At 44.3% G+C, this 72089-nt stretch overlaps 2 protein-coding genes across 2 annotated transcripts in view; both read left to right on the top strand.

The window, feature by feature from the left end:
• The first annotated feature begins 10776 nt into the window (after nucleotides 1-10776).
• LOC122733659 (glycine receptor subunit alpha-4) lies at nucleotides 10777-38843 on the top strand. Its single transcript, XM_043974239.1, has 9 exons — nucleotides 10777-11180; nucleotides 15287-15420; nucleotides 15800-15867; nucleotides 16487-16710; nucleotides 17964-18046; nucleotides 19077-19217; nucleotides 23066-23280; nucleotides 29394-29543; nucleotides 36752-38843. The coding sequence occupies exons 1-9, from the start codon at nucleotides 11113-11115 to the stop codon at nucleotides 37040-37042; spliced, it is 1374 nt and encodes a 457-aa protein (XP_043830174.1). The 5' UTR covers nucleotides 10777-11112; the 3' UTR covers nucleotides 37043-38843.
• A 31900-nt stretch (nucleotides 38844-70743) lies between these two features.
• Nucleotides 70744-72089, top strand: part of GLA (galactosidase alpha) — a 12183-nt gene continuing 10837 nt past the window's right edge. The window contains exon 1 of the mRNA XM_043974293.1: nucleotides 70744-71022. Coding sequence (XP_043830228.1) covers nucleotides 70808-71022 — 215 coding nt within the window. The 5' untranslated portion in view covers nucleotides 70744-70807. The remainder of the gene's footprint in view (nucleotides 71023-72089) is intronic.

Below are 72089 nucleotides of genomic sequence, written 5' to 3' on the forward strand. Positions count from 1 at the left end.
TCAAAGAAATTTTTTTAAAAGGAAAAGGACCTATATGGACAAAAATATTTATAGCAGCTCTTTTAGTGGTGGCAAAGAATTGGAAATTGAAGGAATGCCCATCAATTGGGGAATGGTCAGACAAGCTGTAGTATATGATTGAGATGGAATACTACTGTGCTATAAGAAATGACGAACAGGATGGTTTCAGAAAAACCTGGGAATACTTAAATGAAATGATGCAAAGTGAAATGAGTGGAACCAGGAGAACATTGTATACAGTAACAGCAATATTGTATGACAATCAACTGTGGACGATAGCTACTCTCAGCAATAAAATGATGTAAGAAAATCCCAAAAAACTTATGATGAAAAATGCTATCCACCTCCAAAGAAAGAACTGGTGGGGTCTGAATGTAGATTGAAGTATTCTTTTTTAACTTTATTTTTCTGGGGTTTTTTTGGTTTGTATGGGGTTTTTTTGGTTTGTTTTCTTTTGGGGGGCAATTAGGGTTAAGTGACTTGCCCAGGGTCATACAGATAGTGTCAAGTGTCCATTGTGCCACCTAGCTGCCCCCTGGTCTGTGTTTTCTTACACAACCTGGCTAATATGTAAATATGTTTTGCATGACTGTACATGTATAAACTATGTCAAATTGCCTGCCTTCTCAATGAGGGGGGAGAGGAGGGACAAAAGGAGAGAATTTGGAACTCAATTTTTGAAAATTAATACTTAGAAATTTTACATGTAATTGGAAAAAATAAAATGTTTAAAACTAGGAAAAAGAAATACAATATACATTATACATATGAAATCATGAAAAACATATTTCCACATTAGCCATCAACATATTTTCTAAATAAGTACATGCACCTGAAGCTGAGAATCCCTGCACTAGAGTCACCATGTAATTCTTTGATCAAGGAAGGGGGCTTCCCTTTCCAAAAGCATAGCTGGGAGGTCTCCTGAGTATTTGATCCAAGTGAGTCTCCTTAAAAAGCACTCTAGGCTGCTAAATGTGGTGAAAGGGTGCCAAGCTGAACTTCATCCAACTAGGTATGGAACGGGCCAAAATAAAGGGTGACCAGAGAATTGAGCATGGGACCAGATGGTGAGGGGTTTCCTAGACTTCATCTCCTGGTATTTAACTACTAGGAGAAGGTGAATGACCTAGCAGAGGTCGAAAGTCCTATGTCTTCTTTATCTCATTCTCTCCCATTGCCTGGGCCAATGAGCCGTAAGAGCATTCCCAAATCAAGACTGAGGAGCTACTGCAAAGATGTGGGGATGTAACTTCAGCCTCGAAGACAAAGGCTGCTTCTTTTTTATGCCTGCATTTCCTCACCTCTCTCCTTCAAGCCCTCTTCTGGGGTGGGGGAAGAATCCTGAGGTCTCGAAGGCTCTACCGATGCAGCTCTTACTTTGGCAGGATATACTGAGCTGTTAAGGTCTTAAGGGCAGGTCTGATAATGGACTGCAAATCTGTCTTCCACAGACCAATCTAGCTAGGCGTGGAGAAGCATGGCAACAGAAGGTCATCTGCCAAAAGATGGGTTTTTCAGCCATAGAAACTCAAGCAAACTGACTACTCCGAGGTGCTGGCTTGGGAACCTGACTCAAGTCCCTACCAATGAAAACAGGAATTTGGGGAAGAATTACAATATAAATATAAATCAGACCTAGTAAGTGTTAGTCATCCTGGATTGCAGATGGGAGGAAAGACCTTGTGAGCACTGCAGAAATCCTTCAGCCCCACAGAGATAGCTCGTGTGCCACCATCATTTCTCCTTAAAGGTGAGCTGAAATGGCTGCCCTCCAACTATGATGGCAAGCTTCTCACCACAGTGATGAGGGCCTCCTGCCAGTCTCCATGGGGACAAGAGAATGCTCTGAGAGGGGAACAGTCGTTTAGTTGACTAAGAGAGAAATCAGGCTAGCAAAGGTCCTTTCGGGTCAGTACAAAGCCAATAGTAAGACTCGGTTTCACACTGCGGTCCAATCGATTTAATTAACCTAAGTTGATTCTCTCCTGGAACACAAGTTCTCTTTAGTTCTGATGAACACCCTCTCGGGGATATCATCATGGTTGGAAGCTTGTCTGTTTTATTTTAGTCTCTTTGGACCTCTTCAGGTTTCTGTCCATTGCTGTTTAGTCTTAGACAAAGCATCAGAAACTCTTTGACAAAATCTCAGCCATCAGAAAAGAGCCACTGGGAGTTTTGTACTCCATTCCCTTAGGTCAATCAAGCTGCTATTTTGAATTCTCTCTAGAATACTCTTCAGAAATGCAGGTCATCCTTGCTCCAGGAAGCAGGCTTCTTTCAACAACAGAGTAGGCAAGAGACAGTCCCCTTGAACTCTGCCCTGATCATCCCTCATTTGGAGTCCTACAGTTCAATGCTGGGAACATCTTAGGAAGGACATTGACAGACCAATGGCGAGTCCAGAAGAGGGCAACCAGGATAGGGGAGAGGAATGGAGACCATGCTAAAGCACAACTGGTCTGGAGAAGAGATGATTGGGGCAGGGGTGAATACAGGATGATCGTTGAGTATTTGAAGAAATGTGGAAAAGTAATTCATTGGGTTCTGGTTGGCACCAGAGGGTACTGGATGTTGGCCTCGATCATCCTTCTGAGGATGATCTGTTGAAGCTGGACACCAAATGAAATGTGATGCCATGAAACTCAAGGCTCCATTAAAGGGCTAGAAATGTGGCAGGAAGGCTTCCGGGGCATCCAGGCTTGCAGTTAGAGCTGTCTCAAAGTGGAACAGCTGCTTTCGTAGCTAATGGATGCCCCTGCACTGAGTCTTCCTGCAGAGGCTGCATAACTACTTGACATTGTGGGGAGGGAGGGAGATTCCTTCAATGGTTTATTATTACAAAGTCTCAGTGTGGGGTGGAACCTCAGTAATCAACTAGTCCTCTAGCCTTTTTCCTGCTCATATTCACAGAAATGAACTTGCCACTCTTGTGCCCATTACATTGGCAAAGATAACTATCCTTTTCCCAAAAGAAATGATAAAATTCAGTGCTGGTGGGGCTGGGGAGATAGGAGCATACTGTTACATTGCTAGTAGAACTGTGAATGAGTGCAGTTAGTTTTGAAAAGTAACTCAATAATACACTATATAAAAAGAGTTATACAACTCTTGATACCTTTTAACCCAGTGATTACATTACAAGCACTACACCCTAAGGATGTTATTGAAAGGGGGAAAGAGCTATCCATTCAAAAATGTTCATAGCAACTTTATTTACAAGAGTAAAAAAATGGGAACAACCCAATGTGTCCAACGATTGTGGACTGGCTGCTTTGTGGTACATGAACATAATGAAATGCTATTGCACCTTAAGCATCAGCAAATATGAGGAATACAAAGAAATGTGGGAGGACATATCAAGTGATGCAGAGTGAAGAAAGGCAAAATCAGCAGAATCACTGTGAATACATGCAAAGTATGATGGGGGAGGGGACTTGTGGATCTTAGCAGGTGGAAACACATTCCCACAGGTAAAGATCAACAACTCCATAATCTATAGATTCAAAGATGTGCCTGGGGCACTTAAATTAAGCAACTTCATTCTAGTCACACAGCCAGATTGTGTTCGTACAACCACAATGTGAACCCAGGAGATCTTTCTAACTCTAAGGCTGACCCTCAGCCTACCATACCAGGCTGCCTTTCCTTATGATGCTACTGACCAATGAAAGAATAAGAAGAAAAAAGGGCATTAAAGGAAATAAGATGTTCTTGCTATGTCTTTTTGAAAGTAGATACGCACATTTTTTCCAATTATAAGAAATTTGAGTTTACAGGTTTATGGATGATTATGTTTGAATATTTACTTTTGTTGCTAGAATGGTCATAATCCTCTTTCTCTCCCTATTACCTGGTATTTCTTTATCTTTGCACAGAGTGTATCCCCACAGTAGGATGCAAACTCCTAGAAGGCAGAGACTATTTTAATTTATGCCCTTCTATCCCCAACACCTACATAGTACCTTACATAGTAGGCAGGTACATGTGTTTGCTGAATTGAAAAAGTGACTATTTAGAAAAAAAACACAAGTTTTAAATGAAAAAGACCTCAGGAGTCTGGTTTTCTTCTGCTTAAAGTTATGCAACTCAGATCTCTAGACTTTAGAGGTCTAGTCTAACCCCCTAATTTTACGGTTGAGGTAACTGAGACTCCGTGAGGTTAGATGACTCACCCAAGGTCACACAGGTAATACGTAGCAGTCAGGATTTCCCTCGCCATCTTCCCCTCCACTGATCTACCATAAGATTCGATTTAACCTTGATTCTTTACTAGAAGCTCAAGCGGAATCATCAAGACTGATGGCAGTTTTCAATCAGTATGGTATTTGCTTCATTCTCAACCCTCCCCGAATTGTGGCTGATTCTACTAGGCTTGCAGTTGTTAAACACCACCTGCCTTTGACTCAGCAGTGGACATGCTCCTGTAGTAGGTGGGGGCAGGAAGCACAGCAGGAAGGAAATGTGAAGGTTACAAAAAGAAACTGGTGCTAGGCAAGAAAAAGTCAAATTTCTCAAAGCCGCACTACTTTAGTCTCTGCAGAAGGCACCGCTGACAGTGCATGAATCTATGACAAAAGAGACTGGCCCGTGACCTACCCAAAACAGAGAAGTAGTCTGTGGGCAGACGAACATTTCTAGTGATTTCTTTTTTTCTGCAGGGCCCAACATTCTCTCTGGGTCGTAGCCACGATGATTTCTCAAAGGCAGCCCAGACAGAGTCAGAGAAGTGGTTCCATTTGGCATCTTCCCTAAGAATTAATTTGCTGGGAGGGCAATGTCGGGGACTGAGTATGGTCAAAGATAATGAGTCAGGGCAATGACTGCAAATCAAATAACAATTTCCATGGGCACTAACTGTAGAAAAGACTGCTCAGCCTGTACCAGCCTCCTCAGCCACAGCCACACACCCAGCTAGAAAATGATCACTGGCAGCCACATCGTCAAATGCAAAGGGCAGCTTTGAGGCATGTGTGTGTGTGTTTGTGTGTGTGCTCCAGTGTGCAAATGCAGACAGTAAACACTGTAGTAGTCAGTGAATCTTTTATCAGTTTACGTAATATACATGCAGACATATAGACATCAGAGGCAGTGTGCATGATGTATGGATGGCCAGTCTTGGAGACAAGAAGATCCAGATTCAAGTCCTGCCTCTAACAAATATTGGCTATGAGTAAGTTACTTAAACTCTCAGTGTCCCAGGCAATTCTTTAAAAATATAAGGAAGGAGGGGGCAGCTAGGTGGCGCAGTGGATAAAGCACCGGCCCTGGATTCAGGAGGACCTGAGTTCAAATCTGACCTCAGACACTTGACATGTACTAGCTGTGTGACCCTGGGCAAGTCACTTAACCCCCTCTGCCCCACCAAAAACAAAACAAAAAAAAACAAAAGAAAATAATAAGCAAGGAAACAAATATTCGTTAAGCACCTACTCTGTGGCAGGCACTATGCTAAGTACTCTACAAATATGATCTCATACAAGCTTCACAACAAGCCTGTGAGGTCGTTATTATCCTCATTTTACAAGGTAGACAGAGGTTAAGTGACTTGCCCAGAGTCAAACAGCTAGAAAGTGTCTGAGGTTGGATTTGAACTCAGATCTTCCTGACTCTGACCCTAGTGCCCCAATTACTGTGCTACCCAGCTGCTTCTAAGTTATAAAGGAGCTGTTTATCTGTATTAGTAGAAGGAGTTTACACACTGGAAGTTTCCTACACTGATGGAATCACAATTCTGGATGCCCCCCCAAAATAGTATATAACCTTGACCTCATTATCTGATCATAGGATGGAATGGACTCTGGGGTTCTCCCAAGTTACACCAGTCTAGCCAAGCAATTAGCGGCTCACCAGAGAGTTGCCCAGCAGATGGTGAATTTTTCAGCTATAGCAATTCATGGAATGTGGAGGGGTTGCAATCTGTGTATGGAAGGAGTGGCACAGCAATAAAATCATAGCTCTTTCAAGGTGTCTCAATGAATTCTGCACAATTTGCTAACAGCACCTTGCACTACATACATAATGCAAGACAAACTATCTCTAGCATGTAAGTAGTTTGCTAAACTTCACACTGTAGCATTGTGGCAGCAAGGTACCCAGAATCACAAGATCTCCAAATAGGAGATTTCAGAGATCATATAACCTAGTCCATGGGCAGCTAAGTGGTGCAGTGGATAGGACACTGGCCCTGAAATTGAGAGGACCTGAATTCAAATTTCACCTCAGACATTTACTAGCTGTATGGACCCTGGGCAAGTCGATTAACTCCAATTGCCTTAAACATCCGGGGCCAACTCCAGTCTTCCTGATGTCTATCTTGCCACTGGCCCTGGAGGAGAGAGTGAGGTTGGTGACCTTGCACAGCCCTCCCTCACTTGAATCCAATTCAGTGCAAGTCATGACATCACCCCGATGTCATGGTCCTCTTCAGGAATGAAGGACAAACAATAACAGCTCGGTCCATACCTGAACAAGAATCTCTGCTATCACTTACCTAACAAGTGGTCATGCAGCTTCTCTGGAAAAATTCCAGTTAAAAGGAACCTGCTGCCTCTCCAAGCAATCTATCCCACTCTTGGACTGCTGTAATTGTTGGGAACTTTTTTTCTCACATTGAACTGAAATCTGACTCTGCAGCTTCCACCCAGTGCCCTATTACAGTATTCACTTTAATAAGTGACATTTCTGTAGCCCTTTAAGGTTCTTTGTACTTTACATAATTATTTTATTTTATTGTTTTATTTTGCATAAATTATATCATTTTAGCTTCACAGATAAGTGCTACAAGTATCATAACCCCCTTTTCACAGGTGAGGAAACTGAGAGTGTGAGGCTAAGGATTTGAACCCAAGTCCTACACTGCTGCACATCCAAGGCTTCGCTCCTGCTGCTGGCAGGGTGTGTAGTGTTTCTGGGGGATTAGCAGGGGTTGCAAGGGGAGGAAAAGAAACGTGATCCACATGAGACTTGATGAGTTTACACCTTCCTTTTGATGCCCCCACCGCTGTCCAGTGCTGAACCAGAGACAGCCTCCAGTCCTTTTTAAACCTGGTGCTGTCCAAGTGCTGAATGATGCTCTGCTAGAGCAAAGCTTCTGAAACTGTGGGTCGCAACTCCAATATGGTGGTGTAACAGAATGTGGGGGTCGGAAAAAATTTGGCAACTGTAAAAGGTTACATATACCTATTTTATATACCTGTATACCTGAGGCTGCATAAAAATGTATTGGACGAACAGGGGTCGCCAAGTGGAAAAAGTTTAAGAAGCCCTGTGCTAGAGAACTTCCTCAAATTAAGACTCCCTGAGAGACAGCCCCCTGGATTTTGGACACACACACACACACACACACACACACACACACACACACACACACACACACACACAAACGATAGTGCCTACATAACAGGGAGCCTACTCTTTTAAAAGCCTGAATGAAATAAATCTGTCCCCATGAGCTGAGCAGGCAGGCTCATCTCACTGTAAACTCTCATTCCTCTTAACTCCTCCTCCCAGCTCCAACTGCAGCTGCGGTTGGGGCCGTGAAGCTGGGCACCATACACTTCAATACCCCTTTAAATACAGCCTTGTTTAGGTTCATTTCCTGAACCCACCAGCCAGATTCCCCTGGCCAGCCACAGAAGAGCCCTGTCTTAGAGAGAAGTCAACGTCCTTTAAGGTTTCAAATGACCCCAAAAAGGAAAACCCACACACAGCAAAAAGCAGCAGGCTTTCTTTCCCCTTAGAGATGGGCCTTCAACAACCTGCTCCTAGTCAGCAGATTCAAGAGAAGACATTTACCTCTCCACCCCACCCCCACCAGGCTTCTGGGGAAGTCACTAATCGCCTCATGGTTTCCCCAGATTGGGGAAACAGACAGCAGAGGTGGGTCATTTGGATTCCTCACCCTACTGGAAGGCACATCCAAGGGCAGGAGAAATCAGTCTCCAGCTTAGTTTAAAACAACAGACAATCCAATCCAGTGGCTGCTGAGTTGCCTGTGCAATCAAACCCTAATTTGATGCTGTCAGACTGGGACTGCTAAAGTCACTTTTACAGGGGTGTGAACTTCAGCAGGCTTTGAAGTGAGAGATCCTACTGAAATGTGGCATCTATCAAAGGGCGATTAATCTTTATTTATTGATTCAGTGGTACTCGCATGTGAAAATAATCATTTTCATCCTGAAAACACTTGTTAAATTGTAACATAAATAGGTACAGCCTCCTCACTGAGATTCAGCCAGCTCGGGGGTAAGTGGAGCAGACCACAGTATGACAGAAAGGACTTGAAGATAAACTTCTGGCTTTAATAGGAACACTGGCTTATTAAAAATTAAGTTCAGAGAGTTTGCCTGAGATGGACTATTCAAACTAACTTTTTAACCTCTTGTTGGATAACTATAAGGGTTTCTTCAGTGTTCTCTTCTCTCCCTAAATTCTATGTTTCTACACCCTTAGGAAAACTTTAATAATCAATCTCATATTTATTTATTATTTCACATTTTCCCAAATACTTTACATACATTAACTCATTAGAGCCTCACAACAAACACTGTGTTAACCCATTTTATAGATGAGGAACCTGAGGTTCAGAGAAGTGAGTTACTTGCCGAAGGGTCATACAGTCAGTAAATGTTAGAGTCAAGACTCAAACCCAGGTCTTCCAATTCCAAGCTCAGAGATCTTCCCATTACACCACACTGTGTTGTCCTTCCAACCAGACACATGTCCACCACTGCATCCTTAAATTGTCCTCATAAGGAACTTATGGGAAAGTTTCTGTCCTCCCGAAAGGCTGACTCTCCTATGCTTAGGGACTCTGGGATCCCAGGGGGGCAAAGAGGACAGGGCTACGTATGGTTGTATGCTGTTGTTTTGAGGGCCTGGGACCTGTCAATGCTGGAGTGACCTGAAATGCCCAAAGCTCTTAACCTTTTGGGCCTCAGTTTCCTCCTCTACAAAATGAGGGAGTTGGACAAGGTGACCTCCAAATTCCTTCCCAGGATCCTGTGCACTGGGCTCCCTATGTCATCAGCAACAGAGTCAGAAGGAGGAAGTAGCTTGGTTTATTCACTCCATCCTCTCCTCTGGCCTGGTGCTCAGTCCTGCAGGCTTCCACACCAATTCTCAATGAGCTGTTTCAAGCTAATAATGGATTGTTTAGTTTTGTTGGGGGTTCTTGGGGTCTTCTAATGCTACCTCTGACACAACCTGGCTCTGTGACCCTGAGCAAATCACTTACCCTCTCAGTGCCCTGGGCAACTATCCAAGTCACTGAGAAGGTGTGACTTGTATTTGTTGGGGAGATTTCCTCACCTGAACATTCCCTACACCACTGAAATCATGGACCCAGTTCAGATCCTATTCAGTTCTCATTGTCCTAATTTAAGACAGGGAGGGAGAGGAACAAGTGAGAATTTTAGAATAGTAGCCTATTTGAATTGAAAACACCCTTTGGGATCTAAGCCAATTCCCCACCACCACTACCCATTTTCCAGATTTAAAAATCAAGGTACAGGGGCAGCTAGATGGCAAAGTGGATAGAGCACCGGCCCTGGAGTCAGGAGTACCTGAGTTCAAATCCGGCCTCAGACACTTAACACTTACTAGCTGTGTGACCCTAGGCAAGTCACTTAACCCCAATTGCCTCACTAAAAAAAATCAAGGTACAAAGGCATTGTCTAAGGTCATGATGGTTAATGGTGGATATTTAGGCAGCCTACATCTGGGGTAAAGAAAGGAGTATAGAAGTCGCTAAGCTACCACAAAGGAAGTTCAAGGCAAATGGGCTTGAGAAGAAAAAAAGAGGGAAAGAGGAAAAGAAGGCTGCAAGCAGAAAAGATAAAGCCAATCCTTAGGTTCCTGCACAAGATCATGTCATTGCTGTTTGGTAGTTACCTTTTGGAAGGTGTATTGTAACACCCTGACTCTGTGGGGCAATTCTATCTTGGGCACAGAGATCAATGGACAGAGAGAGGCGATGGTGGTGGAGAGGCTACAATAAGAACTGAAAAGTGAGACTTCAGATCATTCAAGAAGCCAAGAGGAACTGGAGCGTCCATATAAGCCTGGAAGAGACACACACACACACACAAAGAGAGAAACAGAGACAGAGAGAGACACAGGACAGAGACAGAAAGAGACAGAGAGAGACAGAGACACAGAGACAGAGACAGACAGAGACAGAGAGACAGAAAGAGAGCCAGATGCAGGCAGTGAGATAGGGCAAGATTCTGGGCTCCAGAGTCCTTGTAAAATCAGCTCCTTCTCCAAGGGGCTGATTAACTCTGGCCCTGGCCTGCCACCTCCTCTCGGCCATGAAGCTGTCAAGAGGAAAATGCCCAGTGACTCGGCTCCTTCACACTCTTCTGTCTCCTCTCCCTCCCTCCCTCCCGCCCTTCCTTCACTTTTAAATCATTAGGACTTGACTCTTCTGCCTCAGCTTGGCTCCAGGCTAAATGAAAGCTGTTGAGAGAAGGGGAGAATAAACAGCTTGTTTGGATTTCTCAGGGCTGGAGAGTTAGAGACTGGATTGAAACACCTACCACACCTCCCCGGGCTGAGCTTTAGCAGTCCAAGCTCCTCCCCAGCACAGCGCCAAGCTCTGAACCCCACTCCAGCTGCTGGCTACTGTGCCTTTAAATTGCTGCTTTCAGAGGGTGTATATGGGGGGAGGTAGGAGGGAGGGAAAAATCTTCCTCCCAACCTCCCTGCTCCCTCCCCTCCAAGATTCTCCAGGGTTTGGAGAGTGCTTGCTGCCCAAAGAGACTCCCTCCCAGATTCTCGGGCAGCCAGGGCCCTCCCTCCACAAAGCATTGAAGCAGAGTCATCTCTGACATGATTATCTAAATGAGGACAATTGTAGCCCCCAACCAGTGAGGACGGGGAAGGAGAGAAGGCAAAAAAGGAGAAGACGAGAAGGAGGCAGAGAGAAGAGGAGGAGAGGACAGACCGCCTCCCTGGGCTGAGGAGCCAGGCTATGTCTAGGCAGCTCAAGTTGGAGGAGGGCTTCTGACTTTTGACATTTCCAGTGGGCTTTTCCTCTCTTGCCTCTGAAGCAAGGGAAGAAGGTAAGGGCATCAGTTGCTCTAAGGAATGAAAACTCTTACTCCCGGAACCCTCTCCTTCTTCCTCTGGATCCTACAAGAGCAGGTCTTACTCAGGTGAGCAGAGCATGTGGCTAGCTGCATGAATAACAAAACCCCCAAACCCAACCCACCAGAGGTTGCACTTTCCAAGGGATGTGGACCGGGGTCTCCTGGGGATTCTGGCCCTGGCGCTTTCATCTAAGTTTATGGGAAGCTGAGAGCCTAATGGCTCCCTGAGGAATCTGAGCCCAAGAGACCCCAACAGGGATGAATGAGCTCCCGGAGCGGGAAGGCACTGTCTAGAAGGTTACTGTATTTGGCTGGGAAACCTGGCTGGAATGCTGGTTAGTCAGGGCAGTGAGTGTGCTCCTGGACATCTCCCCTCAGCCTCTCCTCTCACCCCAAGACACCCAACACTACTCACTAAAGGCAAAAGGAAAATCATATAGACCAGATGGGCAAAGGGTTTCCTCCATCAACAAGGAACAAAGGTTTGCCAAAAATCCTGCATCTGGCAGAATCTAAAATGAACAAACCATAAGAAATCCCCCCCTTGGCTTGGGGACTGCCTGCACATGACTGAGGACTGTCCCTGGGGTTGAAATAAACAGGACTCACTGCCTGGGAGGGGACAACATACTTCTCAGAATCTCCCAGCAAGTATTTGTGGTCACCCTCAACCCGACCCTGCTTAGAACTGGAGAAAGTCTGTGCTGTTGGGAGATGAGCAGTGGCACAAAGCAGATGTGACTGGGGATAGAGCAGACTGGGAAAGCTTTGCTGGCCACACAGGCGCAGGAACAGAGTCCTCCCTCAAGCCCTTCTCTGTGCTGGTCATTGCTATGGCTAAGGGCCTATTTGGAGATCTTTCCCTCCCTAGACACATCTGCTGGCCCCTCAGGCAGCCCGGGAGCACTGAAGAGCCAATTTCCCGAGTGTGTGAAGGAGGAGTGATGCTCCAGTAGGCAGCCCTGTTCCTGGCTTTGCTCCCTCCAGTGAGGGGCTGGCAGCTTCCAAACCTGAGACTCCAACTTCCTCTTGGAGGAATTATTTTTTGAAATCTAGAAAGTCAAATTTGGCATCAGGGTCCTTAGAGGTCATTCAGTATAGCCCCCTTCTGTTTTCACAAGGAGGGAAACTGAAGTGAGCAAGAGACTTGCCCAAGGTCACACAGCCACCTAGAAAAAAAAGAGCTAGTACTCCCCTGGGGCCTCATATAAGCATGGGCTTCATCTCTGCTACTTCCTAACTCTTCTCAGCAGTCAGGACTTTCTAGGAATAAAGGGGACACTGAGCACCTAGCTATGGAGAACACTGGGCTTCCCTGCCCAATCCCCAGACTTGAGCAGCAAGAAAGCTGAGAGGAGGAACCCAAGTCAGTGCTGCTAACAGTGTCAGGGAAAAGCAAGCTCAGTCTGAAGCTGATGTAGAAGGTGACTTGAGTGGGGGCCAGCCTGTAACTCTGCTGCAGAGGAAGTCTCTGACTCAGTGTCCATGTGGTGGGCCAACAGCAAGCACCTGGGAAGTAAGTGGGGCCTTGCTTCCACCTGGTATCACCTCCGTCTTCTTCCCTTGGCCTTCAGAACACCTCTGGCTACCTGCTCTAGTCACCCTGCCCTCACTCCAGCAGTGGTGTGTGGAGAGGTGGAGGTGGGGCCTAGACTGTTCTCACCTGAAGGGGTGGGGGGGCCCCCCCGGCAGTGGAGAGAAAGTCATGTGATCTTCAGAGAAGGGCTCCCTCCAGGAAAGGGAAGACACTAACCTCGACCTCTCCTGCATCTTGCATCCTTGAGCATCTGATGACTGGATTTGGTCACTGTCTAGTGCTGTTAGATGCTGGATGGCTGGGGGCGAGGAGCTGTTGGTTTTGAGAAAATGGGGTCATAAAGATGGCAACCCCCAGGACTCCCAGACCACACCTCAGTCGCTATTGTGGTGATGGGGAGAAGATACTACTAGCTGCCTTGAAGGGAGCCCCTCCTTTGTAACTGAAGGTTTTGCTGAGCCCATGGCCACTGCTGGGAGGCACCGTGGTGTAGTGGGTAAAGCACTGGTTTTTGAGCTAAAAAGACCTTGGTTCAAATCCCACCTCAGATACTTCCTAGCCATGTGGCCCTGGGGAAGGCACTGAAGGGCTCTGGCCTTCATTTCCCCCCTCTATAAAACGAGGGAGTGGATTTACTGACCACTAAGGCCCTCCCAGCTCTAAATCTCTGATCCTATTTCATCTTCATTGCAATAACAGGGGCAGGTCGAGGGGACTGCAGTGCTCAGAAAGTGGGCCCATCAGGGAAGGAGGGCTCTGGGAATGTGTGTTAGGTAGAGGAAGCGCCAGGTCCCCAGAGCAGCTGCTAGCACTGTGTCATCAACTCCAGGATGGAGCGGAAGAGAATGCAAGGTAGGAAGGCAAGGAGCTGAGGCACCAACCCAGCAGAAAGTAAGTCATGACACTGTCATAGCCCTTGGAGCAACTGAGTAGTCACTCAACAGTCTGGGGACTGGCTTTTGAAATGAATGGGCTGACAAAGCAAACCAAGTCTTGGGCTCACCCTTCCCAAGACCCTTCTGCTGCATTTGGCCTAGGAACAGTCAGGCAGTTGGATGGCTTGCCAAGATGCTTTAGACTCTGGCTCTCAGGCCCCATCTGACTCTACCATCTGCAAATGCCAATACCCTAGGACCTTAGGCCAGAGATTCCTGTGCTACTACAAACTACTGAGGCTTTAAAAATTCCCCAACAAGGTGACCCTATGGGGCTAGCACCCCCCACCAATTCTGCCTCTTCTCTGATGGAGCCTGACTTCTCAGCCTCTAGAAGGCAACTGTCCATGGGTTCTTTGGGAAGCCCCAGCCTGTAGGCTTGAATGAAAGCCATAAGGGATCAGAGAAGTACCTCGGTTCCTTCTATCAGTCAGCCTAGAACTTCTGCCTGAGTTCCAAGGCCAAGAAGAACAAGCTGTTTCTAGGAGAAGGAGCTCACTACGTTTTTAGGAGGCTCACTCCACTTGGGAACAGTTCTAATTGTTGGGAAGTGTTTCTAGACCCACAGCTTAACTTGGCCTCTGTGCAGCTGGCTTCCTCCCATTCCTGCTCCTGATTCTGTGGTCCCTCTGGGACCATAAGCCAGCCCTTTATATATTTAAAGGTAGCCATCGTGCCCCCTCAAAATCTCCTCAAAATCTTTTTTTTTTTCAGTGAGGCAACTGGGGTTAAGTGACTTGCCCAGGGTCATACAGCTAGTAAGTGTTAAGTGTCTGAGGACGGATTTGAACTCAGGTACTCCTGACTCCAGGGCCAGTGCTCTATCCACTGCGCCACCTAGCTGCCCCCAAAATCTCCTCTTCTCCAAGATGAACACCCCCAAGCTCTTTAACAAATCCTAATGTGACAGGCTCTCCAGGATCCTCTGGAGCTCAGGAAACCTTCTCTGTCTACATTCCAGCTTACCAATGTCTTTCCTTAAATAACAAAGTTGGGGAGGAGGGGATGGTTTAAGAGGAAACATGAGCTCAGTTTGGGACATGTCCCGCCGACATCTCAAACTCAACATCAGGCATTCAGATTCATGAGATTGGAGCTCAGAAGAGAGATTAGGGCTGGAGAGATGGATTTAGGAATCATCTCTGTGGAGATGATAATTGCACCCATGGGAGCACCAATGGAAAGGAGAGAGGGGGAGAGAGATGGGAGAGAGACAGAGAGAGAGAGAGAAGAGGGCCTAGGACAGAGCCTTAGGAAACGCCCACATGTGGGGGAAGGAGAAAGATGATAAACCAAGGAAGGAGAAGAAGACATGGTGAGACAGGCAGAAGAATCAGAAGATATCAATCCCTGTTCAGGAATCCAAAGGAGTGAGCATACCCAGAAGGCACAGGTGGTCAACAGCATCCAAATTTGCAGAAAGGTCAAAGAGGATGAATCGCGGTGCTGCATAATTAGGGCTTGTGGGTCACCTTTGAGAGAACAGTTGCAGTAGAGGGGCAGAGTCAGAATCCCAATTCTGAGAGATTGAGTGAATGGATGGAAAGGGTGGAGAGGCATGGTGTTTTGAGTGAAGGAAGCATGCCTTTTCTTTGCATGATCCCCAAACATTTTTAAGTGAGGTTCTGCTCTTGTCAGGTTGCAACCTGATGTACATTGGCCGATGGGGGAGAAACCAATTTTCAACCTCCTTTCACTAGGTTGGCTTCAGGGAAAGAGGAAGTCAAAACTGCCTCCAAGAGCATTCCTCAGCCCATGTCACCCTCTGATTTCCTGGACAAGCTCATGGGACGAACTTCTGGGTATGATGCTAGGATTCGGCCCAATTTTAAAGGTAAATTGCCTTTGGTTTTTATGGGAGGCCTGGGGACACACTAATACCCAACCAGGACCTCTGATTTCCAGCAACATCTAAGGGAATGATGGTAAAGGTAGTAAAAGGTGGGCTCCCGTCTATCCTTGCTCTTACAAGTTCAATGCTGCCCTCAGTTCCCTGTGGATCCCATCTAAACAGTGTCATCTTCTTCAATCCTTTCCAATCCTCATCACTGCCCCTAGCCTTAGCTTCCCCTGCTCAACTATCTATATGCTTTTAGAAGAAGACCTATGAGGGCAAAGGAGAAGGGGAAAAGAAAGAGGGAAAGGGGACTCATTGGCTGACCCCATTGTCCCTTAAATGATCCAGTAATAACACTGTGGTTTGGTGTCCTCAGGGCCCCCCGTGAATGTGACTTGCAATATCTTCATCAACAGCTTCAGCTCCGTCACAGAAACCACGATGGTAAGGTAACACCTCCTAACTGCCAGGCCTCCCCATCCCCCCTTACTGCCAGGGCTCTTCCCTCAGCTCCCAATCCCCCATACACACTGCAAGAGATTCCCCCAACCCCCTCACTGGGTTTCTCCATCCTACTGCAATACCAAGACAAGAAAGCACTTTCTACTATCATAGACTGTCAACTGAAAGAGACTAGGAGTATTCTCTAATCTACCCCCTTGCAGAAGGCACAGCTCCCCCTTAGATGTGAAACTTTTCTTCCTTTCTTTTTTTCTGACTTCCTGGCCAGGAGCACAGGCTTTTTAACAAGACTGGCCTGTGGATTCCCAACATTAAAAACTGACTCTTCAAATCTTTAGAGACCTAAGGTCCTATGGCAGGAGGCAGACACCACAGAGCCTAGTATGTCTAAGCAGCAGCTGACCAGAGATTCAGTGGGGCAGCTCAGCTCAGCTCAGCCCAGTCCAGCCCCTCGTCCAATGGGAAAGTCTCAAGTACACTTCCATGTAGAGACTCCCGCCATCCTGTAGAGTGCTGAGGGCACCTCAAGCTTACCCTGCAAGGCCATGTCAGGGTGTCCCAGTTGCATCTGACAAGGCTGTTTCTTCCCTTTCCCCCTAAGGATTACAGAGTGAATGTCTTCCTTCGGCAGCAGTGGAATGACCCACGCCTAGCATACCTAGAATACCCAGATGACTCCCTGGACCTAGACCCTTCCATGCTGGACTCCATTTGGAAGCCAGACCTGTTCTTTGCCAATGAGAAGGGTGCCAACTTCCACGAGGTGACCACTGACAATAAGCTGCTTCGGATCTTCAAGAATGGGAGTGTGCTCTACAGTATCAGGTGTGAACCACAGTAGGAGAGAGGGAACCCTTGGGGAAAAAAAAAATGGGGGGAAGAGGGAAGTACAGACCACGAGGGACACAAAAGATCAGAAATTCCTTTTTGTGTGTATCTGGAGCAGGTCAGTTGATGCTGTTGGCTTGAAGCTGGGTGGGGAATACCGTGTAAGGACGGTTGTACCAACATCACTGTTATTCCTCCTCATTTGTCAGGGCACCCCCGTAGAAAGAACTGATAAAAAGAGCACTTGTGGATTGTACATATATAACCTGGTTGCTGTCTTGTGGAGGGGGGGAGGAAAGGGAGGGAGGGAGGGAGAAAAATTGGGAACTCTAAATCTTATGAAAATGAATGTTGAAAACTACCCTTACTTGTAACTGGAAAAAAGAAAATAAATGTTTGTTGCAAAAAAACGAAAACAAAAAACAAAGAGTACTAGATTTGGAGCCAGATCATCTGGCTTCCAGTCTTCCCTCTGAAATATATTAACTCTGTGGAATTGGCCAGTTTTCTCTATGTGAGCCTCAATTAATTCATCTCTAAATTGAGCAAGTCAAACTAGAAGGCATCTGAGCTACCTTTCAGCTTCAAATCTATGACACTGACATGTCCTATGAAGCAGTAGGAAATGAAAAGAGATTTATTTTATACTAATTGCACTTTCAGACTGCCTTGCCCTAAATTACCATAGTAGCATCATAACCCTTTTTGAATTACTACACTGAAAAGAATACCCATAGACATTAAATGCTTGTAAGATAAGGAAAAGCTCATTTGTCAGGGTGACATATGCAAGCCAAAGGCAAGAAGGCATAACAGAAGGTGGAGGTTGAAATGGTATTGTTTTTTTCTCTCTGCACTGATAAAGTGGGTAAAATGCTAGACCTGGAGTCAGGAGAATCTGAGATCAAGTCTAGCCTCTGACATTTCCTAGTTGTGTGACTCTGGGCAAGATATTTTACCAGTCAGCCTCAATTTCCTCATCTGTAAAATGAGAATAATACCTGTAGCATTTACTTCACAAGGTTGTCATTAGACTCAAATGAAGGAGGCAGCTAGGTTGGCACAGTGGCTAAAGCACTGGCCCTGGATTCAGGAGGACCTGAGTTCAAATCCGGCCTCAGACACTTCACATTTACTAGATGTATGACCCTGGGCCAGTCACTTCATTGCCCCACAAAAACAAAACAAAAAGAAAATGAGAATCAAACGATATAATGTATCACCATTATTATTATGTCTGCTCCTGTCAGGCTAACTCTTGTCTTGTCCTGCCCAATGGACCTCAAGAACTTCCCCATGGACATCCAGACATGCACAATGCAGCTAGAAAGCTGTGAGTACTTGTGGATCAATGAGGTACAGTCTCGGGCGGGGGGGGGTGCTCCTACGTATCTCCCCAACAGCCTCTATAGGGCTTCAAATTCACTCTTTGGATTAAGGTACAAGATCCCCATCTTCTGAGAAAGAGACTTGGGAAGACCTTAACAAACATTCCCCCAGGTGAGCTGTGACCTGAAGAGGAAGGGAGGGCAAGGTCTAGCGCCTAGGACCCTGCCCAGTCCTGGTGGGGCATGGTAGTAGAGAAGCTCACTAAAAAGTAAGGGGAAGAAGGCTAAACTCCAAATCCACTTGCTTACAATTGTACCTTGACCTGCGCTCTACCTGTAATGCAGATATTATATAGTTGCGAGATATGACCTCAAAGTAGAATCTGAACAGGTTTGAGGCACACAGCTCATGGTATCTTCTCTGTTCCATTCCTATTGCACGTCTAGGATCCAAAGCCCCACCAAGTCTGTGAGGTGTTTGCTGCCTGTCTGTGCTCATTGTCCCCACGTGCCTCTAGGAGCACAGAGGTCTTGTACCTATATCCCCAAAGTGTTCTGTGAGGCTCTGTATGCACGCCTTGTTTTGTCAGTTGGATCCCGAAGGACGGGGGCTTTAGGAAATCTAACTCTGAAGCTGATCCTGCAGACTTTGCATGCACTACTTGGCCACACATGCTCACTCAGTCGTGTTCCAGATATCTAGGAGGCTCCCATCTGTTCTCTTTGACATCCTTTCAAAAGGGTATCTGCTATCTGGGCACCTCTCCGCAATGAAGAGGGCAAGCTGAAGAACTGGATGTTGCCAGCTTTCTCTTCGGGAGGTCCTAGATATCGGTGGGACAACCTCTCCTGGAAAGCCTTGCTCAAGTGGGCGAGAAATGCCTAACCCTTTCTTCTTGTGCAGTGTCAGCCAGGGCAGTCTCTTCCATCACCACACACACACACACACACACACACACACACACACACACACACGCACGCACGCACGCACGCACACGCTGTGAGGCCCCTGACTTTCTGTCTCTCCTCTTTCAGTTGGTTATACTATGAACGACCTTGTGTTTGAGTGGCTGGAAGATGCCCCGGCTGTGCAGGTGGCTGAGGGGCTGACTCTGCCCCAGTTTATCCTGCGGGATGAAAAGGATCTTGGCTATTGCACCAAATATTATAACACAGGTAAATCCTGGAACCCCCCACTAGCTCTGGACCACAGGGCCTGGGGCTCACGATGGCCTCTATGGCTCCAAGATAAGCGCACCTTTAGAGCTGAGCAGTAGGGAGTAGTCCATCATGTTCTGGGATCACTAGAATGGGAGGCACAGGGGTGATGTGGCTGATGCCCCACCCATGCCCAGCTAGGGCACAGGGAAGTCCCTTAGAGTCAGTGTGTTTGGGGAAGACTTGCAGCCTGGATTGAAGGGCCAGCTCACCCAAAGAATTGGGGGCTCACCACGAATCTTGTAAAATAAAAAGAGAGTTATTAGGAGAGGAATATATGGCTGGGGAACAGATCATGTTGGTGACTGTCCCATTGGAGTAAGAGAAGACTGGTCTTTGGTATTTACAAAGAACTGAAAGGGAATTACAAAACAAGAAGAAACACAAAATAAACTAGGACCAGATCACTAAGAGGGGGTCTTTGATAACAGGGTATGAGTAGAATATGCAGCATCCATCCAGATATTGCATATCATCTTGCAGACCTTAGCATTGCTCATCAGCCTACTGGGCCATGCCCTACCACACATCATTCCTGAGATGGGAGAGAGCTGTTTTCCCCTTAGCCTAGGGGGTTTGAATCTTTTGGATTTCTTGGGGTCCCACGACAAGTGTCTGTGCTATCTGAAGGCAAGGGTGTGCTCTACCCAGCAGAAATGAAGGTTAGGACTGCGGCCTCCCATTGTTGCCAATTGTCTCCTCCCCATAGCTTCTTGACTGAGCCCTAAAGTGTAAGCCCCAGAGCTTGAATACAAGAAGCAGTCTCAACTAGGCAGGTAAGAGATTCTAGAGGGAAAATGGAAAAGAAAGAGGTTCCCATGTCAAGAAAGAGCTCAATGAGTCATCATAGAGGGCTTTCCTTTCCATAAACCCAGAATAAGATATGAAAATGAGAATCTAGAAGAGTCTGTAAGAATCTGTGATCAAAAAACAAATTGAGAGCTAAAAGGAGGGGTGGGCAGAGCCCAAGGAAAGAGGTCTCCATTCCAAAGCAGAGATGGGATTGACAAGAGTGTCTAGCACTGCCTGGGGGACAGGGGAGTCCTGGCCACAGGGGAGTCTTCTGCCAGAGCTAAAGAACTAATGGTGATCTTCCACCTCCTCTTCTATCCAGCCAACCACACGTCCCACTGCTCTCCAAACTGCCATGGAGTCCAATTAAATTGATTTTCAAATCAAACAAACAAAAACTAACAACCAGAGAAACACATAAGGTTCCTATATAAGAGGTTGGCATCTCAGTGGACCAGCTGCTGCTGGGCACAGCCAACTCTCAGTAGGTGCCCTTTCCCATATGGGCAAATTGGACTGGGAAGGCCTAAGCCTCTTTAGAGATGCCAGGTTTCCCTGTGCATCTGGTATTTGAGCTGCATTGTCTTAGTGACCGGGGCTCCTTAGTGCCCCCTAGTATAATTTGCAATGTCTGTGGGGGGCAGGCAGTCAACAAGCATTTAATAAGAAGTTACTCTGTGCCAGGCTCTATGCTAAGCTCTGGGGATCCAAAGAAAGGCAAAAACAAGGTCCCTGTCTTCAAAAAGCCCACAGTCTAATGGGGGAAACAACGTGCAAGCAACTACATACAAACAAGCTATATCCAATATAAATGGGAAGTCATCCGAGAAGGGACAAGACAGGAAGCCAGGAGGCAGAAGTGATTCAGAGATAGGAGTAAAGAGCAGCAAGAAGGCCAGGGTTAGGGACTATAGTCTGTGGAGTGTCAGAATACTGGAAAAAGAGGAAGAGCTTGGCTTGTGAAGGCCAGGATTTCCTATTTGATCCCAGAGGCCAGAGGGAGCTGCTGGAGTGTGTTAAGTGGGATGGGGATGGGGCGGGGGAGTTCAGTTCTGTGTCTTTTTTCACTCTAGCAGCTGAGTGAAGATTGGAATTGAGTGGGGAAGAGAGATCTGAGGTTATTGAGATACTCCAGGCAGGAGCCAATGAGGGCCTGCCCCCTGATGGCAGATGGGACAAGATTTGGCAATAGGTTGGAGATGTGGTCTGAGGGTGAAGAGTGGGGGTAACACTGAGGTTATGAGTCTGAGTAACTTGGAGAATGGGATAATAGAGAGCCGAAGGAGGAATCGAGAGTGGAGGAGGGGGGAGAGGGGCTGAAGAGAAAGGTGATGAGATCTGTCTTGGACAAATTGAATTTGAGATGTCCAATAAGCTGCTGGCCACATGAGACAGGAGTGCAGGAGAGAGAATAGCGTTGGGTTTTGAGACCTGGGAGTCATTTGCATAGAGATGATAATGGCATCCACTTGAGCCCATGAGATCACCAAGTGAAACTGAATAGAGGGAGAAGAGGGGCCAGGACAGAGCCTCATAGGATACCCATAGTTAGTGGCCATGAATGAGATGAATAGGCAGCAAAGAGGCTGAGGAGTGGTGAGGCTGGTAAGAGAAGCAAGGGGGAGCAGTGTCACCAAAACCTAGGCAGGAAAATAGAAAGCATCCATGAGGAAAGGATGACTGCCAGTGTCAAAGGCTGACAAGAGGTCAAGAAGGATGAAGGCAACTAAGAAATCATTGGTAACTTTGGAGAGAGCAGTGGCAGCTGAATAATGAGGTCAGAAGACAGATTATTGAGGGTTTAGAAGGCAGGGAGAGGAGACAAAATGGATGTACCAACTATAGATGCCTTTCTTTTTACAGGAGTTAAGCTGAAAAGGGGAGGAGAAACACAAGACAGTGAGGATGGTCAGATCAAGGGAGCAATTTTTAAGAATGGAAGAGAAATGGGAATGTTTGTAGGTATCAAGAAAGGAGCCAATAAGTGGGGGAGAGATTTAAAATATGTGTGTGTGAGAGAGACAGAGAGAGACAGAGACAGAGACACGCACACAGAAAGAGAGACGGACAGACAGACAGAGGGAAAGGGAGGATCTGCGAGAGAAGAGGGAACATGTAAAAGGGTTTGCCTTGGCAAGGAGAAGGGCCATCTCTTCACAAGAGACAGACAGTGGAGAAAATAGTGGGGAATATGTCTAGGTTATAGGAGATGAAGAGGAAGGGGAAAGAGGGAGCTCTCAGAAGATGGCCTTAATGAAGTGGTAAGTAAGGCTGAGAAGATATGGGTGGGGGGAAGAGTGACAGGAGGGGTAAGAAGGGATAAAAAAGGTTTGGAAAAACTACTCTGGTCAATTGGGTAGCAAGTAAATTACAGAGGAATTTCCTTTCAGCAGTGAGGGCCCAATTGAGATAATGCAATGTAAATTTGTAGTGGGCCCAGTCAGCACAGCTTCTAATTATCTCCATTTCCTTTCAGCAGCAACTCTCTGAGAGGTGGCAAAGAGGACTCTGAGATAGCAAGTTAAATAGGGCTAGAGGCCTGGATCACTGTCTACATGGCTCATTAGAGTTAAGCCAACAAGTCAACAAGCATTTATGAAGCACTTACTTCGTGCCAGGCATTGAGCTTCCTAGAGAATTCCAGGTGACCCCTGTGAGGGGAAACAGAAACCAAGGGAAACATGTAAATATGGAAAACCAAGTATGAGGGAGTCACTGGGTATGGAGTGGATGTATATGGAGTGAGATTGGGGCAGAAGACACAGAATTGTGAAGCTCTCAGCCATACATGGCATTTATCCACTAATATTCCAATGTCAGCCATGGAAGTAAGTGCTGACCTATAGGCCCAGGACCTAAATTAGCTCAGTGTTATCACTTTTCTTTGATCTATTTGTAAGCCACGAGAGGGAGACAGAAATAGTGTGGGAGTCACCATGTTGAGAGACAAGGCTACTGCCAGCCAGCTATAGGCCAGAAGGGGCATCTGGGGCTAATCATCTCTTTTCTGGTAGGCAAGTTTACCTGCATCGAGGTAAAGTTCCACTTGGAGCGCCAGATGGGCTACTACCTGATCCAAATGTACATCCCTAGCCTGCTCATCGTCATCCTGTCCTGGGTCTCCTTCTGGATCAACATGGATGCCGCCCCTGCCCGGGTGGGCTTGGGGATCACGACAGTATTGACGATGACAACGCAGAGTTCGGGCTCCCGAGCTTCTTTACCTAAGGTGAAGGGACACATTGGAACATAGCTTCACACAGGATATTTCTCAGCTAGCTCATGCTTTTGTGTTGGCCATGTCTGAATTCACCTCAATCCAGTTCCAATGAACACGAGGCAATCTGATAGAGTAAGTAGAGTCAGGAAGACTGGGTTCGAGTCCTATCTCTGAGACGAACTGCCTGTGTGACCCTAAACAAATTATTTTGCCTGTCAGTACTCTAAGCCAATTGTGTCAAATTCAAATGGAAACTGATCCCTGTTGGTATAGTGACTTAGAAAATCATAAATTAACATTATCTATGTTGAATTATATTTTTATTTACTTTGTTAAACATTTACCAATTACATTTGAATCTGGTTCAGGCTGTACTTGAGAGTTTTTCTAGAGATGTGATATCTCTGCTCCAAGGATCTAGGTGGCAAATAAGATATTGATCTACATTGCTAGGACTTTCCCTATACCAATGAGATCCTAGCTCCAGATAAAGACAAATAGGCCTATGTATGGTCCCATGCTTGAGAGGGGAGCTACTTAGGATTAGAAATGCTAGAGTTGGGGAGCAGAAAAGCTCAATGCTTGGGATCTTTTTGGTCCAGTCAAACAGGAAAACTTAGAGACATTACAGAAACCTAGACTTTTAGAGCTGGAAAGGGCCTTCAAGTTCATTGAATCCAACCCACTCACACCTTACTGATGAATAAGCTGAGACCTAAAGAAGGGTCTTACAAGCTAAAGCATTAGACCTAAAAGATTCCAGTTACTGTGACAGGCTTTGGAATCACCCTTAACTAATCTGTCTCCTTTGTCTAAGTCAAACCACATTTCAAAGAGACTGTCCAAATCCCGATGTTCTTCTGGAATTATGTCATCATAAATATTTTTTGAAGGAAGTGGGTCCCTGGCTAGGGCCTGGTCACCTAAATATTTATTGTCCTGAGACTTGTTACAATGAGATTTGCCTGATATTGTCAATCCCTATGAAGGGCATTCAAGGAACCTGGTCACTTGATCAGGTACTTATTCTTGTACCTGTCTATTAACACAGACCCTGGGCCCCTCCCAGTCCCTAGCTTTCCAATGTCCAGAGAGGAATTATCAGGAAGGTATAAATGGGAGGCAGGGAGAAATGAGGGAGTCTCCTAGGGCCTCAGGTCAGTGACATTTTTTGATGAGCATAGAAACTCACTCTGTGGAAATGTTCTCTTGGTTAATATGATATTTTAAAAATAAAATCATAGCCCTACTGTGGAGGCCTAACAGAGTCAAGTAAATGCCCTGATAATTTTGCAAAATAAATAAACAAATAAAAGATCCTAGATACAGGGAGTGGAGGGATAGAGGCAGTTAGATGTCCAGGCCAAAGTGCAATGGAAGAGTGTAGAAAGGGGAACTGGAACTCTGAGATGAACCAGCCAGGACTGTGCACGGACCTCTCGATGAAACATCTGTTGACCTTCCAGAACAGCTTCAGATTGAGTCATACAGATTCCAAGGTTAAAATCATGGGAAAGGGGGTACAGAGCAGACAAACTTCAGCTGGCCCCAGTCAATCAAGCTGGAGGTGACGGGAGTGGCACAGTTGTTGTTGCTGCTGAGACAAGCAAGTCAACACCTGGCTACCCAGAGCCTGCCCACCCACCCAGTGAGTTTCCTAGATGGAAAAGCACAGTAACAGTGATACAATGTAATTGAACAGAGACTCTAGGCTGTACGAGGGAGAAAACAGACATGGAGAACGTACCGTTCCCTTCTCTGTTCCTTGGGCTGTTTCACTGTTGAGATCAAGAGAGTGAGCTAAGGAAAAGTGCTGCAGTTTCTACCTCGGGCTTGCCAAAACAACTCCCTTTTCTGGTCCCCTCCTGTGAACATACACAATCCATCTGCTCCCAGAAACCATTTACTTTGTTTTCTCATTTGGAAGGAAATGGCTTTTTCTTCTTCTCCTCCTTTTTGTGTAGCATCTGGCACCTCCTGGTCAGATTCTAATGGCTTTTCCATGTCTCTGTTGGCCAGAAAGCAAACCACAGATGTGCCCCCCCAGCACAAAAACGTGTGGAGCCCCTCAGTCTTTTCTTCAGGCCATTCCTTACAAGTGGTTATTTCCACTATTCCGGCACCAAAGAAAGTGCCCGGGTCCTGATGGGGCTTGTGAAGGACAAGGCCACAGTCTCTCCCTAAAGGGCTCCAGGGACTTTTGCTTTGAATGAAAGGGCTTTAAGAGGAACATAGAAAAATGTGAATGCTGCTGCAATGTGGAGGAATGCCGGGAGAGTATCTTCCTTAAGGAAAGTGAGAGGGAATTTGCTCCTGGGATCCTGCCAATGCACCTAACGCAGTTGCTGGCTTTGGTCCCTCGGAGCCCTTACTTAGCTCCTGGTAACTTTCATGGTCACTGATCACAACAGCTCAGGTAAGAGCACCAGAAGCCTGGGATATCCCTCCTCCCCCTCCCCCCACCCCCCCCCCCCCCCCCCCCCCCCGCGTCAGAGAGCCGAAATAGAAGGCTGGGTCAATGAAGTGACCTAGGATCGAGGTGATGAAAACACCTCCATCATAGGTCTGGCTCTGAGAATCAGGAAGGTTTATCTGTAAATATGGAAAGAGGTAGATAGAGGAGAAGGACTCCCATGGCACAGAGAGAAAGACATGCAGATGTTCTGGAATGGGCGATAAAAGAAACAAAGGGAACCAGGACTGGGAGAAGACGGGGTACAGGGAGAAGAGTGCATCAGGAGGAGGGGCCAGGGCATGGCTAAGCCCAGATTGGAGCCGAGCACTGGAGTGTATGCAGCTCCTTTCCTTCCAAGAGTTCCCAGCACTTCCCAGATCTTGCCCAACACTAGCTCATTATTTAATCTCCATCGGCATTGACTGAGGCCTCACAGCAGTGCATGGCACTAGGATTAACTACTAGTGACATCAGACAACTGCTACCTTTTAATAGATGGAAAAGTAAAGATAAAGTGAGATGTAGTGCTATCAAGACCAAGACTCAAGGCCAGATCTAACTTGCTGATTTTAGAGACGATTTAATCCAATTGGCTCATCTTATAAATGAAGAAACTGAGGCCCCAAAAGGTTAAGCAACTCGCCCAAAGTCTCACAGGAAGTCATTCCATATCAGAGCCTGCCTTTAAGCCTGTTAGGCTAAACTCCCAAATGGGAATCTTTTTTAAAAAATTTTTTTTGCGGGGCAATGAGGGTTAAGTGACTTGCCCAGGGTCACACAACTAGTAAGTGTCAAGTGTCTGAGGCTGGATTCAAACTCAGGTCTTCCTGAATCCAGGGACAATGCTTTTATCCACTGTGCTACCTAGCTGCCCCCTTCCAAATGAGAATTTTGAGTTGTGTGCTTTAACTTCATTGACTGGAGTGTATAGCAAGTGAGGGGGAGGGATATGAAATGAATCCAGAAAGACAGGATGAAGCCAGACTCTGAAAGGGTTTAGGCGCCAAGCTGAAAAGTTTATATTTTATCCCGGAGACCATAGGGACCCACTGAAAATTCTTGAGCAAGGGAGTAACACAGTCACATCTATGCTCTAGAAAGATTCTTTTTGTTGTCCAGAATAATTGTGAGACTCTGCCTAAAGGAAATTCAGGCTGGTAAAAGCTGGGGAAACCATGTAGTAGGAACCAAGCTAGCAAGAGGCGGTGTGGTCAGAGGTTGAGGTTGTTCACTTGTTTCAGTTGTGTCTGATTCTGTGTGACCCCATTTGGGGTTTTCTTGGCAGAGATCTTGGAGTGGTTTGTCATTTCCTTCTCCAGCTCATTTTTCATAAAAGGAAACCGAGGCAAACAAGGTGAAGTGACTTGCTCAGGGTCACACAGCCAGTAAGTATCTGAGGCCAGATTTGAACTCAGTAAGAGAGATGAGTCTTCCTGACTCCAGGCCTAGCTCTCTATGTACTACGGCACCACCCAGCTGCCCCACCTTTCCCTCTTAGAGAACTTCTTCTTCTTTTTTTTGGTGAGGCAATTGGGGTCAAGTGACTTGCCCAGGGTCACACAGTTAGTACGTGTCTGAGGCTGGATTTGAACTCAGGTCCTCCTGAATCCAGGGCTGGTGCTCTATCCACTGTGCCACCTAGCTGCCCCTTAGAGAACGTCTAATAGCAGAGATGAAGTAGGGGGAGGGGGGTACTTCCTCCTTTGTTGAAATAAACAGAACTCATTATTCCCCACCTCTACCCCAAGCTCTGCCTCTTCCCCAGGGACAGCCAATTCAATTCATTGAGGCAATCATTTCGGCTGCACCTACCCTGTGCTAGGCTGCAGGAATACAAAAACAAGTTGAAAAACAATCCCTGCCTTCAAGAACTTGCATTCTGCTGGGGGAGACAGGGCAGGAGATGCAATTGTAAACAGATAAATAAATAGAAAATTTATGCAAATAGCAAGCAGTGGAGAGGAGGGGGACTAACATTTGGGAGAAGTGATCAGAGCAGACCTCATGTAGGAATTGGCTTGAGGTGAGTCTTGAAGGCAGTTAAGGATCCTAAGGGGTGAAGTAAGGAGGAAGTACATTCCAGGCATGGGTACAGTCTGTACTTTGTATGGATACAGATGTATGGGGTAGTGGTGAAATGTTGTACATGGATAACAGCAAATGAGCAAGTTTGGCTGGAATACAGAATTTGTGAGAAGGAGTAATGTGTAATTAGTCTGGAAACATAGTCTTTTAAAAATAGTAAACGGAGCTTTGCATCCTAGGGGCAATAGGGAACCACTGAAACTTCTTGAGGGAGAGAGAGAGACATGATAAGCTGCAGTTTCTTAGGGAGGAAAAAGGTGAGGAATGGGACCTGACTAGGAAAGAGCATGGTGCCTTCCACATAGCAAGTGCCTGATAATTATTGGTGGGGGGAAGGAAAGGGGTAGATAGGGAGGAAGATTGCTGCTTGTCCTTTGTTCTTGAAGAAGACCATGACATTGGGGTGATGTCATGGCTTGCAGCGAATTAGATTTAAGTGAGGGAGGGATGTGCAAAGCCACCAGCCTCAGTCTCTCCTCCAGAGCCATCTGGATCCAGTGGCAAGATAGATATCAAGACAACTGGAGATGGCCCTGGATATTTTAAGGTAATTGGAGTTAAGTGACTTGCCCAGGGTCACACAGCTAGTACGTGTCTGAGGTGAGATTTGAACTCAGGTCCTCCCAGCTTCAGGGCCAGTGCTCTATCCAGTGAACCACCTAGTTGCCCCCAGGAAGGAAGAAGTGAAAGTGAGGAAATTAGAGAAAAATCAACAATAAAGTGAAGTGGTTGATTAAAATGACAAACTAGATGATCTCTAAGGCCCTTTCCATCCTCAATGTTCTACGAATCTAAGAACTTTTTTGTGGGGTAGAAACACGAGACTGGTAGGTGGGATCCTTGTCCTGGTTGCAACTCATCAGCTATGTGACCCAGAGTAAGCCATTTTCCTTTGGTGTGTCTTGTTTTGTGTTTTTTTTTTTTTTTTTGGTGGGGCAATGGGGGTTAAGTGACTTGCCCAGGGGGTCACACAGCTAGTAAGTGTCAAGTGTCTGAGGTCAAATTTGAACTCAGGTCCTCCTGAATCCAGGGCCGGTGCTCTATCCACTGCAGCGCTACCTAGCTGCCCCCCCTTTGGTGTGTCTTGATACCAGAAAGATGAACTCCATGATGAGCTCTCTGTTTCCCTCATCCATAAAATGGGAGTCCTTATGGACCCTCAAAGAGGTGTTGTGAGGACCAGATGAACGCATGACTATTCAGTGCTTTGAAAAGTGGAGGAATACTCTTAGTTAAGGAACAAAGGGCAATAGAAGGAGGAGAGAGGGATGAACCCCTGGGCAGTGATATGTGTCTTTGAAAACGTCTTTTTAAAAAATGAACCCAGTGCAGGGGCAGCTAGGTGGCGCTGCAGTGGATAGAGCACCCACCCTGGATTCAGGAGGACCTGAGTTCAAATCCGGCCTCAGACACTTAACACTTACTAGCTGTGTGACCCTGGGCAAGTCACTTAACCCTCACTGCCCCTCCTCTCCCAAAATGAACCCAATGAAGCTAAGGGGCAGCAGGACACCTGGGGCAGGGCGGGGTGAGGGAGGGGGGAGTTAGGGAATCCCGATGGATGCCTCAGTTGGTGTTTCAGGTGTCCTATGTGAAGGCGATTGATATCTGGATGGCAGTCTGTCTGCTCTTTGTATTTGCGGCCCTGCTGGAGTATGCTGCTGTGAACTTTGTGTCCCGACAACATAAGGAGTTCATGCGCCTTCGAAGGAGGCAGAGGCGTCAGCGCATGGTGAGCATTTCTGTTTACAACCCAGCATGCACGGCTTGTACCCCACTATCTCTGTCTTCTTCTCTTGGCCTTCGTCCTCCAGTTTCTGACCCTTTCTTATCCACAGGAGGGACTAGGATTAGCATGGGTGCTTTCCCACCGGAAGGACCCAAGGCCATGTTAGCATCAGCTATCTCGGGCGTTTGTCCAAAGGGACAACTTCTTCCCTCTTTTAATGTTTAGCAGATCTAGGGGGCAACCAGGTGGCGCAGTGGATAAAGCACCGGCCCTGGGTTCAGGAGGATCTGAGTTCAAATCTGGCCTCAGACACTTGACACTTACGAGCTGTGTGACGCTGGGCAAGTCACTTAATCCTCATTGCCCTGCTCCCAAAATGGAAAAAATAAAATAAAAGAATATAACGTTTAGCAGATCCAGAAGTCAAACAGGATGCTCCTACTTTCTGCTTGGCTAAATTGGTGACAGCTTCACATTCAAATGTCTTACTAACCTGGGGCTACAAGCTCCAGAGTGGAAATCATGAGATCTGTGTTCTGATCCCAACTCCAAAAGCGGTTATGTGACCCTGGCCAAGTCACTGTCTCTCAGACTTGTTTTTTGGATCCATACGATGCTTTCCCAGGTTGCTGGGAGGATTAAACTATAAAATGCCACACACAATTTGTAAGGTTTTCTTGCTAGTATGTCATGCTGCCCCCAAGTGAGTGTGCAGCTTGTGGCTGTCCCCTCCCTCTCTCCCCGGTCCCCTGGGTGCTCCTGGTTGCGGCAGGATATAATTCCTCAATGGGAATTCAAGGGCCAAAGAGCATCTCTCGAGGTGAAACGTTGCTGCAGGGAGTCTCTAAACTCTGCCAATGTGCCCTGCTCAGGATAAAAGCTTTCATTCCAGCCCCTAGAGGAGCTAGAGATCAGGGATATTCTCTGGCATTTCTGTTCTTTGTTCCCTTTTCCCCCAAGGAAGAGGGGAAAAAAAGTTTCCACCTGGGAGAACCATTAGGGGGACTGTGTTGTCATGACAACAGAGACGGTCTCTCTCCATCCCCTCTCCGGAAAGAGGCACTTGCGATCACCTGACAATCTGGCCTCCCTTTCCCCCTCCCTGCCCCAGAGCCAGAGTGTTGGGGGGGGGGACATTGTGTTGTCATGACAACAGAGATGGTCTCCCTCCTCTACTTTTAGAGAGCAGAATGTCAGTCATGTTGTTATGACAACAGATGCATTCCTGAGACACTTCTGGGAAGGAAGTGCAAAATTATGAACAAAGAAAAGAAGGCTGGTTGTTTTGTGCTATGAGCTGATTGTCTGGTGCGGAGGGGCAAAAAAATTTGGTTTGTTTAGAACCACTAGCCTGATAAGAACCACTTTGCTCTGCTAAGAGCTCACAGCTTCTCCCTCTGCTTGATCTAGAGGCCTCAGAGCCTGAAGTAGCAAACCCAAAGACAAATTAAGGCTCCCAGTTCCTGAGTCTAACTCCTGCCCCCGGGGGAAAGAGGCTCAGTCTATCAATCATATGATCATGCCCTCCGGGGGCTTTGTCCTTCCTCCCTCCGTCCAGTTCACTGGATCTGATCTGTCCTCTGCCAGAGCCAAGGAGCTCACAAACTGAATCGAAAGTTCCTAATTGCTGGCCTTGGTTTGGGATTCACTGTAGACAGAACTCTCTGTCTCTCAGCCTTCCTCTTGTACTATTTCTGGGCTCTTACCACGCATTGTCTCTCCTCCATTTTCAGAGCCCTGAGTGGGGCGCCCTCTAGTGGTCAAACCCATTCTGGCACCTCCCCACGATTCTTTGTAGGGACTAAAGGAGGGACCTCAGAGTCCACCTCATTTTCCAGAGAAGGAAACTGAGGCCCAGGGAGGAAAAGGAACTTGCTCAAGTTCATACAAGTAGTAAGTGATTTGAAACCAGGTCTTCCTGTCTCCAGGTAAATCAATCAACAAACACTACCTAATAACTAGGTAGAGCAGCAGGCATTTGCCACTCCAGGGATACATAAACAAAAAAAGTAAACATTCCATGCCTCTTCAAGGAGTTGTGGGGAGGGGGTGGGGGAGAATAAGCACTTATTAAGCACCTACTATGTGCCAGGCACTTGATAAATATCTCATTTGATCTTTACAACCCTGGGGGATGAGGGTAGGTGCTGTTATCGGTCCCATTTGACAGATGAGGAACTGAGGTAAACAGGGTGAAGTGACTTGCCCAGGGTCACACAGCTAGTAAGCATCTGAGGTCACATTTGATTTCAGGTTTACCTGACTCAGGCCTGGTGCTCTATCCACTGCAGCACCACCTCGCTGCCTCTGCATTCCAAGTCCCATGCCCTTTCTAACACATCACATTTCCTTTCCTAATTTTCAGTTCCAGGATAAAAAGTATACCCACTACCACCACCTTTTAGACCTTCCCATGCCAAGCCACGCTCCTCTAAGAAGATCTAGACTGGACTAGTAAAAGGACAGGAAAGGAAGATGGTTGGTAGAAGCCCTACCCTAGGCCTCCATCTCTCTCATATCAATCCATTTCTTCCATAAAATGGAAGCATCTGACAAGCCCTGCATCACTTCCCTCTCCTGCTTTTGTTTGCTCCCCAACTGTTGAAGTGAAAAGGGGAATGAGCATCGAACGAGCAAGCTAGCCTAGAGTCCATCTGGTGGCAGACATGACATAACCTGCTGGAACTTGTCTCGGCTCTAAAGCACTAACTCCAGGCCTGGGCAAGGTGGCATCAACTCATCTCTACCCTCCCCTTCTTTTATGGTGCACAGATCCAACTGCCCCCACTGCCAGCCACACCAGGGTCACTCTTCCCAACAAACACTCCCGATGAAGTAGGCCCACTCCATTTGTCCCACTGAGCAAATGAACTAGCAGCTATGAAGATGCCTTGAACCTTGGGCCCAAAGCCTGGGGGGAAAATGCAGTTAGGCGGACCTGGAAGTGTCTGGCTCTAGGTAAAGACTATAACAAACACGACCAAGGCCAGCTGAGCTCTGGGCCTCCTCTGGTGCAGCTCAAAGCACGTGGGTGGTTTCCGTGCTTGTCCTCTTCCATCATGACTTAGCTTCATTAGGCTGCTAGAAGGGAAGCTCTCTGAGGCAGGAACCGGCTCCTGGCAGTGAGGGACACAGTGGACACGGTGCTTGCTGAACTGAATTGCTTGGAATTATGGTTAGAAAGTGCTCTGTGCCTGAAGCCAGGTGGAATTGGTCAGGTGTGTGCTGTGCTTGGCACCATGCTGTCCTGGCCACATCTGTACCCTGTGATGTCCACTAATGCCCTTCACTTCCTTCCCAAATCAGGCAAATTCATCTCTTTCAGGAAGCCTTTCAGGATTACCTCTAATCCCCAGCATCCATGCTTTCTCTGTAGTCTCTTGTTTTGTTTTTGGGGGGGTGATGAAGGTTAAGTGACTTGCCCAAGGTCACAAAGTTAGTAAGTGTCAAGTATCTGAGATCAAGTACCTAGTGGCCCCCTATCTGTAGTTTCTTGCTTACTTTTAGGCAGCTTTCTGCCTTGTCTCTTTTAAAAGACAGTGAGGGGGGTGGCTAGGTGGCGCAGTGGATAAAGCACCGGCCCTGGATTCAGGAGTACCTGAATTCAAATCTGGACTCAGACACTTGACACTTACTAGCTGTGTGACCCTGGGCAAGTCACTTAACCCCAATTGCCTCACCAAAAAATAAAAGACAGTGAGTTCCTCACGGACACTGATAATGTCTACATTTTTGTGACCTTTCCCCTCCCCCAATGCCTACTGACATTGCCTTAAGGTCAACCAAATGTTTTACATACGCGTCTCATTTTACCCTCTCAACAATTCTCTAAGATAAGCACTAGTTATTATTCTCATTTTCCAGATGGGGAAACTAAGGTTCAAGGAAGTCACCTGGCTTGCCTAAGGCCCCACAGCTAGAAATTTCACCTCCCCTATGCTCTTTCTGCTTGTCTAAGACAAACATTGATTAGTTCTTCAGAGAATGAGTCTTCTCATGCAGAGAAATCCAGTTGGGAGCCACGAGGGCCTTCCATTACTCTGTGGCCCCCAAGCTATCAACTTCCCCCAAGGCCTTGGGGCTGTAAGGCCTGGTTCCTCTCTCCCACCTCCCACTTGCCCTTCCAATGCCTCCTTCCCCCAACTTCCAGAAGCAGCAGCTCACAGGGTACACTGGATTCTGTCTTCTCCTTCTCTTCCCATCCCACCTCTCACACATACAAGGGCAAAAAAGGGAGGATGATGGCGCGGCAGGCCAAAGCTCTCTAGGATTCACCTTTCCTCTCTTCCTCCTCCCCCCATGACCTATGGCCACCAGATCTCGGACTCTGGTGAGGCTTTCAGCCCTTGCCCACTGTCCCACTTCTGAGGATACAAGGGCAAGGGGAACAGGCTCCCATGGGCACAGTCACTCTCCATCCTGGGAACCATTCCCACTGCTCAGGGTTCTCTGCCTTACCCAGGAGAATACAGAAGGAAATAATTAACTTTAAAGAAATTGCTCAAGCCCAGACCAGGAACATTTAGCTGGTTTTTCCTCCTCCAAAGTACTTTGCCAAAAGACCCATTGCAGCAATTCTCCCACTGGTTTAGTGACTGAATCGAGGCTGTCTAGAGAATCAGTAATCACTTCTGTTACTTCTTTCTTTACCTACCAATGACTTTGGAGGGATTCAAAGTTTCTGAGCCCCAGTTTCTATATCTCTAAAATGGGAATGAACATTGCCTTCATTATAGAAATTATGTAAAGCTTTACTAGAGCAAGTTATAAAGTGCTGGGAGCCCTTTGGAAGCAAAGTGCTACAGAAATTCAGGAAGTAGTCTGGTATTCCTCTGGGGGTTACTGTAGGAAACAAAAATATCTCCCCTACCTTCTCCCTGGAGAACACAATCTGCGTACCATACAACAGCTCAGTAATCATGCAGATATTTTCTAGCTCCCCTGTAAGTAGGCTCTGGCCTAATCATGTCATACTCCTTTCCCCAAGAACTTTCAAGAGCTCCCTCTAATTTCTGGAATGAAATACAGGCTCCTGTCCCTGGCATTTCAAACCCTTTACCATATGGCTCCACTCTCCCTTTCTAGGCTGATTGCATATGTCTTTCCTTACTATACTCTTCATTCCAGTCAAACTGGCCCATGCACTGCTCACTGAACTCAGCACTTAATCAGCATGTTTTTAACATGGATATCTCTCTCCTTAATTTTTTTTTTTTTGCAGGGCAATGAGGGTTAAGTGACTTGCCCAGGGTCACACAGCTAGTAAGTGTCAAGTGTCTGAGTTCAGATTTGAACTCAGGTCCTCCTGAATCTAGGGCCGGTGCTTTATCCACTGTGCCACCTAGCTGCCCCTCTCCTTAATTTTTAAACAGAGAATACTGAATGTCATGTAACCTTTTCTGCATCACCCAGGGTCACAGAGTGGCAGATTTAGGAATGTTAGAACCCATCTAGTTCCAACCCTTCAATTGATGTAAGAGGAAACTCAGGCCCAGAGAAGGAAAGTGACTTGCCTAAGGTCATACAGGTAGCAAGTGACAGAAGAGGCATGATTGTTCTCCCATCCTTCCCCTCCCAGACAATTGGGCTTTATAAATGCGTATATCTGCTTTTTGTAATTTTCCTCTCTCAATCAACATGCATTAAGTTCCTAATACGTGCCAGGCACTGTGCTAAGCTCTCCTCACTCTATATCAAACTGGCAGCTGTCATTTCTTACCCCTAGCATTTACTCCTACATTTTGAGCTGAAAGGGTTATAAGAGACCACCTGGTTTGCACACGCACGCACACACACACACACACACACACACACACACACACACTTTTTACTGTTAGGAAGCTGAGGTCCAGAGCTTAGGTAATTTGTCCAAGCTCATACTGATGAGTACATGCTGCCAGGATTCCAATTCAGGTCTTCTGACTCCAAGTTCAACACCATTGCCATACACCACTCGTGCCTCTATCAAGCCGATTGAGTGTGTCACTCTATGGTGCCCCCTCTCTCACCTACCCAATTTGCTGCTTCTACTCTGCCGTGGGTTGGGAAACCAGGCAACCAAACTCATTACAAGTATCTCAGTGTTTCAATGAGAATCATGGGGCTCTGAGCAAAGGACTCAGTGTTTCCCCTTTGAGCTTTAGTGTATAGACCCAGGGAAGCTTCTTTCAGCTGCTTCCATGGGTCAGTTTGTTGCTCCCTGCCAAATTTGTGGCAGGCTTCCAGAGAGTTAAGGTTGCATAAGAATTGTATTGTGTAGATTTTATAGGTACCGTGCTCATGTGTCTATCATGATGTGGGCATTGTGATAGACAGAAGTCCAATCATGTTAATAATGTATTGGGTAAGCTGTGCCCTCTCTGTGGAAATTAGCTGACATTCATCTGGACCTTAGCCTCCCAACTCAGTTGGCCCCACTGAGTTCACTGTGTGACCATTTGGGGAGGTTCCAATCCCTTAGGTACAAGAGGCTCATGGGATAATAGAACATAAGGTTGCAAAGGAGGGGACCTGACAGTCCAACCTCGCCTTATTCCACAGATGAAGGAACTGAAGCCCAGAATCAAGTCAATGACTTTGGAGGGATCCAAAGTTTCTGGGCCCCAGTTTCTACATCTCTAAAACGGGAAGTGTCTGAGGTGAGATTTGAAACCAGGCATTCTTGACTTCAAGTCCAGTACCCCATCCATGCTTTCTTCCCTTTCAGCTTTGGTTTTCAGATAGAGAGAACAAATAAGCTCCTGTCCAGGTAGAATTCTACTTCCTTTCTTAGCCCATAAATCATCCAAACCAAGTTCTGAAAAGCCAAAATGTTTCCTAAGTAACACTGTTCAATAGGTTTCATTGTTCTGCTTATCATAAATTAGAGGAATCTGAGGATTTACATTGCTTTTAGACATCCTTCCAAGTGGCTCGACACTTCCATTAGTTTTGAATGTCCCTAAGTATCTCTTCAAAATTATTGTTATTATTATAATTATTAATTTTGTGAGGGGGAACCTGCAAACAGGAGAATAACATAGACTATGCTCATGATGGATAAATGCAGAGACTATACCATACAACCCAGTGCTTGTATGTACATTACTAGGTATACTGCAGACATAGAGCTCTCTATAATGACTTGCTATGTGTATAGCTTCACATGACGAACAGATGTGCACAGTCTGGTCTCTGTCCCTCTACTTGCCTTTTCTCACTTGCTTCTGCAGGATGAAGAGGTCATTCGAGAGAGTCGATTCTATTTCCGGGGTTATGGCCTGGGTCACTGCCTGCAGGTCAGGGATGGAGGTCCCATGGAAGGCCCAGGTATTTATAGCACCCCACCCCCAGTCCCTCTCCTGAGGGAGGGGGAGGTTGTGCGGAAGCGCTACGTGGACAGGGCCAAACGAATTGATACCATCTCCCGCGCAATCTTCCCTTTCACGTTCCTCATCTTCAACATCTTTTACTGGCTTGTCTACAAAGTTCTGCGATCAGAAGACATCCATCAAGCACCATGAGGAGGGCAGGGGACTCACGGGTGTGCCTCTAGGAGCGGGGCAGGGCTGTCACCATCCTTCAGCCTACATAAGAACTTGGACAGTTCCCTGACCTCCCATCCAGAGTACCCAACTACCAGCCTACCAGTGACATGGATATAAGCTGCTGTTGCTGCTGCATGGTGACAAAAGTGGCTGTACTTCTAGAGAAGGCTTATCTATTCAAATCTAACCAAGCTCCAACCTCACTCATCCTCTCCTAAAGTTAGGCTCTGTCATTTTCCTGGAGCTAGCTAATAAGGTCTTCTTTCTCTTCCAAAGGCTCATCTTCCAGCACTCCATTAAGGGGGTACCCAGGTCCCTGATGCTAAAAACTATAGGCTCTTTAATCTCATCCCAGTCCACCTTCACCCCAGCATGGCCTTACAGGGATGCTGTGCCCACCCCACCCTCTTCCCTTATCACCTTAACATGGTGCATCCTACCCATTCTAAAGCATGGAAACTAACGGTGTGCCCATCCATACTTGCTGCCCTTCATGGCCAGCCATATATATGTTCAGAGGACCTGAGAGCCTCCATTTGGGGCTACAGAAGGAAGGGAAGCTGACAACCTTTCCACCACCCATTTAGCACAGAGCATGACTGGAAGACCCTGCACTGAACTAGGGAAATCAGCTGAGAAGTTTTCATGAGAATTAGAGAACCCAAGGCTAGGCATAGATGGGGGTGGTGCTTTAGACTTCTGGGAAAATCTGGTCTTGACAACCCAGATAGGCCTCATCATTTAACACTACTGGGAACACTTACTCTGACTTACTCTGCTGTTCCCGAAGGCCATCATCCTTTATGAACCTAGCATGGCAATGGTAGCTTTGGGTCATCTAAAAAGAAATAGTATTTTTTAAAGGAATTGCTTGATCTTACCCAGTGGCACAAGAAACCAGGCCTGAGCCAACATGTGCCTGAACCCCTAGGAGTTGTGGGAAACAGAGACTGTCCTTGGATAGTTTTATGTTTGCTTTTTTTATTCCAAACCTCAAACTCTTTGATATCCCAAACTCTCTTCCCTTGTGCCTACATCACCAAAAGATGCACCTGGCCTCTTGGCTGCTGACTTCATCTCCTGCTGTTGGTTATGAGTTAAGACCTTGAGATCATGCACTCTTTTTGGCAGAGTTCACAGCAACACTCCAACCCTGTCCTGGCCAGAATGACATCCCAGGTTCCTGAGTAGGAATGGGATGCTAACAGGATCATGTCACCCTGCATGGGTGTGTGTCATTGGTAGGAGCATTTAGGGGTGCCCTAATCTAGTAGCCATGCTTCCTATTCTCTGCCTCCCAACACACACACACACACACACACATATATACATGCACAAACACACATACACACAGCAGCTGAGAACAGTACCAGAGCTCGAAGGATGAGGTACACAGTACACACTTCAGGGTTGTATTTCTGCTGCCTCTCTATCAGGCCTCAAGGCAGCATGGAGCCAGCACCTTGGAGTCTATAGCATGTGCAAAAAACTGTGAGCTAGAAAGACACTGGCTGGAAGAGGTGAACTCAATAAATCTTCCTTGTCATTTTTTTGGGCATAATCAATTGGGTTTCTTGGAATGACATACACCCTCTCTTTTACTACCTTGTTCGAATTCCAAAGTCAGTAAACCACAGAGTCAACATTCTCCCCTGGCCCAATGAATGAGGTTGTCTGTTTCTTCTTGGGTGGTACTGTAGAGGCCTTTCTTCCAGCATGGCAGCAAGTCATGGGGCACCGAGTTCTGGACCTGGTTGGTGTCTGGAAGACCTGAGTTTGAATCCTACTACCTTAGTTATGTGACCGTGGGCAAGTCACTTAGTTCCTCTTAGCCTCAGCTTCCCTTGTAAAGTGGAGACAATAATAAATCCTACTTTCCCAGCTGTTATGAAGAGTAACTGAGGTCATTTACATAGGGTACTTTGAAGACACTAAAGTGAGCTACTATTATTCCTTCTCTCAGTTCTATGCAAGGGATACTGAGTCATCAAGGGTGGCTGGCTCAAAACTCACTGGTAAGTGGGAAAGCAGAGAGTAATCCCTATGATTTTGACAATGAGCCAACAAGAAGGGGTTGAATTAGGAGGGAAAGAAGCAGCTTTCCCATTCCTGCCCAGGTAGTGGAAGTCAATGAGGCCACACAAGGAAAGTCTCTTTCGCAAAGAATCAGAGACCACCCCTTTGATAATCTTCACGATGGGTCCGATGGGGTGTCAGGCTGCCACGGCCCGAGGGCATGGGGAGGGGAGGGCACTATGGAGATGAGCTGATTCAACAGAGCATTACTTGTTAGAGAGCTGGTCCAGATGGGCCAACTGCACAAATCTGCCCTGTTGGAAGTCTTGGAGAACAATGCTCTGGAGACAGCAATCGCCCCGAGCCATGGCGCCTGCCCAACTGGGCCCCAGCTCAGGCAATCAGCTGGTACTAGAAGGCCAGAGAAGTCCAAGTACAGGCCACCAGAATGACCCAAGAGAGTTAACAAAGTGACACAGAGGCTAGCCTCCCTCGGAGGGCAGTTGGGGAGGGAGTGGAGAACAAATGGTCTTAATTGTTCCACTGACACTAGATCAGCACCACCACCCCCCTTCACCCAGAAGCACTCTAGAGGAGACACATGGTGGAAGAATCTAGGCCATATGGCTTCCCCTCCTCTTCTGCCCTGACTTGGCTCCTTGGGGTTGTTCCTTCCCTTTGGGCAAACCTGAAACCTGGAGATCAGGTCTGCTAGATTGTCCTTGGATTCCCTAACCCCCAGTAGCTACTTACCACGATGAAGTGGCAGCAGTGATAGAAGAGCTCTCCATGATGTCAGTTTCATTGCTACCCATGTACGTGCAATACTGACTCCTGTGAAGGAAGTACACATGGAGAGACTTGGAGTTTTAAGAGAACACATTTTTTAAGAGGGAGAAAACTTCCTATACCAATAAAGTGTTTCTGGTGCTTTCATTAATTCAATGTTAATATTTCATACCAGTTTAATATTTCATATATTTCTTTCCTCAAGAGAGGGTTTGACTCTTCCAGTTGTTAGGGTTGGCAGCATCTCCATCTCCCTCCCCCCCGCCAGATTCACTCAGCTCCTTGAAATAGAGATGTGCTCCCTTTTACCCTTCTTCCCCTTGCTCTGCTCCAAGCAGCTCTTCCTCATCCAGAGTCCCAGTGCAGTCAAGGGAAAGTTTTAAATAGAAGACAGAACTAGAGAATGGAAATCTACAGCTTCTCACTCCCACCCCACAAGTCTTTCTTTTCACTAGTCACTAAAGCAATGAGACTTTTTAAGGTAAGAAGCCAAATGCAGTCTCGTCACTTCAAGGCTGAAATCTTACCCAGAAGTGGCTATTCTAACTGCCCCCAAGAACCTGGCTATACAACGTACTAGCTTGCCTGACCCTATGATCACTCTGAAGATACTGGAGCTCCTTAATTCCTGTTTCAGTCTAAGTCCCCAAATGAGAGGCCTAGTCAAGCTGATGCCAGATAGAGAAGTCAGCCTCAGCATCCTCCAAAGAGTTCATAAAGCAGTGCTTGGAGCTCTGCCTTAATGGACCAGATCTACCCTGTGAGCTCCCTGATGGCAGGAATTGTCTTGTGCATTTTATACATCTCCTTCCCACAGCTCTAATGACAGGATTTTGGATATAATGAGCACTCAATTATTTTAATTGAAGTAACATTGGATGTGTTCCAACTGAGTTTGCTACAAAGCAAATTTCTGTTAAGTGAATCCTCTTCTCTCCCTCCCCTACTTACACAGCTGTTCTCTCAGATATTATATATATACTTACACATATATATGAATATATATATATACATGGATGTATCCTGGATATAATGAAAACATATGCAAAAAGACTAATAATAAAATACTTTAAGGAAAGAATAACTTTTTCATAAAGATATGAATGACATGCAAAACAACAGTGCTCCCTCACTATACCCCAACTCAATCAAAAACATTATCATTCTGGCAATGATAATTTAGCTCAGGATCAGAAAGAAATTCTGGCAGTTCAACCAGCTGTGCCGTACAGACTGTTCACACCATAGAAGAATCAATCCGCAAAGCAGTAGCAACGTGGCTGGTTTTCACCTGCCTTAACCAACATCAGACTTTGGAGACAATGTACTTTTGACTTTAAGGCAAAAGCTTATCCCTGGCATTTGGGTACATTTGTTGGGAATGTGTTAGGACATGGACTGTGCTGTGAAAGATCGCTATGGGAACAATACATTCCTGGGGCTGCAGAGCCACTCACAGATGTCACGTCAGAACCCTGCTGGTGGCTTTTGTGTGGGCCCCTGGTGGCCTCTGCTTTTATCAGGCACCGTAATTCAAACAGCCTGGCTACATTGCAAAAGGTTGTACACCACACGGAGGATACCTTCTACCACCACCAATTCTCAGTATGCAGTATAGTTGTCAGAAGCCTTGGGGTCTCATTTAATGAGATGGCCCCAGCATACTTTCTCCTGAGGAGCCTACTAAAGATTGCTCTTTGGGGGGTTGGAACAGCCTCTGTCCACATGTGGCACATTCCCAGTCCAACCAAACTATGCCAATAAGGACTCTATCCCATGGGTGTCTCCTCTGAAGCACTGACACTACATGGAATCTTGGTTTGCTATTTCTGATAAATAAAAGATACTCGTAGTCACTTGATTGGCCTAAGGTTGAGGCTACTTCTCTAAGGAGACCATTGTCACCCTTCTCTGAATAGTTCTGTCCTTACTGCAGAGCTGCCTCAGCTATCTTATCTAATTACAGAACCCATACTGACTTGGATGGGCCCTGCCTACCAAAGACCTGCTAAAAGAGGAAAGGTACAATGAATCATATGAACAAGGGGGACAGGGGCCTCACCACCCCACCTGGGTCTGGCTGCTACAGCTTTCTCCCCCAAGTCTCCAAAGTCCTGGCAGTGGGAACATGAGACAAGGTACAGAGGATTTTAAATGTTGACATCATAGACAATGGATATGCCTTTAAAATATTATTGATAATTGAGTCTGTCCGCCTTCAACCAAGCAATAAAGCCTTTCACAAAGCCAGTCCAGCTTGGTAATGGCAACAGTAATTCCTTCCTTCCCAATAAACTCTAGTAACTCCTTATCACCTCCAGTATCAAATATGAAATTCTTAGTTTGGCATTCAAAGCCCTTACCAAGCTGGCCTGCTTCTACTCTTCTAGTCTTCTTCTATCTTATACACACCACATATTCTGCCATCTAGAACCACAGCCTCATCAGTGTGCCTTAAACAAGACGTTCCATTGCTCAACCCCATTCCCCGGAGCCTGGAACGTTCTCCTTCTTCATCTCTACTTTCCTTCGAGTCCCAGCTTCTTCAGGAAGCTTTTTCCAATCTCCCTTCCTTTGGTTGATTCTTTCCAAATGATCTTGTCTATATCTTGTTTGTATACAGTTGCTTGCATGTTGTCTCCCCCATTAGAATGAGAGCTTTTCGAGGGCAGTCATCATCCTTTTCCTTTCTTTGTATCCCCAGCTCTTAGAACAGTTCCTGGATCATAGTCGTCACTTGATGACTAACCGATTTGGGAGGAAGGGGGTTAGCATCTTTGTGATCTCCCCATACATTGCCTTCCCAACAATCCAGAGAACAAATGCCAGACCCAAGACTTCAGCTAACACTGGTCTGGATGGGTCTTCTTGGGCAAGGATGAGGGCTGCCTGTCTCTTCCAGGATGTGCTTTGGGACTTTGAGTCTTCTTGGGGGTCACATGCTTTATTTCAGCTCTCTTGAGGGAGGGCAAGGAAGCTCTTCCTTTATTCATTAAGAAATCAAGTTAACATCCTTCCTCATTCTTTAGAGAAGTCTCCTCCCCCACAGATATCTAACAGAGGCATACTCCATGATCCAGTTTGGAACTTTAACACCAACACTGACAATACTTTTTCTTTTGTATTATCGTCACTTTCCAATAATTCCCCAATACCTTCTTCCCCACCATAACAAAGAAATACAGTTAAGTCGGGGTGGGGGGGAACCACATTAGCCATGACTGATAACACATGCTGTCTTCCATACCTATAATCCTTGACTTTTTGGCTAAGAGGATAAAAGGCTATATCAGCATCTATGCTCTGCAATCATGGTTGGCCATTGCATTAATCCAAGTTGGCATGGTTCACTTTACATTCGTGGAGTCACTGCATATATTGTTCTGTTTACTTTGCTCTGCAATAGTTCATACACATTTTCACAAGTTCTTCACATCTGTCACGTGAAGAATAAGCCATTCCCCAAAGGCTGGGCATCCACTGTTCATTCTTTTTAGCTACTATGAAAAGTGCTATTATAAATACTCGTAGATATACATAAGTGCTTTCCTTCTGTTCTTGACCTCCTTGGAAAATAGGTCCATTAGTGGTATTGCTGAGTCAAAAAGTATGTACACTTTTGTGACTTTTCTACTAGAGTTCGAAATTGCTTTTCAGAATGGCCAGACCAATTGCCAGTATTACCAACAATTGATTAGTGTACCTGCCCTCTCACAACCCTGCTAACATTTTGAGGAAGGAGCATTACCCTCTTTGTGATCTTCCCATGTGCTGCTTTTTCAGAAACTCAGAGAACAAATGCCAGACCCAAGACTTCAATTAATAATAATAACAACAACAATAATAGCTAAAATACAATAATATAGTGCTTACCATTGTGCCAGGCACTATGTTGAATGCTTTATAATTATTATCTCATTTGATGGTCTGAATGGGTCTACTTGGACAAGAAGGTCATTCCCATCTTTGTCCCTTTTTCAGATGTTAACTTCTCCCTAGAATGAGTTTAAGGAATTGCTACTGGATCTCCCTTTTTGAATACTCACACTACCTACCAACAAGTGACCACACAATTAGAGGGCATGATAGTAGGGTATCAATAAAGAAGGAGAGATACTTTCATTCAAAACATGCCTAGCTTAATCTACAGCAGCATGAGTTTCAATTTGATAGATGGTCTGTCCAAAGGCCAAGACCCTCTGCAGGCTCCCCACTATGTCCTACCTGGGATTTAGATAAGGCAACGAAATAAAAGTGGCAAGAGGGATAAGGGTAGAAATTTGGCACAGGCAGAGGTGAGGAAGGAAATAGTTTCAGTCCTGCAGAGTCCACAGATAGAATGCCAAACCTTAACCCTAATTCCACTGCATTCATGTCTCACGATTCATTCAGCCACTCCCCAGCTGATGGGCAGCCATAGGAATGTGAGTAAGGCAGGATGCAGATGAGAGAGAAAATGAAGTTGGGAGGGGGGAAGGACAATATAGTGAGAATTCTTGATCAGGTACAGATTGGACAAGATGACTTCTGGCCTCCCTTCCAACGCGGATGCTATGGCATGGCCCAAGATTTCTGGGTTCTTGGAGGGAATGTTAGCCTTATGTTCTTGGGCAATTTGCCTGATTATGATCAATGGAAAGAATGGGCTTAGAGGGTGACTAGACCTGAGGTTGGAAATGAATTATCTGATGAGTTATTCCTAAAACAGTTCCCTCATGTTACACCCCTTTAAATGGCTTCTCATGGCCTGCCGGTAAACGTTCTGGACAATATGACTCCACCCTACTGATTTAACTGAATGTCCCCCTCCTCAGCAAAGCCTACCATCTAGCCCACCCAGGATTCTCTAATCACTGTCTGATGAACAGTCCTTGCTTATTGCTGCTTCTTTGTCTTTGTCGTCCCTGTGTCTCTGGCCTGTGTCTTCCCTTCTCTCCATATCTCCAAACCTTGCCTGTTCTTAAAGCCCGTCTTAAATCTTACCTCTGTATTAATAAAAGTCAACCTTTTATTTTAATAACTTAACATTTGCCATCAATGCTACCAGCTGAAGTTGCTTAGAAACTATTGGCATTTGAGTTCATTTTCATGTCTACACAATAACTTCAATCACTCCTAAATGCTTATCAGGAGCTTATTTATTCATTCAAAATATTCCATTCGTTCTATTCATTTTTCCTCTCATCCATCCAGTGGTAGTTAGTGTGGACTCGATTTCTCTGGTTTGGCTTTTTGTTTTGTTTTGTTTTGCATTACATCATTTCATAATTTTTTTTCAGATTAAAAAAAAATTCCTCATATTTAACCTTAGTGAGAGACATTCTGTTGGTTTCCAGATTTTTTTGCAAGTTCAAACAAGGCTGAATGAAAATCTTTGGAAAGAGTGAGGGTTTTTTTGGGTTCCTGACAATGCTATATGTTCCCAACAGTGGAATTACTGGGTCAAAGGCAACCTTTACCATGGACTGCCAGATTGCTGCTATCCAAAGAGATTCCACAAGCTTATGATTCTACCAGCAGTGAGTGAATGTACCTGTTCCTCCATACCAACACCACTCCAAGCCAGCGTCGAGTTTCACTGCTTTGAATTAGTTTTGCCAATTTGATGGGTGCAAAGTTCTACCTCGAACTTGTTTTAAATTGCGTTTCTTTGATGGGACCAATCTCAAGTAATCTCTTCCCTGTCTAAAATGTCAGAGCAACGTCTATACCACTCATTAGGCACCGATCATATTCCGGGTTGTGTTGTTAGTTATCTTTCCATGCTCGCCAATTGTCTGGGAGGTCCATGAGGATGGGGACTGTGTCCCACTTCTTTGTATCATCAACCTTAGTTAACACAGTGCACAGTACATATGTATATTAAGACAATCACAAAATTGAGGAAATGTCAGTAAAGCACTCAGTAAATGAATGAATGAGAGACCCCAGAATCAAGTCAGGCTCAGTTTAGTGACTGGAGAGGGAAGGGAAATCTTTGCCTCAAAATATTTCTGCCACTTTGTACCCCCAGACCTGGGAATTCACAATGATACTTCCTTCCCACTGGTCACAGCTCCTTCCCAGTCTCCTAACTCCTCCCTTATCCTGCTCCCCCCCTCAAGCCCCTCATTGTCTCCCTTGCCTGCTGGTCCTGAGCCAGGATTAGCAAATGGTCCAGCTGTCCCCAGTGACTTACGCCAGCCTGGACTGCTCTGCAGTACCACGAAGGGCCAGGACTTTTGTTTACAGCTGGTATCAGGGAGAGGCAGAGAGCACAGCTGACAGCCCCACTATGAAGCAGATATCAATCTCCCTCTGTCCTCCCAGCCAACTTTCACAAACCAGCTCTATTGAGGACTGGCCTGCACCCGCCTGGGGCCCCAGCAACCTTCCATTTACAGCTTTGGCCTGGGAGCTGCTGGGTAAATCGCTGCTTTGTACCTCTTAGGAACCTCCCTTCCTCTCTCTCCCATGGAGCCAGACTCTCTCCTTTCCTCCAACATTCATTCTTCCTCAGACCTCAGCCTCTTCTCCTAGGTCCCAGCTCCCTAAGCGTGTTACACCTATCCCCAAGGAGCATCTGACGGAGCCCCACTCTTCCGTCCCCAGACTGATCATCTGGAGGCGGGAGGGAGAGGAAGGAATGACCCCAGGGTTCTAACTGAAGCCAGGCAAAACAGCCAGGCTTCCTGGCCTTGTCATCTCTCACTTCACTCATTCACGATGCTCCCATGCCTGTTCTCCCTCTTGAGCTGATCACATGAAACACACGAGAGGTCCCACTTCACTCCCCTCGGCTGCTTAGAAAGCAGGAGCCCTCCGGCCTTTCTGATATCATGGGCCCCTTTGACAGGCGGGCAGGCTGGTGAAGCCCATCGACTCCTGCATAGAATTGTGTTTTTAAGGGCAACAAATAAAATGTGTACGACGACACGGGGAATTGATTTTATTGAAAAACAGCAAAATCTTTTTTTTATATAAACAAGTTCATGGACCACAAGTTAAGAATCCCTGCTCCAGGGGCAGCTAGGTGGCACAGTGGATAAAGCACCAGTCCCAGATTCAAGAGGACCTGAGTTCAAATCCAGCTTCAGACACTTTACACTTATTAGCTGTGTGACCCCGGGCAAGTCATTTAACCCCAATTGCCTCACCAAAAAAAAAAAAAAAGAATCCCTGCTCCACAAGGTGAAATTAAGACTGTGTTCTTTCCGATGTGCATTTGTCACCCCGGATGCTGAACCTAGAAGCTGCAGATCCTTGAACCCACATTTGGGAAAATCTAGCTATGAGCATATCTGGAGACATCACCCAGTAAACTCTGGGTGGTGACACAACAAGCCAAAGATGAAATCTCCCGTTTTCAGTCAGTCTCAAGAGACAGGTCCTGACATGTTAGGCCAGAAGTTAGGGGAGCCTGGGTCACTGCTTATGTATCATAATTTATGAAAGGAGGATGATAATGAATAAGTAAAAACTCCCTGTTTCTCAAGTAGCAGGTATGTGGTTCTGGTCTGGCCTATACCAAAACGAAGGCTTCAGCAGAGAGACAAAGAAGAGTCAAGTTGAAAAAATGTATACCTTTTCGAGAGAATTCACACTTTATCAAAGAAATATGAGATAGAAGAAGGTCTTATCTCACTCTTCCTTCCTCCATCTTCTATGGCTCTGTCACCAAATTATCTTATTTGATCCTCACAATTATCTGATGGGCAAGGCAGTTGTTATGTCTATTTCACAGGTAGAGAAACTAAGGCACAGGGATGGTAGCTGACTTTCCCAAAGCCACTCAGCTAGTTAGGGCTAAAATCAGTACCAGAACCCAGGTCTTCCAACCCCTTCTAGTCCCGTGTTCTTTCCATTACATATCATACAGCTTCTCTTGCTGTGTAACAAGCCACTGTATGTCAATGCATGGAGTTCTTGGAGACATAAGTTAACTCCACCTTAGTAGGAAGGAGACAGATTATATTGTTATGCCTATGTTATAGAAGGGGAAACAGAGGCATCACCCAGGGCCTCTGCTGCATCAGGGTCAAGTTAGCCATTTGCTTGCCCTCTAACTTGAGGCCCTAGAAGTGACAGAGGGCACTGACAACCTCTTTCTAGATGTGGGGTGGGTGGACGGCACTGGGATTAGTTAGGGAGACCTACAGATTCTCCAAGGGGACTGAAGCTGTATTTAATGTGGTCATTCTTCTTCTTTCCTGTCTACCAGGGCTATAAGACAACCCTGCAATTTCCGATAAACTATATAAAAGGGCCCCCTCTGCCTTCCCACCCCTACCCCCCAGCCCAGTCAGGACTGTTTTAGAGTTACCCTGACCAAAAGCATGGCTATTCCTAAAGCTTTCCAAGAGTTCTACCTATTCCCTTCCATCCCCTTGACGTCTTGAATCTCCATAAGTGCAGGTAACCATGACAACAACCAGTCTGCCAGAGAAAGGATGCAGCCTGGCGCCACCACCCAGAAAAAAAAATCCCATTTACTTATTTCCTCCTAGCAGCTGCTGGATCTCTGGGAGGGGGGCTGTTCCTGGCAGTGTGAGGGGTTCGATACCCTTCCAACCCATCTCAAACTTACATGACACAAGAGGATTCAACAATTATTCAACAATTCAGCTATACCACCAAGTCACTGACCAGGGCCCTCTCAATTGGACAATGAGGTGGGGAAGGAGAGCCTTAGTCTCATGCATTCAACAAGAATTTCAGAAGCATCTATTGCAAAGTGCAAAACATTTTGCCCAACATTGGTGATTCAAAGGCAAACCCCCCAAAGAATCTCTTAAGTGCTGCTGGGGGGAAAGGAACAAGAATTAGAGTTGACGACACTATTCTGAGCTTTAGTATATGTAAAATATGGTACTCGGTTCCAGCCCAATAGAAGGATGTGAGAGAAATTCGGATAGCGTGACCACCTCCAGGATCCCTCGCACACACTAATCCAGACTGAGCTGTACACAGACCCATAGAGGCAAGACTACTTGAGGAGAAAGAATATTAACAATTAGAGGGACCAGGAAAAGGCAGGGCCTGAATGAGCCCTTCAGCTAAGGATTCTAGAAGGCAGAAGTGAGGAAGACCAGCTTGCATACAGGCAGAATCCACAAAAAGGCCAAATTTAGAAAACAGCAAATGGTCCAACAGGGTTGTGATGCTGGGTACACGCAGGGAAATAGCGTGAAGTAAGTCTGACAGGCAAACTGTGAGGGACTTTAAACATCAAGCTGAAGAGTCTCTATTTTATCCCAGAAGCAGTAGGGAGCCACTGAAAGTTCTTGAGCAAGGAAGTAAACTGGTCAGTCCTGTTGCTCATGTAGAACATTTTGGCCTGCATGTGGAGGCACAGGGACAATCTTTTTCTTAATGCATCCTAAAATCCCATTAGCTTTTTTGCTCATATTATACCACCAATTCAGTCTGTAGTCTACTAACCCTTCCAAATCTTTTTCAGGTGGACTGCTTCTGGGAACTCAGAAGATATACTTTTATCCCCACTGAATTTCATCAGGCAATTCTCTAAGTCCACAAGTTACACAATATATACACACACATGTGAATATGTAGATACATATATAAAGACAAATTCACCTTACTAGAGCTAGACTGGGCTAACCTTTGGGCTCAGGGCAGCTTTTCATTGTGCCTCCAGGAATTTCTCTGAGGCCATTTACCTGCTCAGAGCAATGAATGAGCCAGGAATGAAGCAATCCAGCCTGAGGACAGTGTCTTTCTATGATGTCCTCTCTGAATTCGCCAAAATTTTGCTTTAAATTTAAACATTGTACTCAGATGCAATTCCCAAGTAATTCCACATGGCAGTCCATGCAATCCACAGGCCAAGGGTTTGTAAAACCTACCAGAAAGAATGGAGGCCCCTGGAGGCCCCAAGTCCTGCCCACAATTTTCACAGAAGTTCCCTGAAATACTCAAGTGGGAGGATAGAAAGCCTCCTTTGGGACATGGAGGGAAGGAACCCTGTCTTTTGAAGGCTTGGTTACCAGCAGGATCTCAGTTCTGGCAGGGCCTACAAGCAAACTGGAAAGGTTTTGAGTCTGAGGCTAGGGACAGAGTATGTGGCGGTTATCTGAAGATCACCTTAGTTAAGTGTGAAGAGCTTCAAGCCTGGCCTGCAAGCAAGTCAATGGATTTTGCAGCCACCACAGCTCTGGGGACTCTCTTCTCCTAACTCACAGGATCATGGGATCACAGACTGAGAACTAAGAGGAACTTTAGGGTCTTCCTCAGTAAAAGAATGGGTTGTGACATACTCAAGGTCACATAGGTTGTATAAAAAGCAGCTCTCAGGAGGGGCCAGATTGAGATCCCAGCCCTTAGGGGACGGGGATAGGAACTGGGGGTGGGCGTGGGGAATGGGAACAGAACAAGGGTCAGTGACAATTTTGCATCATTTTGCTTTTCTAAACAAGCATCTGTTTAACTATATTCCTCCACCCTACCCCACACCCTTTCCACTAGGGATGCTTCTGTTAATTTTTCTGATTTGACTAGCAGTTTTTATGGGGTTGGAAGAGAGTGTTTAAAACATGACATCTTAGATTTCTGGGAAGCACAGTGGAGTAGAGACAACTAAAGATACCTCTCATTCCAACCTATAACATCCTCAACTCTGTCTGAACCCTTTACCCCCTGGAATTTAATCACTCAATCAATATTTATTAAGCAGCTACTATGTGCCAGACACTATGCTAAGTGTTAGGGATACAAAAAGGAGCAAAAGACAGTCCTTGCCCTCAAGGAGCTTACAATCTAATGGGGGAGACAACATGCAAATCAATATATACAAAGCAAGTTCTATATAAGATAAATAGGAGATAATTAACAGAGGGAAGGCACTAGAATTAAGAGGGATACAGGAAGGCTTCCTTGTAGAAGGTGAGACTTTAGTTGGGACCTAAAGGAAGTCCAGGAAGTCAGTAGTCTGAGCAGAGGAAGGAGAGTGTTCCAGTCAAGGCAGGCAGCCAGAGAAAATACTCAAGATCAAGGGATGAGTGTCTTGTTCATGGAACAGCCAGGCCAGTGTCACAGTGGATTGAAGTGTCAGGGAGTGAGGTGTAAGAAGACTGAGAAGGTAGGAGGGGGCTAGGTTATGAAGGGCTTTGAAGGCCAAACAGAGCATTTTGTATTTGATCCTGAAGGCAATAGGGAGCCACTGGAGTGGCTTGACATGGTTGAACCTATGCTTTAGGAAAATCATTTTGGTGACTAAATGGAGAATAGATTGAAGTGGGAGGGACTTGAGGCAGGCAGACCCCCTGCCCCAGCAACTATTGCAATAGTCCAGGTTTGCGGGGATGAAGGCCTGCACTAGGATGGGGGCACTGTCAGGAGGAGAGAAGGAAGTGTTAATGGACATGTTAACCTGGAAATTTTTTTTTTTTTGCAGGGCAATGGGGGTTAAGTGACTTGCCCAGGGTCACACAGCTAGTAAGTGTCAAGTGTCTGAGGCTGGATTTGAACTCAGGTCCTCCTGACTCCAGGGCCAGTGCTTTATCCACTGCAGCGCCATCTAGCTGCCCCCGTTTAAGGAAGGAATTATACTGGTGGCCTCTGAGATCCCTTCCAGTTAGTTCCAAGTCTATGGGCCTGTTATCCTAAAGTCTAATTCTTTTTTTTTTTTTAGTGAGGAAATTAATGAAATAATCAATTTGGGAGAAGTAAGGTCCTTAATCAGGGCAGAGGAGCTACAACTCAGAGTATTTGCAAAGCAAGAATGCTAGGAATACCCAAAGATGGGGACTGAAGACAGGGTTTTTATGGGATAACAGAACAGAGGGAGCTATGAGACTACCCTTGGGAAATGTAAGTTTCTCACAGATAGAAACTACTTAGTGTAAATGAATCTTTTTGTTTGTTTGTTTTTGTTTTTGTTTTTGCAGGCAATGGGGGTTAAGTGACTTGCCCAGGGTCACACAGCTAGTAAGTGTTAAGTGTCTGAGGCCAGATTTGAACTCAGGTACTCCTGAATCCAGGGCCGGTGCTTTAACCACTGTGCCATCTAGCTGCCCCGTAAATGAATCTTTTTACACAATAACCTAAAGTCTAGGAAGTGAGCTTGGGAATCTTTGGGAGGGGATAGTTTGTTGGGGGAGATCCATAAAACAATCAAGAGTCTGGAATTGACAAAGATCGGTTAGTGCCAGGCAATTCATTGGCCTGGGAATGGGGAGTAGGTGAGGATCATTCAGTTCTCAGTAAATTGTGGTTATCAGGGCATATTAAAGAACTGTTGCAAAGGTAAAATCAGCAGGCCTTGACGATAGCTTGGATATGGTATGTGTGGTAGAGATAGTGAGTGAGGAGTGGAGGATGACACCTAGATTGCTAGCCTGAGGGACTAAGAAGACGATATTGCCCTCCACAGTACTCGGGAAGGCAGGAAGGAGGGTCTAGGGAGAAAGATAATAGGTTCTATTTCAGAAATGCTGTGTTTAAGATGTCTACTGGACAATACTGTTGGATAAGGGAGATTGGAGGTCAGCAGAGAGGTGGGGGCCAGACATGTAGATCTGAGAGTCATCAGCACAGAGATGGTCACTAAACCCATGGGAGCTGATGAGATCACCAAGTGAAGTAGTAGACAGGGAGAAGAGAAGAGGACACAGCACCTAGGGTTAGAGGGGGGGAGACTGAGAAGGATCAATCAGATAAATAAGATGAAAACCAGGAGAGTGATCAACAGTGTCAGGTGGCAGAGAGGTCAAGGAGAATGAGGATTGAGAAAAAATCATGGGGATTGACAACTAAGAGTCATGGGTCACTTTGGAAAGAGCAGTTTCAGCAGAATGATAAGGTCAGAAGCCCAAGTGTAAGGGATTAAGAAAAGAGTGGGAGGAAAGAAAGAAGCAGAAGGCATCTGGGTGAAAGGAGATGAAGAAGAGGGAGTTCATGGCAAATTGACAATAAGATCTAGTCCTCTCACAAGTCTAGAGATAATCAGAAGGCAATCTTTCTAGATCAGAGTCTGTCACTCACCCACAGTATAGAATTGCCAGGTTGCATACTGGGAATTATGCAAATGAGACAGTCACCCAAGAAATGTGTTGATGTACATGAATCTAACACTGTTAAAGGCATCGATTGACAGTCCTGCTGACTAGAGGCAAAAATTAATTCCCCAAACATGTCCAGTTTGGGCCACCAGGTAGCAGGGAGCTGCCCAAACTCCTTGCCTCAGGCCTAACCCGGACAAAAAAGAGAGTACAGTGTGTGGCATTAAGGGACTCTGGAAAGCATACATCAGCAATCACAATTAATATGAAATCCAGAGGAGAAGGCCAAGTCAGGCCATCATCATCCTTGCTTCTCTCTTCATCAGACTGACAATGAAGTGGGAGAGGGACAAAGAAAGGGAAAGGCAGCAGTTTTATGCAGCGCACAGCACAATCCTCCAGAGACTAAAGGGAGAACCTTTAGTCCTGGGTTGAACTATAAAATGACAATGAAATGTTTGCATTTCTATTTTTTTAAAGAAGAAAAAAAAACAATGAAGGAAAAAGGAAGCGAGACCTGATCCAAACCAAGCTATAAATCCTAAACAGGGTTGAATAGAGCTCATTTGCTGAATACAGAATCAAATGCAAATTGTTTTCTTTTAATGAAACTAATCAGATCTGACTGCCCTCACTCCCTAGCACTGGGTTGGAGGTGGGGGTGAGGAGGGGGTGAGAATCGCTTAGTGGCCAGTCTTAACTCCTTTTCTAAAGCTCCTGGCCCTGTGAAGACAAATCCCCTCCAAACTGTACTGATTCTTTCTTATTTTAGTTCTTGTCCACAAGCAACCATCTTGTCCAAGAGAAGATGCCCACTGGTTTTTATAGTGCCTTAGAGTCAGACACATGGAAGAGTTGTGCCAATTCTCTGAGTCTCAGAACAAAATCTCATAACTCTCAGACACTTGACACTAGTTGTGTGACCCTGGACAAGTCACTTAAGCCTTATTGCCCTACCCCCCAAAAATGAATAAATAAAAATAAAAAATAAATTAAAAAAAATTTAAAACGGGGGCGGCTAGGTGGATCAAAGCAGCGGCCTTGGATTCAGGAGGACCTGAGTTCAAATCCAGCCTCAAACACCTGACACTAGCTGTGTGACCCTGGGTAAGTCATTTAACCCTCATTGCCCCGCAAAAAATAATAATAATAATTAATTTTTTAAAAAAGTCTCATAACTGCTGAGACCTAGAGCTGCTTCCTGAGCCACTGGGTTAGACAAGTACCTAGCATTTGGATTACTTCGGAGAGGCAGTACTGAATAGAGGATAGAGCATTGTACTTGGAGTCAGGAGGATGCAGCCTTTACTTTGTTGGGTGACCGTGAGCAGGTCACAACCTCTTTGAGCTCACTATAAGGCATAGATAGGGTGATTCCCATCTCTGTTATCTCATATCAGGGAATTATCTGTACCAAGGAGATTACAAGTCTGAGGTACTAACTTAGGTACTGACTACTAAGGCCACCTTTATCTAATCTGGGGACCCTGAAACTGCAGCAGGACATGATATAATTTCAAAGTTCAAAGAAATCTCAAAGGTCAACTAGTCCAATCTCTTCTTAAAGCACAAACCCCACTTTATAACACCCCAAGGAGTCATCCAGCCTTCTCTGGAGACTTTCTGGTAACTGGGAACTCGTTACCGCAAGAGGCAACCATTTTGGACAGCTCTAATTGTTTTTTAAGCCTTCCTTTGGGGAATAATGGAAGAAAAAACTAGTATATCAACATAATGGAATATTATATTATAATTAGAAATCACAAATGAGGAATTCAGAGAAACATGGGACTATTAATATGAACTGATACAGAGTGGAACAAATAGAACCAGGAGAATAATAATCAAAATGCTACAACAATGAACACTAAATGGCAGTTGAACTTAAGAGTTACTAAAAAAAAACAAAAACAATGAAGGCTTTGGGGAACAGATAATGAAACCGAAGGCAGAGGAGATGGGGGAGGACTATACTACAAAAGACAGAATAGTATATACTTTGTCAGATACGGTCACAGTATTGGTTGTTTTTGTTTAACTTCTCAGATGGGGGAGAAGGATGAAATAATTGATGTAAAGGCAAAAGTATCAATAAAACTTTTTTAAAGTTCTTTCTTCTATTATTCTGAAATTACCAAAATGGGAAAGCGAAAACCTGGTTTCTATCTGAGTTGCAGCCAGTGAAGAGAATGACAGAGTACCCAGCCTTGGGAACTAGTTGTCCCATGTGGCTCCAAAACCTAGCTTTCAGCCTAGGAAAAAGCAGATCACTCCCATCATCAAAAGGTATATGACAATGCATGAGCACTTATACCAAACAGGATGAAAATGAAGAGTCCCTGTTGCCCTAGAAGACTACAGTCCTTCATTTCAACATAAGCACCTACTATGCTATTAAGCACCTTGCACTGAGTTAGTGGGTCAAATTAGCCTCTACTACATGGTAGGCACTGTGCCAGCTTCTAGTACATGTAGAAAAATTACATAAGGGGGCAGCTAGGTGGCACAGTGGATAAAGCACCGGCCCTGGATTCAGGAGGACCTGAGTTCAAATCTGGCCTCAAACACTTGACACTAGCTGTGTGACCCTGGGCAAGTCACTTAACCCTCACTGTCCCACCAAAAAAAAAAAAAAAGAGTTAACACCAAAATAGATGGGCCCTGTACTACAACAGTTTACTTTCTTAAAGGACAGATACAAATATGGCCACCTACACAAATTCTATTCAAATGCAAAAGGCAATGGAAATGTATTCAGTTCCCCATTTTAGCCCACAAAGTTGCTATCTCATGTCTCATCATTTTCCCTCTAGATCAGAAGTTCTTAACCTGGGGTCCATAGACTTTTTTATGTTTTGATAACTGTACTTCAATATAATTGGTTTTCTTTGTGATCCCACACATTTTGTTTAATGCACTTAAAAACATTAGTCTTAAGAAGAGGTTCATAGGTTTCACCACACTGCCCAGGGTGGTGGAGAGGGAGAGCAGTCCATGAAAAGATAAAGAACTCCTTCTCTAGAAGACTGTCTGTCTGCTTAGTGGTCTGCCATTTGAGGGAGAAAATGAAAAACAAGACTGTCAGAAAAGGTAGGATCAAGATTTGTACCTTGGGCAGAACTCAGCTTCTTTCTGAAAGGGAAAAGAAGACAAGAAAAGGAAGAAGAGAAGGAGAAGAGAAAGGAAATGGAAAATCAAGAGAAGAAAGGATGAAAGGAAGGAATCTAAAACAGTCTTTGTTGAAGGGTCTCAAAGGGAACCTTCCACCACCCTTGTCTTTTTTCCACATTCAGGATTTGGTGACATCTAGTGGGCAGATGTGAGACTGCACAGAGGGATTTCTTGGGAAATGAAGAGAGGAAAGAACAGATTATTGAATACACAAAGAAACTGTATACAAGACCCAATAATTCATTGAGCTTCATAAGACATTCATTCTGGATGGGGATTTTTGTAAATGTTGAGCAAAGGAAGCTCATGTTTTCTCCCAACTTTCCTAAGGTTTCTCACAGAAGTGACTACAAGGGGAATGTCTCTCTTGGCGCAGCTAAAATTATGTTGAGGAAAATCCTTGCCAACTATATTACTTTAAATCACATTCCAGCTCTCAGAAAGGACAATAACGACTGAAAAGAATTGAAGGAGAATGTTTGTTGACTTTACTGCCTGTCCCTTCTTTGCCCTAAATCCTAAAAACCAGCAGATTTTTATCAAGTTCTAGGGAACCCAGGAAGGGCCCAGGGGAATCTAATAGGGTCTATTGTTCTAGAAGAGCCATACCTGAATCAGTTCTGATCTGAAAAACCCTGGGAGAAATGGAGTGATTCTGTGGTGATGGCAGGGGAGTCTGGCTCTTCCCTCTAGAAGCATCTTGAAGGGTGATATCATAAGCAAATTAGAAGAGCATAAAAGAAAATAACTGGCAGACCTATGGATAGGGGAAAGGTTCATGATGAAACAAGAGACACAGGAGGCAAAATGGATACTTTTGATTACATACAATTTAAAAGGTTTCATACAAACAAGTCAATGCAGCTAAAATGAGAAGAAAAGCAGAAAACTGGGGGAGGCAGATCTTTGCAAGAAGTTTTCTTTGATAAAAGTCTCATGTCTAAAATATGTTTGGAATGGAGTCAAATTTATAGGAATAAGCACCATTATGAATAGGCAGTTTTCAGAGGAAGAAATCAAAGTTACCAAAAGTCATATGAAATAAATGCTGCAAACCACTAAAAATTAGAGAATTTCACATTAAATAACTCTGAGATACCACCTCACACCCATCGGATTGCCTAAGATGACCAATGGGAACAAAAGGAAAATTACAAATGCTGGAAGTGATGTGGGAAAATAGGTACATTAATGCACAGTTTGTGTGGCTGTGAGCTGGTCCAACCATTCTAGAAAGCAATGTGGAAAAATATCAAAAGATATTAAAGTGCATAACCTCTGACTCAGCAAAACTGCTACTTAGGTCTATACTCCAAAGAGATCAAAGAAATAGGGAAAGGACCCACATGTGCAAAAATATTTATAGCCACTCTTTTTGTGGTGCCAAAGAATTTGAAACTGAGGTAATACCCATCAAGTGCAGGAATAACTGAATAAGTTATGATACATGAATGAAATGGAATACTATTGTGCTGTAAGGAATGATGAAGGAGGTGGCTTCAGAAAAACCTGGAAAGAATTGTATTAACTGATGCAAAGTTAAATGAGCAGAAACAGGAGAATAATTTAAATAGAAGAGAAACATTGTAAAGATAATCAACTGTGAAAGACTTAGTAACTAACACAGTGACCAAACATAATGTGCTATCTACCTCCAAACTGAGAGCTGATGATTGAGAGCTGACTCAGAATGTAGATTAAAGCATATTTTCTTCTCTCTTTTTCTTGCTTTCAAAAAAAATTGGAACATGGCTAATGCAGAAATTTGCCTTCTTAGTGGCAAGAATGGGTAGAGGAGAGGAAGAATTTGGAACCAAAAAGAATATAAAATTACATTTAAATTTTAGAAAACTTTACAAAGAATGACCCCCGAAGCCTACCCTTAAGGTCAAATGTGGGACAAAGGCTGGGTTGTTTTGTGGGCCTTCAAAGAAATTAGTCACTGTCCCAATAATTATTGTACTCCTTCTTAACATATCAACTGTTCTACCTTTGTGTTCATCTATCAGTTTTTTTGTTTGGTTTGGTTTGGTTTGTGAGGCAATTGGGGTTAAGTGACTTGCCCAGGGTCACACAGCTAGTAAGTGTCAAGTGTCTGAGGCTGGATCTGAACTCAGGTCCTCCTGACTCCAGGGCCAGTGCTTTATCCACTGTGCTACCTAGCTGCCCCCTCTAACCCACTTTTGATTGGAGAGATTGAGGTCAAAACAATTCTGAGTACTACCTCATACCTAATGGATCTGATAATAGGACAGCAAAGGAAAATGACAAATATTGTAGGGGATATGGAGAAAATGAGACATTAATACACACTTGGTAAAGTTGTAAACTTACTCAATCATTCTGTAGAGCAATTTGGAACTATGGCCAAAGGGCTATAAAATCATGCATACTCTTTGACCTAGTAATACCACTACTAGGTTGGTATCCTAAAGGAGATTTCTTAAAAAGTTGAATTTGAAATTGGAGAGATGCCCAACAATTGGGGAATGGCTGAACAAATTATGGGATGAGATTATGATGGAACACTATTGTGCTATAAGAAATGATGAGCAGCTTTTTGTGGTGGCAAGCAATTAGAAATTGGGGAATGGCTGAACAAGTTGTGGCATATGAATGTAATGGAATTCTATTGTGCTGCAAGAAACGATGAGCAGGAGGAGTTCAGAGAAACCTGGAAGGACTTGTATGAACTGATGATGAGTGAGATGAGCAGAACCAGAACATTGTATACAGTATCATCAACATTATGTGTTGATCAACTGTGATAGACTAGATTCTTCTCACCAATACAACGGTACAAGAAAGTTCCAAAGGACTCATGACAGAAAAAGCTCTCCAAATCCAGAAAAAAAAGAACTGTGGAATATGGATGCTGATTGAACCATACTATTTCTTTTGTTTTTGGTGCTGTTGTTTTTCTTTTTTGAGGTTTTTCCTTTTTGTTCTGATTCTTCTCTTATAACATGACTAATGCAGAAATATGTTTAATGTTATTATATATAAAACCTACATCAGATTACCTGCTGTCTAGGGGAGGGGAGGAGGGAGAAGAGGGAGGGAGAAAAATTTGAAATTGGAAATCTTATTTTAAAAATGTTGAAAACTAAAAAAAACTAAAAATAAAAAAAAATATTGAAAACTATCTTTACATGTAACTGGAAAATAATAAAATACTTTTATTAAAAAAAAAAAAAGAAAAAGGGGCAGCTAGGTGGCGCAGTAGATAAAGCATGGGCCCTGGATTCAGGAGTACCTGAGTTCAAATCCGGCCTCAGATACCTGACATGTACTAGCTGTGTGACCCTGGGCAAGTCACTTAACCCCCATTGCCCCGCAAAAAAAAAGAAAAAAGAAAAAAAAAAGAAATGATGAGCAGGATGCTATAAGAAAGACATACATGAGCTGATAACAAAGTAAAATGTACTGTATATGAAGTAACAGCAATACTGTAAGATGATCTGCTGTGAATGACTTAGCTATTTTCAGCAATCCAAGACAACTCTGAAGGACTTATGAAAAATGCAATCCATCTACAGAGAAAGAACTGATGGTTTCTGAATACATATTGAAGCATAATTTTTTGTTAGTTCCTTTTTCTAAAGTTTTTTTTGGTCTGTTTTCTTTCACAACCTGACTAATGTGGAAATGTTTTACATGACTACACATGTATTATATTGAATTTCTTGAGTTAAGGTGGGGTGGGAAGGGAGGGAGGAAGAGATTTTGGAACACAAAGTTCTAAAAATCGATGTTAAAATGTGTTTTTACATGTAATTTGGGAAAATAATAAAATTCTAAATAAAGACAGTGGGGAAGAGAAAGGGCGTTCCAGGTTGTTTGGGGTTTGGTGGGGGAAGAAGGGGGAGAGAAACAGTATGATAAAGGCACAGAAATAAGATTAATCATTGCTTTGGAGAGTGGAAATGAGGTAAAGAAGTATAATTGGAGCAGAAATGTATACCTATGAAGTAAACAAATACTTGCATTGTTTTGCCATAGCAGGCTGTTAAATGTTTTCCATTACATTTCAACCATATCCCAAACTGCACATACTATTGTCAAACCAATGTCTTACTAAAGCCCTACTTTCCCAAGTTGTGGAGTTAATTTCCACCCAGGGGATTCTCTTCATTAATCTGCCTATCACAAAATTCAGTTGTTCCTTAGGAATTAAAAAAGTTGTAAATCTCTCATTCTCCCAAAAGAAGATAGGAACCATCCCTATACAGGAAGAAATTTGTGGAATAAATCCTCAGAAGAAATTAATGAAGATGCTTTTAGTGATTACAAAAACTTTTAGGAGACAAGAGTGGGGTTCTGGCTACTCCAAAACCCCATTAACAGATTACAAAGGACTTGACTGCCTACTTAACACAGTTTTCCAAATTAAAAATCATACTCACCCTCCTTTTTGTCCTGCCGCTCTTCACCTTTTAAAATCTGGAAAGAGTTAACACAATAATTTACAGATCGAGAAAGCTGCATTTCTCTTTTTAAAAAAATTTCTTTTATTTTTAATTTTTTCCAATTATATGTAAAGATATTTTCTGAGTTCCAAATTTTTCTTCCCCTTCCCTTCCCTCCCCCTCCTGAGGCCAGCAAGCAATCTGATATAGGTTATACGTTAAACATATCATGTTAAATATATTTCCACGTTAGTCATTTTGTAAGAGAAGGATGAGAACAAAAAGGAAAAAAACTGCAAGAAAGCATAAACAAGAACAATAACAAAAAAGCAACAACAAAAGTGAAAATAGTTTGCTTCGATCTGCATTCAGATTCCACAGTTCTTTTTCTGGATGTGGAGAGCATTTTCTACCATCAGTCTTTTGGCCTTGTCTTGGATCACTGTATTGCTGAGAAGAGTTAAGTCTGTCACAGTTGATCATCACACAATGTTACTGATATTGTGTACAATGTTCTCTTGGTTCTGCTCATTTCACTCAGCATCAATTCATGTAAGTCCAGGTTTTTCTGAAATCTGCCTGCTCATCATTTCTTACAGCACAATAATATTCCATTACATTCATATACCACAATTTGTTCAGCCATTCCCCAATTGATTGGCATCCCCTCAATTTCCAATTCTTTGCTACCATAAAAAGAGCAGAAAGCTGTATTTCTCTTACACCCTTCACCAACATTGCTTTAAAAAAAAACAGCTTTTACAATGTTAATATACATTTTAAACTAATCACTGAAAGCCTAAAGTGATTGCATAAGCCCTGATCTTACAAGAAAAAAAACACAACAAAACCCCCCTTATTTTTGCAGTTTTGTTTATTTGGCATTTTATTTTCCCCAATTACATATAAAAACAATTTTTAACATCCGGTTAAAAAATGTTATATTCCAAACTCTCTCCCTTCCTCCCTCCCCACCCCACTTTGAGAAAGCAAGCAATTCAATATGTTAAACAACATCTTCATATTATATTTTTGGAGTTTTGAACACATTGCCCTGATGTCAGATAGATTTGGGGGCGGGGAGGGACAAAGTTATCTAGATTTAAAAACATAATCTACATACTTTAGCTTTGGAATCAAATTAAACCTGAGTTCATCTAACTTTGGAGTGACAAAAAATTCTCTTAGCTTTCCCTCATCAGCCCTTGCTATCTTTGGGCTGCTTATCTAGATCTTATTGTTATAAAGCTGCTACTAGGGCTTCAGACAAAGAAAAAAAACTTGGTGTTTGTACTCAGAGAAGTCCCTTCTCTGATTCCACCTCCTCATTAGGTTGTCCTCATTCCAGTCTCATCCTGCTTTTCAGCTCCCTTACTTAAGCTAATCTTAGAAACATTACACAGATTGACAAACAGAAAAGAACCTTAGCAACCCAGACAAAGATAGACAAGAATATACAGTGTATTCTCATAATGGCTTCATTTCCTGATATCTAGTCCTGTTAAACGAACTTCTCAACACACTTCTGCCTGAAAACACTACAAACAGGGCTTCTATAGGCCTTTACTTACACTTAAAAGAGTTCCTCTCTTCTCACTTCACTTTACTCACTTTTCCTACCAATCTAGGGCTTTTCTACCTGTACGCTCCTGCAAAAGAATCAGAACCATGCTTGCTCAACAGGACTCGAATGTCATAGGCCTATTCCACGATGATATCCCAGGAAGCCTCTCCAAAAAAATTTTATGGGCAATATCAACCAATATGTACCTGTGCCAAGGAGACCACCTCTTACTATTATTAGTAAAAATTCACAAAGGCTTCTGTGTACAAAGTAACAGCAATATTGTAAGATGATCAGGTGTGAATGACTTGGCTATTCTCAACAATACAACGATCCAAGACAACTCTAAAGGACTTATGATGAAAAATGCTATCCATCCCCAGAGAAAGAAATGATGGTGTCTGAATACAAATTAAAGCATATTTTTTAAACTTCATTTTTCTTGAGGTTTTTTGGTCTGTTTTCTTTCACAACCTAATATGGAAATGTTTTGCAAGACTGCACATGTATAACTTACATTGAATTCAGATCACTTACAGAGATCCTCTCCTTCTGTTAAAAAATTTCCTACAAAATTGATCTTAACACAAATGTAAATTTACCTCGCCAATAACCAGGTCAGATAATGAAAGTTAGCCCAAACCTTATTTCTCTACTATGAGAAAATGAAATTTGGAACCTTTTAGATCAGGAAATTAACATTTTAGGTTGTCCAATTGTCATGTAGATGTATATATAGTAAACTCAACTGAACAGAAAATTAGAAGCCATTTTTTTAATACTTGGCATTATTCATTCCCCCATTAACAGGATGAGATTCTGCTAAAGAATTAATAACAGAACACCTCTTAAAGAAGATGTACTTTAATACAAAAATGAATGCATTTAAAAGTTGCCAGATTAACTTCAGTTGTAACCAAAGGTTCTGGAATGGGATACATAAATATATTGAGTAATTAATTTTAAAATCATGCATATCATTTATAATAAAACATTTTCAACTTCTAGCCATGATCAAATGAATAACCCCCTAACCAAAGACGATGACTCTTTAAGGCATTTACAAGATAGACCACAGTGCTGATATTCCTTTCCTTAACACAGAACTGAGACAGTTATGATATTAACTTTACTACATAACAGAATCATATCCTGGTTTCACAAATCTTTGTGTCATTTGCCTAATCATTCCCATACCATTATGAGAAATTAAGGGACCTCATCCTCCACAGAAATATATAGCTAGTAACGGATGTTAAGGCTAAATACTTAGTTGTGTGGAATAAAGAAAGGACTAAAATAAATCTTATTCCTGCATTTTACTATAGGAACTCAGATGTGCTCTAGTATTAGCTTCTAATATAAGGATTTAATATTGTGTTCATACTGATCATTGAACATGATTATAGAAATCTGCTATAAAAGAGAAATAGGGACATAACTATATAGTGTATATAGTGAGGGAATAATGCTTCCTTAACTTCATGTCAATTCCAGGCAAAAGTTGTGTAGATGGCCAATTGCATTGAGCCTGGCTTAAAATCAGCCAGGTGGAATATTTTCCATTCCATGTGTCATCTTGGGGAAATTGAGTCAGGACAATCCTACCTCAGCCCATGTCTTTTTTGTTGTTTGGTTTTTGTTTTATTTATTTATTTTAATTTTGCTCAATTACATATAAAGATATTTTTTGAGTTCCAAATTTTTCTCCCACCTTCCCCTCCCTCCCCCTCCCAAAGCCAGTAAGCAATTTGATATAGGTTATACATTACAAATTATGTTGAACATATTTACACATTAATCAGAACAAAAGGAAAAAATGCAAGAAAAAATAAACAAGAACAATAACAAAAAAGCAACAACAAAAAGTGAAAATAGTATGTTTCAATCTGCATCCAGACTCCATAGTTCATTTTGTGACTGTGGAGAGCATTTTCCACCATAAGTCTTTTGGCACTGCCTTGCTGAGAAGAGCCAAGTCTATCACAGTTGATCATCACAAAATGTTGTTGATACTGTGTACAATAGTCTCTTGGTTCTGCTCACTTCACTCAGAATCAATTCCATGTAAGTCTTTCCAGGTTTTTCTGAAATCCATCTGTTTAACATTTCTTACAGCGCAATAGTGTTCCATTACATTCATGTACTACACCTTGTTCAGCCAGTTGATGGGCATCCCCTCAATTTACAATTCTTTACTAACACAAAAAGAGCAGCTGCAAATATTTTTGTCCGTGTGGGTCCTTTTCCGTTTTCCATGATCTGTTTGGGATATAGACCTAGTAGTGGTATTGCTGAGTCAAAGGGTATACACAGTTTTAAAGCCTTTTGGGTGTGGTTCCAAATTGCTCTCCAGGAGAGAGAACCCTGAGGTTGCCTTTGGGAAGGCAGGGGGCAGGAGTAGGTGTTGAAAGTCTGAGAAGGCAGTGAGCTCTCGAACTTATGACACGATCGCTCCAAAAAACATACAAATAATGCCATAGGACAATTCCTGGAGCAGCAAAACCCATAGAAGAATGTGCTGAAATCATCTTCCAACCAAGCTTGGAAGGTCGGAAGGAGGGAGCTGCTGTGCTGAGACAGGAGTAGATCCCAACCCCACAGTCACCCTGACACAGATCCAGTCCCAGCAAGGCCTCGACAGAGAAAGAGATACCCCAAATTGCTCTCCAGAATGGTTGGATCAGTTCACAGCTCCAACAACAGTGCATACATGTTCAAATTTTCCCACCTCTTCTCTAACATTTATCATTCTCCCTTTTTGTCATATTAGCCATTTGGATAGGTGTAAGGTGGTAGGTACCTTAGAGTAGTTTTAATTTGCATTTCTCTAATCAGTAGTGATTGAGAACATTCATATGACTAGCTGTATATAGTTTTAATTTCATCATCTGAAAAATGCCTGTTCATATCCTTTGACCATTTCTCAATCAGGGAATGACTTGTATTCTTATATTCTTCACTTGATGTGATTTACCCTGTTCTGCCTTCCCTTTCCTCTTCTCCCAGTATAATCCCTTTTGTTTCCCCTTAAGAATTTTTTAAAAAATAACATCATATCAGAATCCACTTATACCCATATCTTCTGTCTGTGTGTACTCTTCCTATCTGCCTTAATAAAGATACAGTTCTCAAGAGTTATAAGTATCTTCTTCCCATGTAGGGATGCAAACATTTTAACATTATCGAATAACATGGTTCCCTCCCTCCCCGCCTTTTTACCTTTTCATGTGTCTCTTGAGTCTTGTATTTGTAGACTGAATTTTCTGTTCTGAACTTTTCATTAGGAAAGTTTTAAAGTCTCCTATTTCATTGAATGTCCATTTTTCTCCTGAATTATATTTAATTATGTTTAATTTTTCTGGATAATACAATCTTGGTTTGTAATCCCAGTTCCTTTGCCTTCCGGAATATCATATTCCAAGTCCTCCAATCCTGTAATTTTGAAGCTGCCAGGTCCTATGTAATTCTGATAGTTGTTCCTTGATATTGTTTCTTTCTGGCTGCTTGCAGTATATTCTCCTTTACTCAAGGAAATTATCAATAATTTTGGAATTTAACTATGATATTCCTTTGGAGTTTTCATTTTGGGATCTCGTTCAGGTGATCAGTGGATTCTTTCTGTTGTGGGGGAATGGTGAGGGTTTGGGGTTGGGGTTGTTGGGGTTCTTAGGAATTCCTCTTTAAAAAATCATACCCTCTTGCACACAAATCCAATTAGAATCAAATAATATTTTATTTGGGTGCTAGAGAAAGGAAACCAAGAGAGAAGTCCTTGGACTTCTCATGGGCAGAAGGCATGGCACAGAAGCATGGTTCTCTGAGATACCTGTCTCCTAGAGCAGGAGACATCTGACTGTGGAAAGTTCCCTTATTGGGGCAATCACCCGAGGGAGGACCATCCCCCACTGGTGGTAGCTGGGAGAAGTTGGACGAGTCCCTAGCACAATGGGACAGAGTACACAATGGGTGACTCCATAATTTTTCCATGGAATGAAAGTATGAATCAAGAATGAAAGAACAAATGAGCTACCAGGATTGGATACTCCCAATGCCCATAGGTATTCTGCCTTCACCTCTAAGAGTCTCAAAAGGTGGTGACTTGAATTATGTCCCTCTGACCCACACTAGACACCACCAGCCCCAGCCCCCAATCCACTGTGAATTAATCTACAACCATGAAACTGTTTTCAAGCTGAAGCACCTCTTGGGGCTTCCCAGCATGTACTGCATTGCAGATTTAGAGAGGCCTTCTCTCCATCCCCCAGGCACCACAAAGGCAGCAGCCATATTTAAACTTATCTCCTCAAGGGGTGGGGAATACTGGAATGAAGGGTGGTGGTCCTGGAGCTAACTCAGTCCCTTGGGTGCTGCTTATCTCTTTAGGTGTATCTTCTCATAAGGTTCCTTGATTTCTCCCAGAAAACTTCTGAGGTACCCCAGGTCCATAACCCTTGCAATGACGAATTTTTCCTCTGGTTGTAAGACATTGGGGCAGTTCTCCTTGATAATGTCATGAAATATGCTTTCTATCCTCTTTTTTTGATCATGGTCCTGAGGTAGTCAAATTATACATAGGTTGTCTCTCCTGGATATACATAGGTTGTCCCTCCTGGAAGCCCATGCCAATAGTCATTCTCGAGTCCCATGAGAACCCTACCTGTAGTTTATGCATGTAAAACCCCATAGGCTTGGTGGCATCATGGATCATCAGCTCAATAGCATTCCTTGATGATCATACCTGGTGTCACACTGAAGATAATATGAGTTAACAATCCTAAAAGGTCTTAAATAGCAGGTTCCAATAATCAGTGCTTCGGGTGGATTCAGCTCTCTAGGATCACATATCCTAGATAAAAAGTATTGACTATAATCTCACATTAGTAACAGTAAGAGATTCATTACAGAAAAATCACAAATGGATATAACTAGTAGTCAATGTAAGTGGATGCTTTTTATCCCTAAATTCAACATTGTATAAATGATTTTGCTTTAAAATGCTTAATAACAAACAACAAAAGCCTTGGGATGGGATGTGTAAATATAATCATCCCAAATTGTATATAGATTAGACAATGTTTCAGATAATAGTATATAGCATAATGTTATATAGTTAAACATGTTCAGGGGCAGCTAGGTGACACAGTGGATAGAGCACCGGCCCTGGAGTCAGGAGTACCTGGGTTCAAATCTGGCCTCAGACACTTAACACTTACTAGCTGTGTGACCCTGGGCAAGTCACTTAACCCCAACTGCCTCACAAAAAAACCAAAACCAAAAAAAAAAAAAAGTTCCGTTAAACCATATTCAACTACTGCTTCCAGAATTCCTTTTAAAAATGGGAACATCTTTAAAGTGATTCTTAAGTAGTTTGCAGGCATTTCTAAGCATGTTCTAATTCCATATTAATTAACAAACATAAGTAAAGTTAGATTTCCTGTTGATACAAGATAGCCCATAAATTACTACTCTTCACCAACATAACTGTCTGTACTGAAATCCTATTCCTTGAAACATAAACAAGAGAGGTTCCTGACTTTTAATCTCACAACTGAATAGATTTACACCTATGTTTCACAAACTTTTTTACCTTTGTCTAATTATGCTCATACTTGAGGAAATTAATCTTATACATATGACAAGTTCAAGCATTCATTTAACTCTTGCTTAGGCCATGGAATGACAACGAATTCAGATCAAAACAGGAAGATCTTTCCCAGTTACATCTTATTACAGTAATTTAGATACTTTAAGATTAATCTGATACCTAATAGATTCAGTATTGCCATGGAAAACTTCCACTTTGTCTACCCTGATAATAGGAATATGCTATGAGAACTATAAGCAGGGACACAGTCCCCAAGGCCTGCACCACTCTATGAAGCCTAGCATATGGAAGCAGGTAGACAAATTTCATGTATGGGAAAATGAATTAAGAAGAATCCACCATAGCCTTCTCAAGGTAACCTTCCTACCTTATTTTCAGGAACAAACATATTACTAGAAATAAAGAAAAAGAATTACATTTTTAAATCCCACATGATTAATACGTGATAGTTCACTTAAATCCCTAGAAAACACAGACCTCCAAATTAACATATATACATATATCCCTCTCTAAAGTTATTTTGTATTCATCCCTTATAGCAAAATTGATTTTTAAGAGTGGAGTTTAAGATTAAATTGCTTCAGGATGTATATAACCTTCACAAGTGATACACAAATAACCTTAGATGAAACTCACTCTACACTGTGAGTAGGCTTGAAAACTTTACTCCCATTTTGTGCAAAGATTCACATTTTTATCCCACTTACTCTGTAAGAATTCCACAACACACAGAAAAGTTTTGCACAGGCTTGATAAGAATTTGACTAGATGGTTCTAAGAGTACTTGGAAATTTGCAAAGGATATTTTACAAGGCCTTTTCTTTATACAATTACCAATTTTCCCTTTTACAAACACCTATGCAAATATTTGATGAAAACAATAACTCCAAATGATTTAGTTAAGAATCTCACAATTTTCATAAATGATGGCCAAAAAAATTTAGATGAACTTCCTTTTAAATACTAACAAAACTTGGATGTTTATAAGTTCTTAATTACAATGCTTCAGAACATTACCAAAACATGGTAATAAGCATGGTAAGGGCTGACAGGATGACCTAACAACTTCCTAACCCATTCATCATTTTTTTAACAGTACAATTTTTAATCTAACAACATCTAGATTATAAGAGAAATTGCTTTTCTAAGATAGCTGATATAATCGTTTACCAAATTACACAATATTAACAAACCCAATTAATTACCGATCCGGTGATGTTAATTTAGTTCAATGTGCTTCCAAATTACCTTACACAGGAAATCATTCATCTTATCAACATTGGCACTGTATACTGATCCTGTGCCAAGCAATTTACCATCATGTGATCCTCACACCAACCCCAGGAGATGGGTTCCTTGTATGGTAGAGGAGAGTTAATGTAATCTCATTATCAGAGATTGAGATTCAAGAAAAACTGGACTATAAAGCAATTCCCAAAGACTCATGGTGGAAAATGCTCTCCATAGCCAGAAAAAGAACTATGGAGTCTAAACACAGATCAAAGCAGATTATTTTCACCTTATTTGTTATTGTCTTTTTCTTTCTTGGGATTTTCCTCTTTTTGTTCTGATTCTTCTTTCACAACATGACTAATATGGAAATATGTTTAACATGACTGCACATATATAACCCGTATCTGATTGTTTTCTATCTTGGGGAGGGGAGAGGGAAGGGAGAAAAATTTGGAACTCAAAATCTTACAAAAATGAATGTTGAAAACTATGTTTACATATAATTGGAAAAAAGAAAAACTGCACTGTCAGGACTTCAGAAGAAGGGGAGAACTCCAAATCTCCCCCAAATTACTGGTTATTAATAATAATTTTTCACAAGGACTGGCCTTGGAGTCAGGAATAATAGCTAGCATTTATATAGCACTTCGTGGTTTACAATACTATCCTGATATTGTCATGTCTTTTTAATATACCCTTCTATTAATTTTTTCTCACCAGGTTTGGTGTTTGTCCTGCTGCTCCCAGGTATCGACAGGAGAGCTCCAAAGCTGCCATTTAAGGAGAGAAGACTGAAGCCTAAGAGAGAGGCAAAGGGGGTGGGGGTGGGGAAGGAGCAGAGAGATGGGGGGCGGGGGAGAGCGTCATTTTTTTTTTTTTGCGGGGCAATGAGGGTTAAGTGACTTGCCCAGGGTCACACAGCTAGTGTCAAGTGTCTGAGGCTGGATTTAAACTCAGGTCCTCCTGAATCCAAGGCCGGTGCTTTATCCAGTGTCGATAAATATTAAAAGAATGCTCAGACGAAAGCAGGAAGAAGCTGGGGCGGGGGGTGGGGGGGTGAAGGACAAGAGCAGTCTCTTTTTAATTTTTTTTTTTTTTTGCGGGGGCAATGAGGGTTAAGTGACTTGCCCAGGGTCAAAGAGCTAGTAAGTGTCAAGTGTCTGAGGTCGAATTTGAACTCGGGTCCTCCTGAATCCAGGGCAGGTGCTTTATCCACAGTGCCACGTAGCTGCCCGTCTCTTTTTAATATACAAATACATATTAAAACCACAAAATCAAAAGAAAAGAGCGGAGGCAGCCTCCATTCCAAGGGTCCAGCCAATGGGAGTTCTCGTGGCTAAAGAGGAAATATATTTTCTATGACTTCCTATGTATAACATGCCTTCCCAATGGCTTGGGGGGGGGGGTGGGGGGGAGGGGGAGAGAGTCTGGAACTGAAACTAAAAATCTTCAAACACGCAGCTGGCAAGCGTTTCACAAGTCCATAAAGAGGCAATGGAGAAGAAGCGCCCGAGGCGGTCGAAGCAGAGCGCCCGGGTGTGCTGGGACGCCCGGCGGCCGGGCCCACGCGAGGCCCGTCTGCCTCGCAGGCCTCGTCCCGACCCACCACTCCCAGATTCCCGCGCTCCCAGCGGCCCCCCCGGCTCTCCGCACCCCAAGGCGACCGGAGATAAGAGCTCCCGATAGGCCAGAGATAGGAAGGCACCTGCTTCCCGTCACGTGAAGCGCGCGTCATGTGAGCGCCCTCACTCGGCCACATGACCGGCAATGGCAGTGGGTTTTACTAGGCATCCTCCCGGAGAGCCTCCCGCCCACTGCTCCCGGAGCCGCCGCTGATAGGCGGAGGCCTGCCGTGCCTCGAGCGCTGATTGGTCCGTTTCTTGATTTAAGCCGGCTGAGCCGGGAGCTTTGCACCGCGGAGTTTGAGTTGTGCTTTCGGGGGTCGAGACGAAGATGACCCGACGGAGGACGAGCGAGCTCGGGCAGAAGCAGGGCCGGGCGTCCGCCTTCTGGGGCCTGAACCTAGCCCTGGCCCTGGCTCTGGCAGGCGTGCCCGGGGTCACTGCCCTGGACAATGGGCTGGCCCTGACCCCGACCATGGGCTGGCTGCACTGGGAGCGCTTCACGTGTAACGTGGACTGTGTCGAGGACCCCCAGAACTGCATCAGGTAATGGACAGGGCCGGTCCCCCAGGGCCAGCCCGGGAGGGCCAGCCAGAGGCCACCAAGCTCCAGACTCGGGCGGGGGGTCAGGGGGCTTCCGAGCCAGTGTGACAAACGAGGACCCTGAGGTTCAGAGAGGGCTCATCGTTCCAGAGCTTGGAGGGTCGGAGGTCAGAGGGGCCAACGCCTTCATTTGGCAGACAAGGAAAAAGGAACCTTAAAATCTCGTTTCCTCTTCTAAAATCTTTTTGATCATCCCTTTTTAAACCACTCTGTCCCTTCATGTATACTTTGTCTATATACATATTGTATCCTTCTAAGTTTGTGCCAAAGACAAAGTATTTACTTCTATCCTCATTCTTTCTTTTTTCTCTTTCTTTCTTTCTTTTTGGTGGGGCAGTGAGGGTTAAGTGACTTGCCCAGGGTCACACAGCTAGTAAGTATCAAGTGTCTGAGGCCAGATTTGAACTCAGGTCCTCCTGGATCCAGGGCTGGTACTTTATTCACTGCGCCACCTAGCTGCCCCCCCCCAAAATCTTTAACACTCCCCCACCCATCCACCCCCAAGTCCCTAGACAAAACAGATGTTTTCCTTCCTAACTTTCCTATTTCTTTGGAAGGCACTATTACCACCCTGTCTTGGGATGGATTTAATTGATCAAATTGATAGTGGGGCATCCCAAAGAACTACAAGTCTGTTTCCTAAATTTTATTAAGACTGTGAGACCACCCTGGATTCAGGAGAACCTGAGTTCAAATCTGGTCTCAGACGCTGACTAGTTTATGTACTAGCTGTGTGACTCTGGGCAAGTCACTTAACCCTCATTGCCCCACCAAAAAAAAAGAAGAAAAGAGAAAAAGACTGTGAGACCGCAGAGAGAATCACCCAAAGGAGGTAGGTATCGCAAATAGGACGAGGAAATGAAGTGAGAAATGTAGGTAATCTATCTCTTAATCTCCTCCTTAGGGAGGTTCATATCCGAATTTAAACTTCCAGGGGTCCTAAGACATCCTAAGACATCCTCCAAGGTGGGGACCTTTTTCCCTAGGGGTGTGTTTTTGGGGTTTAAACG

The sequence above is a fragment of the Dromiciops gliroides genome, chromosome X (assembly GCF_019393635.1).
Source record: "Dromiciops gliroides isolate mDroGli1 chromosome X, mDroGli1.pri, whole genome shotgun sequence".
Lineage (NCBI taxonomy): Eukaryota > Metazoa > Chordata > Mammalia > Microbiotheria > Microbiotheriidae > Dromiciops > Dromiciops gliroides.

Bases quoted from the DNA above. Each gene is read 5' to 3' on its own strand.
- LOC122733659 (XM_043974239.1), top strand. From the start codon at position 11,113: ATGAAAACTCTTACTCCCGGAACCCTCTCCTTCTTCCTCTGGATCCTA. The intron at 23,281-29,393 runs GTGAAGGGACAC...TTGGTGTTTCAG, and splicing joins CCCGAGCTTCTTTACCTAAG to GTGTCCTATGTGAAGGCGAT. The intron at 29,544-36,751 runs GTGAGCATTTCT...TTGCTTCTGCAG, and splicing joins GGCAGAGGCGTCAGCGCATG to GATGAAGAGGTCATTCGAGA.